At 41.5% G+C, this 72089-nt stretch overlaps 2 protein-coding genes across 6 annotated transcripts in view; one reads left to right on the plus strand and one right to left on the minus strand.

The window, feature by feature from the left end:
• Positions 1-6782: 6782 nt before the first annotated feature.
• macroh2a2 (macroH2A.2 histone) lies at positions 6783-43791 on the plus strand. Of its 2 annotated transcripts, none has more exons than XM_084321294.1 (9): positions 6783-6942; positions 9352-9537; positions 14771-14877; positions 23999-24190; positions 24542-24646; positions 24742-24841; positions 26232-26321; positions 42331-42505; positions 43142-43791. In XM_084321294.1, the coding sequence occupies exons 2-9, from the start codon at positions 9366-9368 to the stop codon at positions 43305-43307; spliced, it is 1107 nt and encodes a 368-aa protein (XP_084177420.1). In that variant the 5' UTR covers positions 6783-6942; positions 9352-9365; the 3' UTR covers positions 43308-43791. The 2 variants fall into 2 exon arrangements, with proteins under 2 accessions (XP_084177420.1, XP_084177421.1); XM_084321295.1 differs by lacking the exon at positions 6783-6942 and adding an exon at positions 7086-7384.
• A 14507-nt stretch (positions 43792-58298) lies between these two features.
• Positions 58299-72089, minus strand: part of gbf1 (golgi brefeldin A resistant guanine nucleotide exchange factor 1) — a 221188-nt gene continuing 207397 nt past the window's right edge. For all 4 annotated transcript variants that reach the window (XM_084322245.1, XM_084322244.1, XM_084322243.1 and 1 more), the window contains 3 exons: positions 70013-70190; positions 63059-63193; positions 58299-61074 (listed from right to left, as the gene is read on the minus strand). In XM_084322245.1, coding sequence (XP_084178371.1) covers positions 60821-61074; positions 63059-63193; positions 70013-70190 — 567 coding nt within the window. In that variant the 3' untranslated portion in view covers positions 58299-60820. The remainder of the gene's footprint in view (positions 61075-63058; positions 63194-70012; positions 70191-72089) is intronic.

Below are 72089 nucleotides of genomic sequence, written 5' to 3' on the forward strand. Positions count from 1 at the left end.
TTTATTTAATTATGTATTTATTTTATTTTAGTAATTTGTTGAATTTTTGTATGTACTGTCTTCCTCTGTCTATTTTCGGTTCACCTGGTGTAATTGTGTAATAATGCAACCTCAACATTGTAATGCACAATCATATTATGTACATCTTTGTATTCAGGACAAACTGGGCTATAAGAATGTGTGATGCAGTGGTCGTGTCATATGAATGTATAAATAGTTATATCACTATATATACTAAATAAAAAACAAAACTGAAATTTTATCTCACAGAACTTTATTCAGAAAACACGCAGAGCAATAATTAACTTCATCTTTGACTTCAGAAATGTGTTCTCCCAAGTTGGGGTATAATATTTAATGAAACACACTTAATTATGATTAAGTAATTAATTCCAAGGAGGCCTATAGGGTTGACATGAAGGAATCACTATGATTCCTCCCAAATAAAGCCATTAAGAACATGGAGAACACAGTCTGTCAAGTTAATAAAATGTTCAATCAGTCAATCAATCATAAGTGTGCTCCTCAGCACTCTTAAATTCTGTTCTCAGCCACGGCCAAATCCGATCTCAGGAAAATTTGGGGAATCGCGCTACTATGTCTTAAATTGGCAGAAAGTTGCATGAGAGCACATTTTTTGTCGTAAATCCGTTCGGGAATGAGACCCAGTGACCCTCAAGGTCAAGGTCAGTGGCCCTCCTGCTTATCGTAGGTTGATTGACAAATGGAAGGAGGGATCCCAGACTGTTGCACCTGTATTGTCATGCGTTTTGTATGTACCAATGAAATTCTATATAAAAAAAAGAAAGAAATATAATTATATTATTTTATAAATCTATATATTTCTTTTAATTATTTGTACACATGCAGTGTGTATAAATATATAATAATAATATGGTACAAATGGAATAACAATTATATACACATTATATATATCATGTTACAATACTATCCAAATGCACAAAGAAGAAGGTACATATTATGTATTATGCTCAATATTCTACTCATTCTACTCTACTCATATATTTTATTTTATATAAACACAAAATACTGGTGCCCAAATGAGGCTAAATGAGTCTCATGTTATTCTATCCATTTCCATATCAATCTGCTCTGCAACAAGCAACATGACATCTGATTTGTAGATAGACTCAACCAATGCATCATGAGATAGAAACGCTAAACCAAGGTCCTGACTGTCGTTAAGGAACCCTAGACACCTATCGCAAAGAGTAGGGGGTTCCCCGACGTTCCTGGTCAAATTCCCAATCAGGTCTCTGACATCAAGGCCACCTATCCCTTCCCCTTAATTGGCTGATATCAATCCCTGTCTCCTGAGCCGTTGTGTAGTGTGATGTGTGCCTGGTGCAAGTGTATGGCAGCCATTGAGCCTGCGTAGCCCAAGGTTGGGTGCTACCAGTGTCTAGGAAAGCGCTATATAAATGTAATTTATATAACTATTAACTAACTGTTTGAACAGCGCTGCCATGTGTGATAGTCACATCTTTATGTCATGTAGGGCGTGGAACCTATAGGAAGCCATTTGCTATGGGACTGGTGACCGACTCTCGGTGCACTTTGTGCTCTCTAAGGGCCACTGGCAGGGCTATTGGGATTGCCCACCAGTAGCCCGCTTCTGGAGGTCAATAACAAACAAACTTTCGGATCCCATTCACAGCTGTTACACTACTCCTGAACGATATAACAACACTACCAGCATCCATACAACAAAAAAGAGTTATCCTAGCAGCTGCGTTACAGCAGCGAAGAAGCTGATAGCATTGAGATGGAAGGAGCCTGAGAAGCTCACGGTGATTAACTGGTCCCTGACACTGATGGCACGGGGTGGCACGGCACGGGTGATTGGGGTGGGACAGGCTGGGATTGAACTGTGGGTCGCAGCAGCCGAAAAGGTCAGAACCGCCGCGTGCGGCTGATCGGGGTTGGGGTGCTGGTCTGGGGGAGTCCGGCGGTCTTGTGGGAGGGGGGGGGGAAGGAGGAGGAAATGTCTTGTCTGTTTTGTCTTATGTGTTGTCCTGCTTAATTTTAACTGTGGTAATTTTATTTCATTTTTATATTTGGTTTTTATAATTTTATAATTATTTCTATTATTGTTATTATTATTGTTGCTGTTATCTCCCTGTGAAGTTCTGTTTATTATTATTATGGTTACTGTATTGTGTTTTGTCTTGCTTTCATGTGGAAAAAAAATTATAATAAAATAAATTATAATAAAATAATTTGATAAAAAATATAAAATATCTTTATGTCATGTAGCTTAGATGCTAAAACAAACTACTGGTTTGTGACCAGGGTTGAATGGGCTGTGGTACTGTACCAAATTGTTGAATTTAATTCAGAAAGCCACTTTATTTGTATTTAGCCCTCGAGTCAACCTTTAAAAAACCCATTACCTGTCTCCCTAGTGACCGAAACTGCGATCTCAGTAAAACATGTCTTTTTCATGTATTGTTCCAATTTTCTTTCATGAATATCATTATTAACTTCAGTCCTCACCATACATATTGAATATTTATAAATTTTCAGGATTTTAACCATTTCTTAAATTAGGGTTAGGGTTACCGGGTTACCCTAACCCTAACTCTAACCCTAACCTGTCCAGTTCTGCGACTAGGGTGAAAGGTGTGACACTTGTTGTTCACGCGCTTAATAGTGATTGTTTTTCAAAAACAAACATGGATTATTGTAATGTGAGTCCAAGATGTGATACTGAGCAACTTTTTTGGCATATACATAAAATCGAGCCAACGCTATCCACACACAAACGTGAAAAAGGGCTTTTTGACCAGAACTGCGACAAAGGTGACTCGAGGGTTAAACAAAGATAATGTCACTTTGAGTTCATTATTGATAGCCTATGTGGATTGTATTTTTTTTGGAATATGCAAGTGTGAGATTGAGACAATAAGGACAAAAGACAATGACTAGAATATGTTTAATATACCGTTAGCTGGAGAATACTTTGGAAAGAGAAGCCAGAAGTGTCTGCCTGCCTCATTAGTTTCCTGTTTTCTCAGGCACACACACCTGTCTACAGGCTCCTTCAAACTAAGACATGTAACATTCTATTTCTTTGAATTGTAATCCAGGTTTCTTTTCCATTTGGGGGACGCATGCTCCCTCCATCTCCCCTCTAGTCATGTGTTTAATGAGTCAGAGACAAGTACATCACATCCAGTAAACGCTGGATAGCTCTGGCCAATCCCCATCCAGATTATATGTCAATACAGCGTCATCATCATTAATGCACACAACTCCAACTCTGTGACGTGACCACCAGCAGATTATACTCCACACAGAGTACGGTCCACAAAACCTCTGCGTCCAGACTCCAGGCTAATGGGAGGAGGTCCAGTCTCTCCTTCGCCAGGCACCAGACCTGTTTAGACTGCTTTTCTGTATCCAGGTGTTTTCGCCATTGAGAATGGATGCTGACTAAGGCCGTACATGCCCCTCTCATCAGGATCCTCTGGGGCCCTCTGCCTCCCTGAAACATCCCTTCGAAGAGACCAGACAGCAGGGCTGGGGAAGCCATCTGATGGGCCTCTCTGGGGGTGGAGGAGGAGGATGCTGCAGCAGGCAGCATCTGCTACAGTAGTAACCCTGTGGTGGTGTTGGTAGCCCTGGACAACAGACAGCACTTATCATCCTCTGAGGCCACAGAGTATAGGTACTGTAAGGTCATTATAGAGATCCAACATCCTGCAGCTTCCCCCTCAGTGTCTGAGGCCGACGTTAATGCACACAAGTGCATCGGTACCTGCTCATAGTGATACAGTGGCCATCTGGAAACAACAGCATACAATCCGCAGATCCGGAAATATGTCTGTCTGATGATCGCAGGTTGCCATTACAGGAAGATCCAAAAGTAATCCCCCCTTTAGCGTAATTTTTTACTGGATTCTCAGCTGTGTGTGACTTGGACTGTCATGGCATCAGTCACACTACATTTGTCATTCTGACGGAATGAGTTGTTCTAGCAGTGCGTAAGAATGGAGCCAAACAGACCAAAAAGGGCATTACAGAAGGTAATGCCTAAATCAGAAGGAAAGCATATGTCGATTGTTCCCAAAGAGTCTGAAGTAAAGGGTAATACCACTCAATTTAAGAATGTACTGGTATGTTATTCTTATGGTCTGAGACTTATCAGTGGTATACTGCATCAATTGCGAGAGAGACTTTTTGGAATCATACAGTAATTGTCTGAACTTTTACATCCAAATGAGCTTCACATTATAGCAACACTACAGGTGACAGCAGTGAATGGTCAGCATTTCAAAGCTAAACGTCAATCGTCTGCGCTCATATGGTGCCGGGCATTATGCTCTTATGTGTCCACTGCATTGATTTTTAGGGGGCCAAGCATTCCAGCATCCCTGTTGACCGTAATGGGCCCCGAAACACTGTACCTGCTGGTGTTCAGTGCTCAATAAACTGGTTGTCTGTTTAGACGTGCAAGGGGTGACCTCTCCTGTCCAGTCGAGTGAATTACAGGAACAAGGAAGACAACAAAAAGGGATGCCTCTCTGTGTCTAATGTAAATATATTCCACAGGAACTGACCTCATTCAAGATGGCATATTATTGACACTAAAATGACTCAAGTTAAGTGACTATTCAAAACAAACACACTCTGGTCAAGGACAAGGGGGAGTCCATTTTAGGATCAGAGTCTCTCTAACATGGTCTTACTGCCCCCCTGTAGACAGGCTAGCGGTCGCCTGTCACTTCAATAATTTAGGGTATACATTCACATCTTTGATGCCTCACTTTGAGTCACTGCCTTTCTATTTTTTTCATCCGTGTCATGATCTACATGTTGACGGGTTTAATGGCAAGGGCCTCAATAAGGGTTCATAACACTTTACCTACTAGGGAGGCAACAAGCTACGTCACATTAAATCATAAAATCTCACTCAGAGCTGGCTGTCAAAACTAGCCAATGGTGTCCAATTAGATCAAATGGAATGTGAAAAATATGACCGTAAAGTCACTGTATTTGTGATTTAGAATAAGCTACATTTATAAATAACATAAAACAGTAAGGAGTCGGACACACTAAGTAAAGTGAGTGTACTGTATGCGCTTTCCTCTGTGAGAAGACATATCAACCCCCACGGCTGTGTGTAAAAGGGTGTCATGGAGGTCAACACATCCCGGTAAACAGTAGGCCTGTTTCATGCAACTTTTAAATTCGGTTTTAATTCTTTTTTCCTTTTATTGAACACACCTCTTTTTGTGGGTGTGTTATCTAATCTAACAATTATCTAATTACATATTTCCTTGCCTGGCTGGCTGGTTTACAAATTGGGCAGTACATTAGATCAGCAGTGTTCCTGGCTCCAAAAAGCATAGCTAATTGATTAATCAAAGCTAATTCATCCCATTGTGACTAGGGATAAGCAATCGTTTAGGCTTGTTAAATCTGAAGACTTCAAACCTTGGCCAAATGGCAAAGAGAACACAGCCTATGTAATTTCCCCCCAACGCCTAAATAACATTTCAGACTGACAAATCCGTACAAAGACTCAGCAAAGCATATAACCCTTTAATCACAACACTAATGTTCATTATTACCATAGATCTGTGGGGTTCCACAGATTGCAAAACTAAGTAATACCAAGAAAGCAGGTTGGGTTTTCAGGGTTATGTCCTCTGTATTGGTGAATGTCACACCAGGCAGGACTGCAGGTAAATAAAATCTGGATGCTGTCCTTATGACTATACTACTAGTGGGAAAAGGAGGGTAAAAATCCCGCAAGCTGTGGTCATTATTGTAAACTGTCTTGGGTCATTTGAATCATGCATGTTCAAACTGCTTGGCTTGTCTGATATCCAGAAAAGTTGTACACTATGCAAATATGAATTTCTTGAAATTATAAAACCTGGAGTGAAAACGGGTAGGCTAACCAATACCAATGCTCTAGTCTTGAGGGTATGTAGTTGGAATTGGATGGCTGTCATCTCCCTTTCATATTGGCTTTAACAGATCAAAGATGGAGTCAATTGATCTGATTGGCTCCTCTGACATGCCAAGTCCCATGTGATTTCCTTTTGATGCATCAAACAGGATGAGGGTATAATCTGTAACTGGCATTGATTCATTTTTCTTAGGCTGGACGTTTTTCCTCAGGCCTATAATTATACTTTTGTGTTCACAATACCAGCACCTGCTCGCAAATGGGGGACCCTGATGTAAACAAGACGAAAGTCTTTCTCTGTTCTGCATCCCCTTAACAATTGTATGTATTGAGCTGTACTGTACTGTACCCATTCTGCAATCTGTTAATAAAGTTTTCAATCAATCAATCAATTGTGTGGGAAATATTATGTTTGTGGCTGAATGTTTGCACCTCGAATAAATATAGCAGTAATAAAGCGTTATAGCTTGCCTGCTGCTACATAATAAGAAAAACGTTGGGCAAGAAGAAGCATTGCAATTTGCAGCCCATCTCGTTACGAAATGGCTCAAGTCACGGTCACGGCCCGCAGAATGGAGCGAGCATTTTAAACGGCTTCATTTTGACCCAACAGTCGGCTCCAGTAATAACGAGCGAGCTGCTGTCGAATAGGTGTGTGGTGTGATGTGTGAATTACGCACCATTAATATTACAAATAAAACATGTTATCTTCAAGCAGCACATCGCGTCCTTCTCGACCGACATGTAGCCATGTTAAGGGGGCGTCTTCACTCTGTTTCCCCTCCGCAGCATCAGTAGCATAGAGCCTGCCTCCTCCCTGACTGTACGGAGGGGCTGCCTGAAGGTTTTTTTTTTTCCGGGGGGGCAACGGGATACGGGATACGCAGTTTACGCACAAGGACAGCGAACAAGGACATTAAATAACACACATAGCCTTTTGGGGGGATTTTGAAAGGGGCTCACAGGCCTGTGTTCATTCGTGAGAAACGACGACAAAACAGGTACAAACTTGGGGGGGATTTATTTCATGCCCGCGCGTATCCGGATTCATGGGTTTGAGCTGCGCCTCCGAATGGAACGCTCTCCATGTCCGACGAGATTATTACAGTCAACGGACTGAGAACAAAATGGTGGTTGTGCCGTGACAGGAGAGGAAGGTAGTTAAAAGAGCAGCAGAGGCCGTGTGTCGGTGACCTCTCTATTGTATAATAACTAGTTAGGTATTATTATGGACAGGCGAGCGAGTCAATCGAGGCCCTATGATTAGAGAGGTGTCCTCCTGTCTCGATACGCGCACAGCCTATCCGGGGAATGCACGTAGCAGCAAATGCTATTTTCTGCTGCAGAACTGCGCGTCCATGTATGTGCACATCGGTCGGTGTAGTTCTACTTGTGTTTAGGAGACCGTTAGCCTGCTACTTTCCATTTGGCACGTCGCGCACGGTAGGTTTTTATGCATTTTTATAGTAAAAGCTGCTCGTGCGTGCCTGTAGCCTATGTCGATGGCGTGTTTTGCACTGTAGATACTGTATCTAGGTGGCACGATCGCATTCACTTGATCTTGGTGTAGTCATACATGTAAGCCTGCTACTTTTAGTTTTTGGCAGGTAGGTTTGCATGCATTTTTATACCACCGCCAAAATGCCTGTGGCCTATGTCGATGTTGTTTTGCACTGTACATACTGTAGCTAGGTAGGTGGCTCGATCATCAATATTATTCACTTGGTTTTCGTTGCACTTAACGTGTGTCAAGGGTGCATCGTGGTTAGGACGCATTTTGCACAATATTTTATCTTGGTATCTGTGCGACACAAATCTTAATTTGTGCATGCTTGCGAATGATAATATGCATTCCATTCCCAATTACTGTAGACCGCGATATTATCCATACAGCACTCGAGTTTGTTTACATATTACAAACCTCTGGGGAAGCAGCAACCTTTCACTAGTAGCTACAGGCCCACATCTTTACATAAGTTTCAATAGAAATGCATTGACTTCATTACCGTAGGCCTCAGGGCTGAGTTAATCCTACATACTAATACTAATATATCAAAATAATAATAAAAAAAATAATATCACAGCAACCCTTTCATTTTGACAATATGTCATTAACCGATAGACTAGCTACATAATTGGATTCTAAAATGTTAAGACATTAAATGTAAATCTACCTTTGCATAATTTATGATAATCTACCAGTGGCACCTCTGTTCAAGATAAGATCCTCATTTGTGTTTCTACCCAAGAGATCTTAGCTGCTTTGTTAACAGGTTTGAAGGTTGCATGAGGACAACATAGCACTTTGCAGTTCATGTATTTGAGCAGAGAATCTCAAGAATTGCAAATTTTTTATTTTAATTATGATTAATATTCATTAATAGTATATTAATATATTTTTAAAAATCAGCATTAGGATTGATACATTGTTTTATTGGATGCTAATATGGCTTTCCTCATCTAAATACGAATACTCATAGGACTTGGTCCACTAGGCTAATTGATTAGTCTAATTGATTTAATTGACGTTAATTATGTAAAATATGAGTTTATCTCATACATAGAAGGGCATCTTTAAATCTAGTGCTTACCAGAGATGGTGCTTATCATTTTAAGTTTATACCATATATGGTGCTTATCATTTTAAGTCTAGTGCTTACCAGAGATGGTGCTTATCATTTTAAGTCTATACCATAATGGTGCGCTTATCATTTTAAGTCTAGTGCTTACCAGAGATGGTGCTTATCATTTTAAGTCTAGTGCTTACCATATATGGTGGTTATCATTTTAAGTCTAGACTAGTGCTTACCAGAGATGGTGCTTATCATTTTAAATCTAGTGCTTACCAGAGATGGTATTTTTTCAGCATGGAAAAAAAAAAATTGGTAGACTAAGACCAAACCGATCCATTATGGACCAAGAGGGGTCAGTCCTAGAACAGGCTTTTACACCCAGGTTTCCTGTACTTTAATTATGTTACACTCCATTGTACCTCAGGCTCTCAGTGCACCTGTCAAACACACCTGCTGGATGTGTGTTGTTCTCAGAAAGCAGCAAGTAGCCCAACAATCCAAATCCACACGGGTCAACTTGTCAATGTGAAGAACAGTCACATTGTAACAAGAAAGCAGAAAATAGGATTATAGAATTTTTGTGGGAAAAATAACAGCTTTGAAAGAGTGTCTTATGTATTATGTGTATTTATACTCTCTTACTGCCCTGCTATTGTTTATTATGCAGATAATTCAACAAAACGACTCATGCATCCACTGAGCAGATATATACAATCCTCATGTCAAAACCCCATGATATGAAGTGTCTTTGAATACTGAATGAATGAAAAGCACTATACAAATATAATGTATATTATTATTATAATTTGTCCTACTGCCTGTCCCCTCTGTCCATAGCAAGCTAAGGCAGGATGTCAGCCCGCGGAGGCAAGAAGAAGACGACCAAGTTGTCTCGCTCGGCGAGGGCAGGTGTCATCTTCCCTGTGGGGAGGATGATGAGGTACCTCCGCACGGGGACGCACAAGTACCGCATCGGCATGGGGGCTCCAGTGTACATGGCAGCTGTTATAGAGTACCTGGCAGGTGGGTGTGGTGGAAATATGGTACACTGACCAATGCAAGTGCATTGACCATGTTTACACAGCGGCCATTTAGCTCATATGATGCTCAGGATGGGATTACTTGGATACTTGGGATGGGCACGGTTATTACACTATTCTAAATTAATTAGTAACCATGTGGTACAACAACATTAGTATATTCAAGAACAGAAATATTTTGTAATTATTTTCTCATTGGACTGGTTTTCTTAACACTTTCAGCGCCAGAGGGCGCTGTTTACTGTTACTGTTGAAAGGCCAGCACTTTAAAGTATACGAATACGTGGCAGTGTTTGCAGGGCTCAAACTATATTATACATCATAGCTATGGATATAATACTATTGCCCATTTGACATCGAGTATCGTAAAATTTGTGAAAAAGATTTTTTACATTCCAGTTTTATACCGTGGTGAATATGAGTATAGTTTTTTTTTTAAAGATTTATTTTTTTTGTGTTTTATCGCTTTATTTCTACTGGGCAGTCCAGTAGGGAGAGACAGAGGAGGAATGGGAGACAGAGTGGGGGGAAGACATTCGGCAAATAACGACGGGTTCGGGAGTCGAACCCGGGTCGGCCGTGTCGCGGCTGAGCGCGCTATGTGGTTCGCCACTGGGGCGCCCCATGAGTATAGTTTTAAAGTAATCCTGTCTAATCCCAGAAAACGATGCTATGCAGCAATACGTGCATTTCACTCAAAACCGTGCCGTTTCTCGCCTGTATCAACAATCAATCTGAAATCAACGCTATATTATCGGTATTATGTTTCATCATGAATGCATGAAAGGGGAGGGGGGGGGTCGTTTTTCTATGCTTTGATCGTCACCAACGGAATACGTTACACACCAGGCCATGTGAGCGGATCGGAGCGTGAGCGGCGCGGGGAGCGGAGCGGGCGGTTTTGACGTGAGCGAGGAGTGGGTTTTAAAATGGGTCGGCGCGACGTCCGGAGCGAGAGTTCTCCTCCGCTCCAATCCACTCCGGGACGCTCACACAGTGGTTTAACACTGATGTAATAATATACATGTAGTACAATGCCAAAGCAACAGATGGCGATGTACAAACATGAAGGCCATTTTCAACCAATGAGAATTGAGAAGGGTGAACCTGTGATATCTTGTTCAGGCTTCACTCCTCCTCCTTCACTCACTCCTGTTAGAAAAGTATCGACGCCATTGTTGTTGTCGTTAGCTTACATGCTAACGTTAATGGCAGCGACCATAGCATTGTGGCTTGGCTAACTATCATCGCTTAATAGAACTAGTGAATGGATAAACAACGTTATTTAACATTGCAGAATGGGTACAATTACAATGCTGCTCAATACAAACAATTGTTAAGGGGCCCAGGGGGTGTAGACTGTTGTAGTTTGAGCTAATTTACACCATGCTCCAAACAAAAATAAAAAAAAGCCGAGCGATCTGGCGCGGGGAGCGGGGAGCACTCGATTCAAGGTGAGCGGTGAGGGAGCGGAGAGCGACTTGGGGGCGGGGTCAACATGAGCGATTAGCGGAGCGGACCAAGCTTTAAAGAGCGAAGAGCGGATTTCTCGGCCGCGCCGATCCGCTCACGTGGCCTGTTACACACACACATTACACACATACGCTCGGATCGCAGTGAAGGGATTCTTGGATCAACGCAAGATTGATACCATATAGCCCATACCTTGACTAGGATGTACTCCAAAAAGAATATTCCAATTATCTGATCGCCATTCCAAGTATTGATGTCGATCGTGTTGCCAACATAATCCACCAAAGAACATGAACCGGGAGTGCTTGATTCTCCTCAATCCATGCGTTATAAACGCTTGTCCTGCCCGACAAGGAAAACCCCGCCCGGACACTTTAGATCGACGCACAGCTCAAGACAGAGAGTTTCAAAGGATGTGCAATACCTGCCGCCTTGGCGGCAGGCGGCGGTATTGGACATTTGCAATCTCAGACCCATTCCCAATGATAACATCAGGCTCCCTGGATGGATAATCAATGGAAATAGCGAATAAAAGAAATAACGACCAAAACCCGACTATACTCGGGTCTGGCGCTGAACGTTCGGCGAGTTAACCCGACTATCATCGGGTCTGGCATGGAAAGTGTTATCCTCTTAAGCCCTAGCCATATTTTCAGAAGATTTGCCTAAAGGTAGATACCCAAGTAAATGGAAGATTCGCCTAGAGCAGGGGTGGCCAACCAGTCAGAGACTAAGAGCCACAAAAATTACTGTGGTACCACAAAGAGCCACACCATACCAGTGTTTCTCAACCTTTTTTTCAGTCACGGCACCCTTCATGTGTTTATAGGTCTCACCCTCTGGCCTCTGAAGTTGCTAATGTCTTTTTTATTTGGGCCTCACAGGGTTAAAAGTACCCTGTGAGACCCACGGTTGCAAAATAACAAAATCACTTTTAACCATTAAAAAAAAAAGTCTGTAAATGTTTATTTACATTTTTTTAAGCACATGTATAGTCAATGGGTCCTGTTGTTCAGCCTCACAATGCTATTGGATAGTAAATGTGTTTATATGTCCCACCCTCTGGCCTCTGAAGTTGCTAATGTCTTTTTTATTTGGGCCTCACAGGCCTCTTAAGCCCGAGATATACAGTCAACGTGTATATTTTCAGCATTACGTTTGTTTACCAATGATTTTTAACTGTTATTAGTGAAATATAAGATTATAGAAATCTCAGGGCATTGAGTCGGAAACCGGCGCATATTGACAGGAGGAAGTGGAGCAGCCAAAAGTGAGTGTAGTCTTTTGAAGGATTTCGAAACATTCCCCCTCCCCAGCTCACGCCAGCCCCTGTCAATCATCTGACTTCTGGATTTACTTTTTTTTGGCGGGATTATCTCCCACAAACCTGAACGTTATTGCCATAAAACAGAACGCAGTTCGTTTCTCTAACTTTCTGTGGCCGTCTAGCAAAAAATTGAAGATTGAACTTTGCCATTGGAAAGGGGAGATTTGGCCCGATCCATAGATGTGGCCATAATAAGGTCATTTATAGGCCTGATATTCTATATTCTATAATCATATTTCAAATTGCATGTGTCTAGATGGCAGAATTCAGTACTATATCTACAAAACCTTCTGTTTAATCATCTTCCCTTTATTCATTTGCTTAGATTTTTCAGGTTTGGTAAATTTTAGCATGGTGTTATTGAACATGCAAATGGACCATTTAAAAAAGATCTGTAAATATTTATTCTACGTTCTTATGGAATGAGTGACATAAAAAGAAAAGAAAAATTATATATTTTTTTCTGAATTATTATTATTATTATTTATATGGATGGAAGAGCCAGCCTAGAGGTCCATTTGCATGTTATTGGTATCTAGGGACATCCATGGACCTCAGGGAATGTATTTACAGTGTCAGAAATATTGTGTCTGTTACTATGCTTGAGTAAATTGTAGGGCTGATGATCCCTATTAGTCGAATAGTCGACTAATCGGTCGAAAGGAGCCGTAGTCGACTGCCGTAGTCGACTTAGTCGGGAAAAAAAAAAAATAATAATAATAATCTTTTTTTTTATCATTCTTTCCAAAAGAAAAGAGGCCTAGAAGCGTGGCTAATGCTAATGGCACGCATACCAGAGGCTAACTGCCTAAGAAAACAGGCACAGAGGCACTGAAAGAGGATTTCACCCATCTAATGAACACACTAGACTAGACAAATATCAAGATGTATCCATCAGTGGACCAATTGCATGCTTTTGCAGAGGATAAGAAGCCTTCAGTCGACTCCTTCAGACATTAAGCACCCCCCACAGCCCAAATGGAATGATAAAAAATTAAATAAAATAAAAAATATATTAAGCGCTTTGAGATTCCTAATGTAAGGTGCTATATAAAATAAATTTATTATTATTATTATTATTATATATATATATATATATATATATATATATATATATATATATATATATATATATATATATATATATATATATATATATATATATATATATATATATATATATATATATATATATATATATATATATATATATATATTATACTTTTTATTATAGTTGACTAATAGTCGACTAACGGCACATTTTGGCCAATCATAGTCGACTATCCAAATCCTTAGTCGGGGACAGCCCTAGTAAATTGTAATGAACCAAAGTATATAAAAGTATACCAAAGAATATAAATTATTATAATATTTTCCCCACATCTTTGACAGTGAATAACACCATGCTAACATTGTCCAGACGTGAACAATTTAGCCACCGAGCTCATTCAGCACCTTCTTGAGATCAAGTATACAAAAAAATCGAAGCAAATGAATAAAGAACAGATGATTTTGTAGATACAGTACTGAATTTTGCCATCCGGACACATGCCATTTGAAATATGAATATAGAATATCAGGCCTATAAATGACCTTATTATGGCCAAGTCATACCTCATGGATCGGGCCAAATCTCCTCTTTCCAATGGCAGAGATTTGTACCACCAGGCGCCTGTTACAGGGCAGCAAAGACCGTGAATGAAATCTACTGTAAGTACAGTTACTTTTCTATAATAAAACATTTAAATTGCTAGGCCATTTTTCACCAGATTGAGAAAAAATATTTCCCTAGACGTTCACAGAAAGGTAAAGAAACAAACTATGTTGTATTTTATGGCAATAACGTTCAGGTTTGTCGACCCGTGAGATATAATCACAAAAATAACGTCAGAATTGTTCGCAAAGAATATTTTCAGCCGCTTTCACAGAGGCTGGCGTGAGCTGGGTAGTGTAGTTTTATGAAATTTCGATATCCATTGAAAGGCCTGGGTCTCCTCTGTTTTAGGACTACAACGCTTTCATGACACGTTATTTCAAATCATTGGTAAACAAACATAGTGCTGAAAATATACACTTTGACTGCTGTTTTGATAGGGTTAGGGTCTTTACTCTTGGCTACATTTGGGGAAAAAATGCACTATTAATTAATACGGACTGTATTGATCTATTTATGACGTGAAATAAATCTCAGCCCGATAAAGTCTATTTGTCTTTAGAATTCTACAGTTTTTAGATCTCTCTCTCTCTCTCTCTCTCTCTCTCTCTCTCTCTCTCTCTCTCTCTCTCTCTCTCTCTCTCTCTCTCTCTCTCTCTCTCTTCTCTCTCTCTCTCTCTCTCTCTCTCTCTCTCTCTCTCTCTCTCTCTCTCTCTCTCTCTCTCTCTCTCTCTCTCTCTCTCTCTCTCTCTCTCTCTCTAGCTGAGATTTTGGAGTTGGCAGGGAATGCAGCACGAGACAACAAGAAGGGACGAATAACCCCGAGGCACATCAAGCTGGCGGTGGCCAATGATGAGGAACTCAACCAGGTAACACAGCATTATGAATACAGCATACCATCTGTAATACACACTATCCATACTGGTACATGAGGAACTCAACCAGGTAACACAGCATTATGAATACTGCAATGCATACTATCTGTAATACACACTAATATCCATACTGGTACATGAGGAACTCAACCAGGTAACACAGCATTATGAATACTGCATACCATCTGTAATACACACTAATATCCATACTGGTACACGCCAGCGTTTCCGTTAGCCGGTAATTACCGGTATTTGACCGGCAAAATCTGGTGAAGTCCGACATATCTAATCTCTCCGGTCATAATGTCCGGTGAAAATAATTCCCTCTAAACACAATTATATTATTTGAATTGTATTAAAATAGGCTAAAATTAAATAGCCTATGCGATGAACGAAACAATCATTACATTTGTCGTTGCTTCACCAAGCAGCCGGTCAATGACATCCTGTGTCAGCGAGCTGGCAGCTGATATATTTACGTGAAGCATGGCTTGGCAGGGTGCAGTACTCCAATTCAGCCATTGGCAATTCAGCTGTTGGGTGGGGGCGCTGCTGACACCGCTGCTCTGCTCTGTCTGCTCCTGCTCCATGCTTCACGTAAATATATCAGCTGCCAGCTCGCTGACACAGTCGGCAGCAGCACGCAGTCTCGAGGGACTTATTTTATTTGGAATATATTAATGACTGTATATACGCAAAAGTAGTCTAGTTTTAAGTTAAAATATTATAAATGCCTTGATGATGTCATTCTTTATATAGGCCTATCAATTGTTTTTAAGCTCAATAAACTCTGACCGGAATTTATCCCATTTGTCCGGTAGATTGAAATCTACCGGACACTCAGACCTGCAAAAAAAAATTCTAACGGAAACCCTGGTACACGCACTATCTGGTAGTTCACCTGTCAGTGGCTTTAGTCACGCTGTCAGTGGCCAGCGATGAGGAACTCAACCCGGTAACACCGTACTATCCATACTACACACTTAGGGCTGTCCTAAGAAATTGTCAGTCATAGGACTCTGTCAGCAAATCCATTAGATGTTTCCAATCGACACATTTGTAAAATGGTGTTTCCTACATGTGGTCATGCAGGAGGGCGCCAATCTAGAGAGTCACACTGGTGTATTTAAATAAATGATGAGACTTTTATTTGTATTTGCTGAGAGGAATGAGCATTTGTATTGTGGAAAGTCGTTAAAGTATAAAGTACTAAAGATGGCCATAATGGTGCACATTGGCTGGAATTGACATATACAACAACACCTTGTCTACTGTACTGACATACCAAACACAATGGAGTCCATATTCACTTCCTCTGTCTTTTGATTAACTCCAATAAAGGGGTTATAGCATGTGGGTTAAGTGATCATTATATGATATTCTGTACCCGCAAAAAGCTAAAACTAAAGGCTGGCTGTCACAAAACAGTCACATCTAGAGACCTCAAAACCTACTCTAGCGAGGCCTTTAACCTTGAACTGGAGAGTCTGGACTGGTCAGATGAACTCAATGGTACACTGGTTGAAGAAACTTGGCTTGGCTTCAAAACCAAATTTTCATCAACTAAACAACATGGCCCCCCTAAGAACCACCAGGGTAAAAAATCGCGCTGAGCCATGGATGCACACTGAAATACTGACCGCTATGAAAGCCAGAGACAAAAAATGCTCTGAGTTTCGTAAAAGCCAGTCAAAGCTTACCAAAAGCACGAGCAGTGAACTCCAAGACCACGTGACTGAACTCAAACTAGAAAGAAACAGACTAAGAAATGACGTAAACTCCATGATCAAAACTGCTAAAAAAAAATTCATCAATGACAAAACCGAGGAAAACAAAAATAAACCACGTGAACTTTGGAAATTACTCAACAATCAACTAGGCTGCAGTAAAAAACTTAAAACCAGGTTCTCAAACATAAACATAAAGACAGACAACACGCTCATCACAGACAAGCTGGATGTAGCCAATTACTTAAACACTTTCTTCACAAACATAGCCACAACACTGGTAAACAAACTACCCTCCCACTCAGGGCAGTATGGGGTAGAACACATAGTAGCATACTACAAGAACCTAGGCGTCCACAAAGACGACTTCAAACTGGAAATGGTAACTACAGATGAGGTACTCAAAAAACTGAGCGCCCTCCAACCAAACAAGGCCACTGGCCATGACAACATCCCCTCCAAATTCCTCAGAGACTCAGCAGCAGCCATCACCCCAGTCATCACACACATAATAAACCTCTCCATAAAACAGGGACACGTCCCCAAGGACTTCAAAATTGCGAGAGTAACACCCCTGCACAAAAAGGGCTGCAAATTAGACCCGGGTAACTACCGCCCTGTTTCTATCCTTACATCCATCTCGAAAGTCATGGAAAAAATAGTATACGAACAGATCGAAAAGTACCTCGCGGAAAAAAATCTAATCTACGAATTCCAATCTGGCTTCAGAACATCCCACTCCACGGACACATGCCTTCTCTACTTGAACGACCACATCAAACAAGAGGTGGACGCGGGCAAATACTGCGGCATGGTCATGCTGGACCTACAAAAGGCCTTCGACACTGTCAATCACACCATTCTGATTGACAAGCTAAAAGCAATTGGTTTTGATAGTTTATCAGTGAGCTGGATACAATCCTACCTGGAGGGGAGGGAACAGATGGTGGAAGTAAACGGTACCCTATCCCCCCCCCTCACAGTGAGCTGTGGTGTTCCACAAGGAAGCATACTAGGACCGCTACTATTCCTAATTTATGCAAATGACATGTCGTCAGCTTGTGACTGCAACTTGTTCCTGTTTGCGGACGACTCAGCCCTGCTGGTCTCTGACAAGAACAAGTTACAGGTTGAAAAAGCCCTCAGCTCGGAACTAGGCAAAATCTGCATATGGCTCGCCGACAACAAACTATCATTACACATGGGCAAAACAGAGTCCATTCTCTTCGGTTCAAATAACAAACTCAGCAAGACCGACGGCTTCTCGGTTGCAGTGGGTGACAATATTATCACAAGGAAAGATGAAATTACCTACCTGGGTTCCATCCTAGAGGCTAATCTTTCCTGTGACAAAATGGCATCCAATGTAATAAAAAAAGTCAACCAACGAACGCGATTCTTGTACCGGATCTCCTCTCTGGTAAACAAGAATACCCTGAAGACTCTAGCAGGAGCACTCATTCAAGGGTACTACGACTATGCTTGCACCTCATGGTACCAAAGCACCTCAAAGGCACTAAAAAACAAATTACAAACATCTCAAAACAAGCTAGTCAGACTACTGCTTGACCTAACTCCTAGAACCCACCTCACCCCTGCCCACTTTGACAACCTAGGATGGCTTAGAGTAGACGACAGAGTACAGCAACTTGCAATGGGCCTGGTCTACAAGATACACTACGCGACCAAGGTACCCATGTACATGTCAAAATACTTCCCAAAGGTCAGTGAATACCACGATCACAACACCAGAGGGAGCTCCACAAATCATGTAAAACCCAGATTCGGCTCAAACAAGGGACTAAACACGTTTCGCAATTATGCCACATCAATGTGGAACGCCCTACCTAAAGCTGTAAAGGAATGTGAATCACTACCCACTTTCAAAAACACTCTCAAAAAACACCTACGTGAGACTGCAATTCGAAACTGGCCCCTACAAATGTCCTAACCTAGTTGTACAGTAAATGACCAAGTAAGGCTTTGTCAGTATTCCAATGTACAGTGTAAAATGTGTGTGTGTCCCCTACCCAACCCCACCCCCCCCCCCCCACCTCCAATGTACAGCCCTCACCCAACCCACCCAACCCCACCCCACCCACCCAACCTCCTCCAATGTACAGTTTCTACGCCAAATGTATATACACTCTTTTTCTGGACACTTTTGTATCACAAACAGTACTGTATTTGCAAATCTGATATGTCATAAATGTATAGATGTAGCAGTACTGTCTATCTGTATGTCATGTATGTCATATATGTTATGATGAATTGAAAATGGGGGACCCTGATGTAAACAAGACGAAAGTCTTTCTCTGGTCTGCATCCCCTTAACAATTGTATGTATTGAGCTGTACTGTACTGTACCCATTCTGCAATCTGTTAATAAACTTTTCAATCAATCAATCAATTGGATTATGATGTCCGGCTGATCAGGTCCAAGCTCTGTTTTTCTCTCAAAGGGTGTTATTTTTTCACCCCGAATTTCCTTCCTCCATTTTGCTAAATGACTCTCCGCGACTCCGTCTGTTGCACAAGACCTCCTCTGCGCCAGGCAGCACACACGTAACCTCTTTGTTTACAGTTGTACGGATCCAGAAGTACCTGGAAGCACCCGGCCACTCACTCTCTTGCAGTGTGTTATCAGCAAAGAGACTCCCCATCTCTGTTATCAGCTGGCTCCTATCTCTTGTATTGAATAGGAGCGAACTGCATAAACGGTGTGTATGAATGGGAAAGATTCTTGTGCCCAAATAGCAATCAGCTAAAACATTATCAAAATGACAACGTAAAACATTTATCAAAATGTATATTGGAGGGGCGGCTAAGTGGCGCAGTGGGCAAGGCGCTCACCACTAGTGCAGGAGATGCTGGGTTCGAGCCCAGCTCTCTGCATTGCTACCAGCTTGGCTGGTCGTTCATACTAACACAATTGGCAGTGTTAGGGGTGGGAAAGCTGGTGGGTGGGTCCTGGTCGTTGTAAACAGCGACTCCTACAGTTCGGTGGGGGCGCCTGCTCAGCGAGGAAAGGATCTAAGGGGGGTAGTGTGATCCTTCCACATGTTACACCCTCTCAGTGAGAGTCCGCGCTGCCAGGTGAAAAGAAGCGGTTGATTGGCTACACATGTGTCGGAGGAAGCATGTGATAGTCTCCACTCTCCCAGACGACCGTAGGGGGTAGGTGCGCAGCGACCAGGAAGGGGATTGGGAATTGGCATAACGACTAACATTGGGATGGGAGAAAAACGGAGGAAAAAGGAGGGGGGAAAAGATTAAAAAAAAATAAAAAAAATATATTGCAGATTATATATTTTACTCACTAACTATGTAATATTTACCATAAAAAAAAATATACAGTATATATCTCAAACTCAAAGTATGTGATACCTATTTGTGTGGGGAGTAGTGGGGCGTCGCCATATCGCCCTCTGTTGGCCAGCCACTACTGCTTAGTCCACTAAGACAATAATGACCAAACAGTTGAGTAATCATGGACTCAAGGTGACAGCACTACTACACACCATTAATCCACGAGTGGGTGGTTTCAGTACATTTTACTTCCAGACCTCAGATCATGTGACACATGCAGAGTTGCATATTCATTATACGTGTTTAGTGAGACTTGTTTCTATAATAGCTCCTTAACCGTTAAAACATTGGCAGATGCTGAACGGCTGGCCAGAAACACTGTGATAAGTGCACACCAAATGGTTTTAGAGGTTCAGTACCATCTAATTCGCCATGGAAATGCTTTTCTTTACAGTCGGTCAGTATTTTGCCCGATACATAAGGCCCCAAATTTGCAGCATTATCCACCCACACTCTTCTGATATTTCAATGCAGATATTGCTATTTCCTACAGAGGTATAATGAATATGTATATCTCGGGTGTAAACTAGTGAAGGTGTCCGTTGACAGCGGATGGTGTGTGTCTTAGCAGCTAGTGTTTCAGCAGCCATGTGAAGTGCTACTGCTCTGTGGTTAGTTACTGGTTAACCTTAACTTGGAACAGCCATGGCTGAGTGGAGAGACATCTCCTAATCCACACGACACCCAGAACATTGTCTTATCTGCGGAGAGCTGATCCACACTTCCAAAAAATTGTTTCTCAAACTGTTGCTGTGTGTTGAAGGCAGCATGCATGTACATAGGTTAGGATACAGAGGAGGTTAGGTGATTAGCATCTTTCCAGCATAACATTCTTTGCCCCAAACGGCTACCAAATAAAGTCCACTAGGTGGCTGCTGCTTATGATACCATGGGTTTATATAGACGTAGGTAAAGCTGGCGTCTCATACCATGCACCCTGGGCATGGAAGGCTTTACAAGGGCTTGATAAATGAGACATTCCTGTAGGTTTCTTTACAGGACGTAAAGCACAGGAATAAAAAGTAAACCTCGTTAAACAAACATTTAAGCCTGACAGGCCCGAGATAAATTTCACGCCATAAATAGATCAATACAGTCTGTATTAACTAGGGCTGTCTTAAATACTTCGAAGCTTCGTTCGATGGTCATGGGATTCGAATATGAAAATAAAATTCTATTATTAAAAAAAAATATATATATATATATATATATATATATATATATATATATATATATATATATATATATATATATATGAATTTACTTTTTTTGTAAAATCAACTCTGCCTCTCTTTGTTAATTACAACAAGCAATGCTGCTTGTTATTTAAGATGAGGTCGGACTCGGCACTGACAGATTTGTGTTCATTGTGCTGCTTTTATAAAGCCTCAAATGACGGCTTACAATATTTCATGAAAGCAAAGTGTTTAGTTTGTCTAATATTTAAAAAGGTTTAAACTTTACAGCACTGACAAAGTTGAACAAAGTGCTGTACAAGTCCCACAACATAAAAAAAAATGTTAATATTTTTTATTATAATTTTTATTATTATTATTATAATCTTTCGACGCTTTGAATTAAAATCGAATCTCGACCCCGAAGCTTCGAATTCCAAAAAAATAAATCGAAGGTCAGCCCTAGTATTAACTCATTCACGGCCAGTGGTGTAAGCCATCCTTGTACTCAATGGGCCACCGCTTTAAAGGAAAACGCCAACATTTTGGGAAATTAGCTTATTTGCCATCTTCCCTGGAGTTAGACAAGAAGATACATACCCTTTTCTTCTCTGTGCGTGCAGTAGGCTTAGGGAACGCCTGCACCGTTAGCGTAGCTTAGCTTCATCACTGGAAGTGGGGCAGTCCTTTACCCTGAAGTTCCCTACAGTCCCCTACAGTCACGAAATACACTCCAAATACAACTCTAAAACATTCCTGTAAACAGGGTGTGACCTGTGTATTTACCACATGGAGAAATAAAAAATAATTGAATTAGACAATTACGTTTTTTAAGCAAATATACTAGACATTTTTTTTTTGCCGAACCACTCCTCTCTGGGCTCAGTCAGTGATTTGACGCAACGCAGTGATACTTTCTAACGTGACGCCATGCAGTGTTTGTTTACATTCTCATTTCATTCAAAGGATCAGAACCGATTGAAGTTTATGGATACCATGCCTTCAAATCCTCTTACCTTGACGATTAAAAGCCTCCACAATTTAGAAAACAGTATTCCCATGGCTGGTGTTGATATGCTGCTAGCTAACGGAAACCAACAAACACAGAACGGGACACTAAAGCAGATAACGAGGCATCATTTTTACTTCCAGTCGGGGGGTTTCAAAATAAAAGAGCAACGTCTAAAGCACCGGAAATACGTTTATTTTGTACATTATCTAACGTTAACACAAACCTAAACTAACTTTAGGTTAGTTGTAACGTTAGTTTAGGTTCGTGTTAACGTTAGATAATGTACAAAATAAACGTATTTCCGGTGCTTTAGACGTCGCTCTTTTATTTTGAAACCCCCCGGCCGGAAGTAAAAATTATGCCTGCATGGCGTCACGTTAGAAAGTATCACTGCGTTGCGTGAAATCACTGACTGAGCGCAGAGAGGAGTGGTTTGGCAAAAAATAGTTCCGAGTATATTTGCTTAGAAAACGTAATTGTCGAATTGAATTACTTTTTATTTCTCCACGTGGTAAATACACAGGTCACAACATGTTTACAGGAACGTTTTGGAGTTGTATTTGGAGTGTATTTCGTGACTGTAGGGGACTGTAGGGAACTTCAGGGTAAAGGACTGCCCCACTTCCAGTGATGAAGCTAAGCTAACGGTGCGGGCGTTCCCTAAGCCTACTGCACGCACAGAGAAGAAAAGGGTATGTATCTTCTTGTCTAACTCCAGGGAAGATGGCAAATAAACTAATTTCCCAAAATTTTGGCGTTTTCCTTTAAGAGGTTAATGGTCTGTTGAACAAATAAATTGGTTAAAAAAATAAACAATAATCATTTAATATCATACTATCATACATATTAGTAATAAGTTAACTAATAGCTCGGAACCATATGGTTTGTAAAAATCTATCCAAAAGTCAAAGATTGCTTTGTGCACAATTATGTTCAGGTACATTATTATTATCCATGGTGGATTCAATGGTACCCAGAGGAGGAAAGACTTGGTTTGTTGTGTGATTAAGTGAAAACGAGAATTTTAGATTTTTTTACCCTTTTATGATGAATTGAGAAATGCACTCTAAAGTCAAATGGGATGCATCTCTGCAAATGCCTTTTGGATGGATGGTTTAAAATTATTCTTATTTATTTATAATCTAGTAATCATTTCAGTTTATTTATTGTAGGTTGTACACCATTGCAGCTTTATATGTAGTGTCTTTTAACCCATGTGGGTACCTTGGTACATGACACTGAAATAACAAGAAATCAATCAACAATTAACTCTTTCAGGTGTACGTTTATCAATCTCAGAATGATAAAGCTCTATAACTTTCAATGGCCAGTAGCCACTGTGACATCATTACAATGTTCATTTTTTTAATTCTGAATCTCAGAATTGAACACCGGAAAAGGCATTTTCATAATCAGGTGCTGGTCTCTGGGAAAGCCTGCCTCAACTTCAGAATTCCCTTATTAGGCTTAACTGGTGTCCTAGAAGTCTATTGTGAATATTGCCACACATTCTGTATAGCTACTACTATCTGGCTACATGGTGAATAATTTAACCCTTCAATTGAAGAACCATAGCATGTTCATTTTGAATTATCTTCATCATCTAACCCCGTTTGCAGGTTTGAAGTCAATCCAAATAATCTTGAGTTTGAATAATGATACATCACCCAAATGTTCTCAACCTCTACTACCTTTTATATAAATCTAAACAACTCTCTTAACTTACCATCTTTAGATAATTGTTCACCTGAAGACGTAAAATGGACTTGTATGGTTCTGCGTCTCAAGGATTCAGCTCAGTATCTCAGTATGTTCTGCGTCTTCTCTCTCAGCTTCTGCGAGGGGTGACCATATCCAATGGCGGTGTCCTGCCTCGTATTCACCCAGAGCTCCTGTCCAAGAAGAGGGGTGGACGGGTGAAGGTGGACACCCAGGTGACCGTCCCTGAGAAGAGAGAGGGGCGCTCCAAGATGAAGAAACCCTCCGTCAAAAAGGGCAAAGGCAAACCAGGCCGCAAGCCGAGGGTCAGTGGACTTAGGCATACAATAATTAGCTCCAGAAAAATCACATATATATATATATATATATATATATATATATATATATATATATATATATATATATATATATATATATATATATATATATATATTGTGTGTATGTATGTATATATATTTTTCTTTTTGTATAACATATAACATATTTTATATATATAGTATAAAAATAAAGTACAGTATATAAACTGACGGTATGTATCATGGAAATGTGTTATCTGGATTACTGTAAATATTGTATATAAGTGGTAATCAAATTTCCCATTTTTCTTGATAGACAAGTTGTAGTCAAATTAATATATTTTCTTGATTTTGCCAAAGAACACGGAAAATGACAAAGAGGCCGTGCCCAGCTCTACAGTGGAGGACGGCCCTGGGGACGGGTTCACCATCCTGTCGGCTAAAAGCCTGTTCCTCGGACAAAAGGTAACACGTCTGTCACCGGGATAAGCTGTCTGTGTTATAGGCTAAGGGAATACTTGGGGCAGCCATTTTGTTAAAAGTACCCTATCTGTTCTCAGCTGTCACTAACCGAGAGTGAGATCAGCAAAATTGGAACCATCAAGGTGGAGGGGATCATTAATCCTACAAATGCAGAGATGGACCTGAAGGAAGGAGTCGGTGAGTAGGAGTTATTACTTCTCAACTTGTTAAAGGGGCTATGTACTGCTATTCCTAGCACTATTTGGGCAACTTTACACAATTCCTGTTAGTCTATTGAAGACATTTGTAAGGTTTTTTTCAAAAAAATGCATTGTTTTATATTTCTAATCAAGTACTCAAAACCATCATTTTTCAGCCTCAAGAAATCAGGCTGTTATGGCCTGGCTCCGCCCATAAGCACTTTGAGTGACAGTCAGTCCACAGTCTGCACTGGTAGAGGGAGGGAGGGAGGGGGGGGAAGAGAGAGAGAGAGAGAGAGAGAGAGAGAAAAAAGAGGCCGTTATTGACAAGGCCCCCTCTCTCTTCCTTTCTCTCCCTCTCGGTGATGAGTCCGCGCGCGGCAGAGAGAGAGAGAGAGAGGGAGGGGGTGGGAGAGAGAGAGAGAGAGAGAGAAAAAAAAAAGAGGCCGTTATTGACAAGGCCCCCTCTCTCCCTCTCTTCCTTTCTCTCCCTCTCGTTGATGAGAGAGAGAGAGAGAGAGGGAGGGGGTGGGGGTGTGTGGCGCGAGGCCGGCAGGTAACCCCCTGAGGTAACCCCCTGAGGGGGCACTTACCCCCCCCAAGTGCCCCCTCTCTCTCTCTCTCTCTCTCTCTCTCTTCCTTTCTCTCCCTCCAGAGCGCACGGGCCCCACTCCGCCTCGCAGCTGAGGAAGTGGCTTCCTCCACTCGCTGTCTAGTCTAGGTAGAATGGGGGCGGGCATTAGCTTCCACCACAGAGCCAATCGCATCACCCAGCGGCCGTATGACGTATATCGGCCGTTCAAATCAAAATGGCCTGATTTACTGGAGGAGGAAAGGGGCTGAGCTGAAACAGAGCAATCCGCCAATATGGTATTTAGACACTAAAACACATTGATACGAACTCCTATTACTATAATACAATGCTAGAGACTGAAAAAATTACATTTATAGTACATAGCCCCTTTAAGAAGAGCACATGCATCCAAGCTTGGTGCGAGACACTTAAAATTGTGTCTGCACACTATACTCCAATGAAAATGTATGGGGAAGGTTACCACTATGCATGTACGCTTGAAGAAGAGAGACAGAGTAATTATACGCATATCAAGCAAGGGCATCAGAAAACAGCATCAATGAAAAAAGGTAAAGCCACATAAGTTTAATAATGACATGAATTGTGATTATTAGACTTTAGTGGCTTGTAGTAAATGTGCAGGTTTAACCTTTTTTCATTCACGTAGGGGTAACTTTACCAATAAATGGTCATGGGCGCATTGCCTACTGTGCAAACTTTGGATTTCAAATGACTGATTTCAAATGAAAAATAGACTTCTCACTACCTATCAATGTGGTAAGGTCATGCTTACCTGTTGCTACTGGTTGTGTAGGCAACGCCCTGGAGAAAGCAGGCGGTCGGGAGTTCCTGGATGCTGTCAAGGAGCTGCGGAAAGCACAAGGACCTCTGGAGGTGGCGTCAGGTAAGGACAAACTCTGTTGGGATGGGGCTGATAAGCTTCAGTGAAATGCTCTGGACTTGAATTTGCCCTTAACACTTTGGGTGCCAGCAGGGGCCGCACGATTTAGCGCTCTATTCAATGAGAGAACGAGCACATTTGCGAACGCATAAACTATATCTTAAATTATGGCTATGTGTCTAATACGCCTGTCGCTTATCAATGACTTGCTTGCAGTCAACATTGTCGAAACGGATAGTTTTTTCATCGGTACATTTCCGTTTTATACCATTTTGAAAAACGCTCATTTTTGGAAATGTCCAGAAAAAAGTGATTCTGCAGGAATCGCCCTTTACTGGAATACACAAAACACTTTGTCATTTTTCTGCCTATTTATGAATCGTTTTCAAATAAACGCTAGATTATCGATAGTATATGTGTACTTATGCACACTAGAGAAGCGGGCTGAAAAATCGATTATCTTATTTCCTGATCAGCACACACACACACACACATACACACATAGGGGACACGTTGATATATCTGTGAAAAAAGCTCTGATTACCCCAAGACTGGTAAAATAGATTCCTTACCTGAGATCAGATGTTCTCCAAAAAGATTATTCAAATTCCTGATCGCCATTCCAAATATCGATCGCGTTTATTGATCCACCGCTGGGTGCTTGAAACACATTCCACGCTGTTCTGAAGGACCACAAAGACTGCAATCGGCTCAGATTACATGCCTGACAAGTAAAATGTGGATTCCGGATTTTCTTTTCCCCATGCGTTTTCATTCAGTCCAATCCAAAGGGTGCATTACCATCCGGGAGACGATAGGGGGCGGTATTTTCCCTGTTCGAGCTCAGAGAGAGTCCGAGTGGTAACGTGAGGCTAGATTGATGAAAAATGAATGGGAATCGCTAATAAAAAAATTACGATTAATAACGAGATTTCTCGTCGTTGGCACTGAACGGTTGGCATGAAATAACGAGAATTCTCGTCGTTGGCACTCAAAGTGTTAAAGGAACACGCCAACATTTTGGGAAATTAGCTTACCGTCTTCTCCAGAGAGAGACAACTAAATAGATACCTCTCTGTGCATTCAGTAGAAAGCTATCTGGCTGCATGTTAACCTAGCTTAGCACAATGAATGGAAGCGGACATGGCCGGTTAGCCTTCGGGAGAGGTGTTAGTTGGACAATGCCTAGGCTAACCGGCCATGTCCGCTTCCATTCATTGTGCTAAAAGGGAACGAAAGCGATGGTGAAAGGGAATGAAAGCAACGACAAAAGGGAACGAAATCGATGGTGAAAGGGAACAAAAGTGAGGGAATGCACAGAGAAGAAATTTCCCATAATGTGCATTTCCCATAATGTTAGCGTGTTCCTTTAACTCAATGGGTGCCAGCCATTAGACGGGGCCCGCTGTAGTCAGGGCAGCTTTCCATTACAAACTTTCACTGTGCGTCACGTTCTTTGTAGAGCTAAATCTATATTTTATATTATAGCTATGGATCCAATATCATTGTCAATTGACAGTAAGAACCTTCCGTTCAAGATGCAAAAAAGAAAAAAAATGTCCATCCATACGTTCCCGTTTTATACCGTGGTGAATATGAGTGTTATATCGGAATTATCTGGGATAATTCCTGTGAGGCTATTTATAAGGCGCAACGCTAATAACGTTAAATCCATTGGCGTTTCGTCCCTACACACGATACAGTTAAAAATCCAAATGCATATGATCGGTATTATGTTCCATCATGAATGCATGAAAGGGGGGGGGGGGTCGTTTCTGATTAATTGATTCCCAATAACGGCATTCGTTATTACCACAACATACGCTGACTCTGGGGATTGGCTATGAAATCCTTGCACGATCAAGCTGAAATTGACGTCAAATTGCTCTTACCTTTGGCCGGTGCGATTCCAAAAAGAATATTCCAATTATTTGATTGCCATCTGGTAGATCATATGTCCATTTGGCCCAAGCCATAACCCTCCACAGCATAATGAATTGGGCGTCCCAAAAACTATTCAATGCGATCGGGTGAAGCCCTCGCTTCAGGCTAACAGAAAAGTCCATCCGAAGCCCTTTCAGTGTGACACCCGGTCTGCAACAGGGGTTACTGCATTCTCGAGACAGCGCCACTACCAGGATATGGCCGGTACTGCACCTTCGGAGTCCCAATATGCCTTTTCCAGGCAACATACAGCTCCGTGACATTGAATAGGATATTAACACTTTGGACGCCAGCAACGAGTATACTCGTTATTGCCCGCCATGCGTTGTGTGCCAACAACGAGGGAACTCGTTTTTGGGATCAATATTTCATTTTTTCGCCATGGCATTCATAATTCATTCAGCCTCCCTCCGGGACGCAGCTGGACCCTGTTCTGATATTGCAACGCCTCAATACCGCCACCTGGTGGATTTCGGGCGAGTTACACTCCGGTCGCCATCTTGGAAAGTTCACTTACATCAATTTGTATTGTGAAATCTTTAAAACTGCACAATGTCAAAAACAGTGAAGAAGAAAAAGAACAGTTGAATCTTCTCTCATGACGGTCATGACATTTTCGGTGGCAGCCTTCCCCACAACAAGACAACAAACCACCCAGAACCAGAAATCTGCCTGTCAACACACACGTCAACCAGAGTAATCCTCTGCAGATGGTGGCTTATCCTCGTAGCAACCGCCTAACTCCCTGACCACTTCACATTCTCTATGCAGATTGGTTTTTGTGTCGAATTTCTCACCAGAGTGCGTTTTGAGGGATGATGATGATGATGATCAGGCAATGAAAGTTGCTGATATGTGTGAAGGTAAAGATCAAACGTAATAAAAAAAGAAAAGTGACGATAAAGTTGTTTAATTGACGGGAGAAAAGTTGCTAAAGTCTATGTATTGTGATGGGACCGGAAGAAGTCTACACATGGTAGAAGTAACCGGATATGCCGCCCGCACGTTTGTGCAAGTGGAGAATGGAGCCGAGCTGGAACAACCTCCTCCTCTCAAGGATAAAACGCTTTGGATAAAATGCACCATTTACCATTTAATCTAAAGTGGGCTAGTGTGGAGGTTGCTAACAGGATGTCTGTTAGCCCGAGGACAGTGCTGTATCCGTTCTCCCTTTCCTGTGTCTTCAGTGCTATCCGATTGGCTGGGTGGACGAATTGCTCATCAACTGGCGTAGTCATTATATGCATCAGCCATCTTTGGAGGTTATCCTATGCTGTTGGTTTGGCTTGTGTTTGTGTTTGTGTCGCCAAAGCAAACATCCCTAAATATTCAACAGAAAACGTCATAGTTTGCATCCAAACACTCTATAGGGAAAACAAACTCCTCATATTGTACTCTATCCATTAGTATCTTGTGAACAGGATTTTGTTGAAGCTCCTCTGTTTACTTCCAATTAAAATTCTTGTTCTCTTTGAATGAACAAGGGGCGACAGTAGCTCAGGAGGTAGAACGGTTGGCTGGTAGTCGGAAGCTTCCCGGTTTGATTCCCGCTCCTCCCGGCAGCCTGTCCAAAGCAACAAGGCACTTAACCCCTAATTGCTCCCGATGAGCAGGTTGGCACATTGTATGGTTGCCTCCGCCGTCGTTGTGTGAATACGTGAATGTGAGGAACACATTGTAAAGCGCTTTGGATAAAAGCGCTATATAAATGCAGTCCATTTACCATGAATGGGCCCTCTCCTGTCCCTTGTCAGATGCCCTCTTGAAATATTGAAAAAAGATTCTGAATTAAACTATTTCTATGTAGAATAGAATTCTCCCGACATGCCTACCTTCTATATAACATAGGGAATCATTAATGACTTTAACATCTTCGCCTTACATAATGCTACTAACTTTCCTTTATCAAACCACTTGATATAGATCCCTTAGCACCACATAGGCTATTTGACTCTTACACATTACGTTGTTGTTGTTGTTGTTGTTAACACTTTAAGTGCCGAAAACGTGTTTAGGCGTCTTTCCTAGCCATGCTCAAGTTGCCGAGGACGCCGCAACTCGTCTTTAATATCAATATTTCAAAAATCTGTGATCGAAATCATATTTTTCCTCCGCAGCCCTGAGACACAGTGCTGGTCTCCTCTCAACCCTCTAGCGGTTCAAGGGCGCCATCTGGTGGCCGATCGGCAGATCGCCCAACAGGAAGTCACCCTTTGAACCGGTAGTACTCATCCAAATGTGGTCCGGCCACTCTCTATAGCTCCCGCGACTCCATCTTGAAACACTGGATAATAGATCGCTCGCCCTAACTCAATAAACAACGTTATTTGGACGTATATACTATTATACAACCTGGAAAAGGATCGGATATTTCTACATCCCATAATAGGAATATTTCAGTTCCACGCTCATCGTCCAGCGGCGCGAGGAAGCCACGGTAAGATTCAGCGTTATTCTCTAACGTCTTCTTTACTAACTGCTATGATGAGCATATGACCCACATTAGATGAATGGTATAACGTTTCCCACGGAATTATAAATGCCCCCTCGCCCATCCGGTCAACATCAGATGACGTGTAGTAACTTCTAGAAGTACCTCCAGTTGAAATTTATTATCTGGCACAGATCGCTATCAAACTGTATTTCATCATCAATATAATGCATTTGGAGCTATACATCACGTTCTGGAGAAAGCTGCAGAAAAAGATAAAAACATACTTATACTTTAGACCATATTTTAGTATGAATATGTGAATGAAAAAGTTTAACGTTCATACACCCTGAACAATACATATAGGACATTAAATGGGCCCTAATAATGGCAATCTAGCAATAGAATTAAAAAAGTTATAGCCGTGCAAAGAAGGGGAACTTCTCCATAGACAAATAGAGCTGGCAAGGGATGGTATATCATGAATTTAACCTTCGGCAGTTAAAGTGTTAATCATCATTAGGCTATTCACTTTCTGATCTTTACCTGCTTCACACATATCAGCAACTTTCATTGCCTGATCATCATCATCATCATCCCTCAAAACGCGCTAATCTGTTCACCATTCGTTTTTATCGTTAGTATTGTCAATGTGTTGACGTTTTACAAAAGGAAATGTGTGTGGACTGCGGAGTTGTGGACAGGCTTCAAACAGAGAAATAATGAAACTTTTGTATTATTATATTATAGAATGCAACAATCTATAGAATGCAACAATCTATTTAATAAGCAAAAATATAATTTTTAAACGTAATAAAAAAAGAAAAGTGACGATAAAGTTGTTTAATTGACGGGAGAAAAGTTGCTAAAGTCTATGTATTGTGATGGGACCGGAAGAAGTCTACACATGGTAGAAGTAACCGGATATGCCGCCCGCACGTTTGTGCAAGTGGAGAATAGAGACAGAGTGCAACAAGTACACAGAACATGTCTGTCTGTAGCTAGTTAGTTAACACTTTGATTGCCAGTAGGGATGTCCCGATCCGATCACGTGATCGGGATCGGGGCCGATCACGTGATTTTCCGAAGATCGGGATCGGCCAAAAAAAAATCTGTTTAATTTTTTTTACTTTTTTTTTTATTCAACAAACATGACCATGTTCACGTCTTAAACTCATACTGAGGCCTTCGTTTTGGTTTTAAATTGCATATCATCATTCATTTATTTATTGTCACACAGAGCAGAAGAATTTTGCCAAAACAAACCAATAGTATCCAGCTGCAGAACGGCAGAATATTTGAATTATAATTTTTTTTTGATCGGATCGGGAAATATCGGTATCAGTAGATACTCAAAATCACATGATCGGGATCAGATCGGGAGCAAAAAAACGTGATCGGGACATCTCTAATTGCCAGCCATTGTGCCCATCCTTATGCCCAGTGCTGTAACCCTATGGCAGGGCTGTACAATTAATTATACAATACTGTATAATTATAACCAAATTGTTTACCCCATGCTCAGTATGCTCAGTATATTCTTACTGTATTTATTTTTGTATATATCATTTCATTTCATTTTATCCTATTTTATTTTACTCTACTCTTATCCTAGGCAACTTGATTTGATTTGTGTTATTATTCTAATTTGTGACCTGTCCTGTCTAAATGTTTAAATGTTGAGCGATTTGCAGTGTCTAATTTCCCACGGGATAATAAAAGTATTTCTATTCTATTCTATTCTATTCTATTCTACATTAACTTTTTTTGCACATAGCACTGGTGCTACAGAGGTTGATAGTTTTGTAGCACAGGCCAAAATCTTGTAGCACAAGTATAAAACGTGTTATATTTGTAACAGTCAGAAATGTGCCTATTGTATTTGTGTTATTTAGTTGCAGTGCCATGTTTGGCTGTCATTTTCATGCTGACAAGTTGACGTCACACAGCCAGACACGTTACGTGTAAGGAATTATGGGATTTAGTGTTGGGTGTATGGACTCTACTAGGGGTGGGAATCACCAGTTTCATCACAATACGATATAGATTCTTTGGACAACGATACGATATTTGCCGATATCTGCCACGATATGATACAATGCAGGTGCCTGCAATCGATATGAGATGATATCATAAGCCCATTTAACACTTTCAGTGCCAGGCCGTGTTTTCCTTTTTACCCCGTTGATGCCACGGCCCATGTAACGTTAATATCGCCTAATCTATGTTTTAAATTATGCGTGTCTAATCTGCCCATCGCTTATCAAAGAATCATTTTCCAGTCAACATTGGCAAAGCAGATTGTGTTTTTATCGCTTCATTTCCTTTTTATAGCATTTTGAAAACCACTCAGTTTCGAAGAAAAAACAACACATTCCCTGATAATCGCCTTTTACTGGAATATTCCAGAACGTTATCATTTGTCGGTCTATTTATGAATCGTTTTCAAATAAACGCTAGATGGTCGATAGTATATGTGTGCGCACGCACGCTCGTGCCGTGCGCTGATAATCGCTGCTATTATTTCCTCATGGCTTTTACAGTGAAACAGCCATATCACATATAGTGGAAACGCTTATATCTCCATGAAAACGAGTCTGATTATCCTAACACTGATAACATAGATTCCTTACCTGACATCAGATGGTATCCAAATGGTATATTCAAATTCCTGATCACCATTCGAAAAAATCGATAAGTATATTGATCCAACGTGTGTACAGTATAACCCATGCTCGCCGCGGCTCAGAGGCTCCAGAATGAACTCTGGTAACTCCGGCTGCATCAGTGGACTGGAAAATGTGGACTGGAATATTTTTTTCCCCCATCCATTTTCATTGAGTCCATTCCAAAAGGGTGATTTACCATCTGGGAGACGATAGGGGGCGCTTTTTTCACATCTGATCGCCGGCGGCCCCTGGATCTCCAACGGTAGGCTCGCGTGATGCAATATGATTTCATATCGATAAAAAAAAAAAAAAAAAAAAACAGAAAAGCTGTGACGTGGCTTTCAACGTCACAATCGTAAACCCGAGATTAGCCGTGAGTGGCGCTCAAAGTGTTAACACAATCAGTAACATTTAGATCAACTCAAAAAAAGTTAAGAAAATATAATTTGAAAAAGAATATTTGAGCTCTTCCAGACATTTAAATGAAAAACTATTTATTGTTTTTAATACAAATAGACCTCCTGTTCACTATAAAGTGCCACGTTTTGATATATTGAGCTTTAAACTTTAAGTAAAAAAAATTTGGAACACGCAACCTAAACCCCCTTCCTCTCCCAAACCGTTCCTGCAATTGTTTTATGTTGCATGATGATCATGAATACATTTATTATGTATTGTATTCTTTATGTTTAAATATCAACATTATCTGATTCTGTCCACCCTCAGTACATTTAGTATCAATATAATATACTCGTCTTCTTTTCAAACGCGCACACACACAGAAGGAAGAATGCCCCCCCATCCTTCCCAGTCCCCTCTGATGTCTCTCTCTATCGCTCTGAACAGGGTTTTAGCTTGTTGTTAGCTTATGCTAACGTAACGTTAATTCCGTTCTTAAACACGACATGGTCATAAAGGAATGGCGAGGATTGCAAAGCATGTTATATGCATTTGACCCGTTGCGGAATAAAACAGCAGGGATTTGTTTTGGGTCGCGAAATACCCACACTATCCTTGCTCTGTTTCAATGTCCGCGTTCCAGACGCTACTGCTGCTACTGAGACGAGTACTGTTGTGTGCTGTGGAGCCGAGCGGATATGAGTCACGACACACAGGATTTTCAAAATAAGAGTATCGAAATGAGCTGAGCGTTGCTAGCTGCCGGAGCCATAGATATTATGGCTGGAGCTGCGCTTGGGCAGAAATGAGACCCGCCACAGGATTTTCAAAATAAGAGGATCGATATGAACCGAATGCCTATCGCACCAGTACTACTGAAGTAAATCCATTCATCGCACAGACGGATGTTGCTGTAGCACGTGCGACATATATCTCGCACTGTACAGCCCTGCCTATGGAGATGTTTACCTTCTTTGCAGGGCTATAACTTTTTAAATATTATAGCTATATCGACATTACTATGGCCCATTCAACATCGGGTATCTATCGTTCCGGATGTGGGAACGTTATATTTTTTCATTCATATTGTTGTGTTAATACCGTCGAGAATATAAGTATGTTTTTAAGGTTTTCTGCAGTAATTCCCAAAACGCGAGTTATAGGCCCTGACGCATATGATAGATTATCGATTGCCGTTTCTTTCCTATACACGCTATATTCAAAAATTCAAATGTATATGATCGGTATACATTATGCTTCATCATACGTGAAGGAAAGGGGGGGGGGTCATTGATAATTCCTTGATCGTCAGTAACGGCTTTATTTAGTATGGGTTGATATGTTGATCAGATGGTTTGCAGTGAAATTAATAAACAATCGGGCTGAAAATATTGTTATATTCCTCTTACCGTTCGCCGATGAGACTGGAGGAAAAATATTCGAATTATTTGACGTTGATCTGCTAGATCCATTTCCCGTTTGTATGACGCAATAAACGCCGAAATCATATAGATTATTGAGTTTCGAAAGCGATCCCATGCACTAGAGTGTGTATCTAGACCCACGTTACAAGATATTACTGCCGGAGGAATTTCCTCGATGCACCAGCGCCACTTCCGGTTTGGCATGGAGTGTAACTCGCCCGATCATCCACCAGGCGGCGGTATTGAGGCGTTGCAATATCAGACAGGGTTCAGCTGCAGTCCCGGAGGGAGGCTGGATGAATTCTGAATGCCATGGCGAAAAAATTTAATATTGATCCCAAAAACGAGTTAACTCGTTGGCGCACAACGCATGGCGGGCAATAACGAGTATACTCGTTTTTGGCGTCCAATATGTTAAACACAAATACCAGCATGTAACATGATTATTGTAGCACCCTGTGTCTACCAGAGAGCAAGGTATATTGACAATATCCAGGTTAGACACACCACAGGAGGGAGGAAAAGTAGCGTGCATGGTGTTGGATACTCCGGTAATCAGCCAATCTCATCTCGTCACCTGTTCCTCTGTGACTTTCATCTGCGTTGTGTTTGTCATCAATACTTGGTTATCTCACATTGGCTGTCACACACTGTATCACCCCGTCCATGCAATCCGTCTCGTAAAGAATTCGACACTGGCAACGTGATCTACTTTCTCAGATCGTGATGTTTATTTTCATAAACATAGCCCCTTACAAGATGTAAACCATTCTGTAATTTCCTTGAACAGTCTTTGAAGAAAAACTAAATTCATTATTCTACCGTCTCTTCTGCTTTTAGTCCAATGGTGGTTTGAGGCCTCGTTAGCCAAAAACCCTTCCCTGTTAGCCGAAGCTAGCGATGCCATGGCATTCCCTTCCTCCCCCCCCTGCGAGGGGAGGAGGGATCGTTTCAAAGTCTCTGTCAACGCGTCTACTCGCCTCCGCCTCGTGTCTTAGTCTAACTTACCCCGGAAGAAACTCACATCTCATAACGTCTTTCCCCTAGCAACGGGGGCCCGCCCCTTTTTCTCGTAGCTCTCTGACCAAACCTCCCCCACCAGTGCTATCAGTTGTTGATGTTACGAACTTGCCGACCCGACCTTGGAGCCCAGCCCATGGCTCAATTAGCCTGTGGCTTCCCAGTCTAACTTGAAAGCACACACCACTAATACTGTCCTCCTCATTTGAGATCTACCGGTAATAGCAGATGCTGTCATCTACCGATATTTACATTATATACACATTGAAAAACAAGGCTACTTCCTTCAATGGGTGTGGCAGGTGGTACCTGCTCAATTCAGAACAAGCTCAAATGGAGTACAAGTTATTGGTACACAGACTCCAGAGAGAAGAAACGCCAGCTAAGGAAACTATTTCTATTTACCAGTTCATGGTTGAGAATCCTCTTAAAGCTCTACCATCACTCTTCCATTAATCACATCATGCCGTAAGTAACCGATAACAGACTGCGGACCACACTGTTGCACAAAGGATGGCAGATCTCATGGTCGCTGCAGTCGAGACAGATCCCATGAAGTAAACTTGGGATGACTTAAGATTGTGTTTGAAAAATCACAGTATTGCAGTCACTAGTCGTCAACCCCCCCCCCTGAATGCTAATATGAGTGATGTCCCATCACATGTACAGCATCAGTGATGATTTTTGTTACATTTTAACTGATAGGCACATCCCTATTTTGCTACATGAGAGAGAGAGAGACGCATACAGAGAGATTGTCGTCAACAGTGGGACCCTAACGTAAAAGAGTTGAGTTGAGTTTATTTTATCTCGAACAATCAACCATATAAAAACACAATACAAAAAGAAAGAAAGAAGTGACCCAGCAATTATCAAATCTCTTAACTCTGAATATACCTGTACACCCCTCTGTATTACTGCTGAATGATGTTTTTGAGTGTGCAGTACACCCACAGCTAAAGAGATTGGTTTTATCGGGTATCACAGTGGCTAAAAAGCATCACGATTTCACGATTTCAACCGGAAAAAATGTGCCGGAAGGTCTGGATTATTACATATCTCGATGCGATTTATCAAGAAATATCTACAGCAAGAATTTTGGGTCTCAATGAATCCAAAATGACAATGTGGTTAGAAGTGGTGGAGAGAATAAAAGCTAGCATATAATGGTAGTGTCTGGTTAGGAGCGAGGGATAATGGATGGATTATCCAATGGGGGGTCCGGGAGGGGGGGTACGAGCTAGAGCATATGTGTGTAGGGTATTAGGGCCCTTTCTCACTCACGTTTGGAGATCGAATCACCGCCCCGGAGCACGGGGGGAGTGTTCTCACTCACCCCTTTTGCGATGCGAAACGGCGCTGATTCGTTTCACCCCCCGCTGAACGGGATCAGTTGGATTAGGTGGTCTCGGAATCGCGCCGTGCGGGTGCGGGGGGCGTGACACACACAACGTCGTTACTGTCATGCTTGCTTGAATTTTGGGCAGATAACACCACACACAAAACATGAAGTTATTGTTATAAGGACCCCAGTCCAAGCTACAACAGTCTGCATTCCCTTAACAATTGTTTGTATTGAGCCGTATTGTATTGTACCCATATGCAATATGTTAAATAAAGTTTACATCCATTCATTCTGCTAGCATTACCGATTCGGCGATTGCATGAGCAGCTGGCTAACGTTAGCTATCAGACCCTGTTAGCTCAGAGCTCCTCTTTCAATCTTAACAAGCATTAAACACATGGCCCAGTCATCTATTCACCGTTGTTTAATACACACGGTGTTGTCTCTAATGTTATCTAGCTACTGAAGGCTCCCGATATCATCAGTTTGGTGCTGGCTAACTAGCGTGAGCTAACATTAGCTTCTAGCCACAATGCTATACTGTTATAATGGCATCTTCCATTCACGTTAGCATGCAGCTAACAATGTAGCTAACAAAAGTCACCGATCTTTTTTTGAGACTAAACTATCCGCTCTTGGTGGTCACTTGTGTTGATGTTAGTTTTGTTTCATCAACAAATGACAGGCAGAACACACAGTGAATGTATCCGTTTTGTTTATTGCACGTTCTTTGCTGAAAAGAAAGTGCTACAGGCTATACTAGACTAGGCTAAGCTAACTAGCGTTAACCGTTAGCTTAGCGTTAGCCCTGGGAAACGCTCAAAAGCGAACTCTACAACACCATCCATTCGTGATAAAATGGGGTGGGTTATATTGACAAGGCTTGACAACAGAGGTTCAAATATAACTTCATATTTATTGCTTATTTATTCATTTTATATCAGCATTCAGTTCCAGCGCCATGTTAACACTTCCTGTGTTTACATTTTCGAACGTGACATCATCACCTACGGCAAGCGTAAACGCTCAAAAGGCAAACCGTAAACAGAACCCGGAATGAAACAAGACTGCAGTGTGTACGCAAACTAGAGGGGGGAGAGGGGGGGAGGGGAGTTCTAATCAGATCTCGGAACAGGCCAGAACGGAACGAAATAGAAACGAATAGGGTGAGTGAGAAAGGGCCCTTAGATAGCAGGTATTAGGGGTATATCCTGTATAAGACATTTAACTAATTGGTGATTTCATTGGATGTGCACTGTTAATTAATGCTTGTATATAGGGCTGCACGATTAATCGTTTTTTAATCGAAATCGCGATTTGGAATGATGCAATTATCAAATCGCCAAGCCTGCAATTAATTTTTTTTTTTTTTTTTTTTTTTTTTTTAACCAGGAAGTCCCATTGAGATACAAGATCTCCTTTGCAAGGTAGACCTGGCCAAGATGACAGCAATAACATTTGCAATACATCACAGCAATAAATTGTGCGATACATCACACAAGAACATAATAAATGTGCATGTATACAATACATCACATGTAAACACAAAGCAGAATAGTCTACATGATAGTAAAAGTGTATAATACAGGGTAATACAGTAATTTTGCAGTTGGGACCCGACTACAGAAAGCAGCAACATTCTTCTTGTAAATTTTTTTTTAAATATGTTATAATCGCATCGCAAATCGCAATCGCAATATCTGTCAGAATAATCGCAATTAGATTATTTCCCAAAATCGTGCAGCCCTACTTGTATATCTTATCGTGTGTTGTCATGTTTGTTTATATGTTTGTTTAAAAAATTATAAAAAAATAAAATACAAAAAAAAAAACACTACAAATTATAAACTAAAGAAACAAATTTAAAATGAAATCTTACATTCTTCATTAAATGATAAACAAATTAGTTTGAGAAGGAGCAGAATGAAGCAAATTCTTATCTAGTCCGGCCCCTTTCTCACAATATCATACATAAACAAAATCTCTTACAAACCTAAAATAACAAACAAAATAAATATACAAATAAAAAAGAACCCAAATAGAAATAAAAATATATAAAATAAAAATGTTAGAGCTCCTAATTTTTTTACTCAACAATGAGAGTTTTCCTATATCTATTTTTGAACTGTACAATGTTCTTGCTCATTTTTGTTTCTTCCTCTAAGCCATTCCACAGGATTACACCACAAACTGAAATACACAAACCTTTAACAGCCAGCAGGGGGCGCACGATTTAGCGCTTGAGTGCCGGTGCTGTAGTCAATGGGAGGGCGAGCACATTTGCGAACGCATAAACTATATCTTAAATTATGGCTATGTGTCTAATACACCCGTCGCTTATCAATGACTTGTTTGCAGTCAACATTGTCGAAACGGATTGTTTTTTAATCTGTACATTTCTGTTTTATACCATTTTGAAAAACGCTCGTTTTTTAAACTTCCAGAAAAAAAGGTGATTCTGCAGGAATCACGCTTTAGTGGAATACACAAAACACATTGAAATTTTTCTGCCTATTTATGAATCGTTTTCAAATAAACGCTAGATTATCGATAGTATATGTGTACTTATGCACGCTAGAGAAGCGGGCTGAAAATCGATTATCTTATTTCCTGATCAGCACACACACACACACTCACACACACACACACACACACACACACACACACACACACATATGGGACACGCTGAGATATAGGTGAAAAAAGCTCTGATTATCCCAAGACTGGTAAAATATATTCCTTACCTCAGATCAGATGTTCTCCAAAAAGATTATTCCAATTCCTGATCGCCATTCCAAATATCGATCGCGTTTATTGATCCAACGCTGGGTACTGGAAACAGATATTCCATGCTGTTCTGAGGCTCAGCAATGAATGGGATCGTCTCCGGTTACATGCCTGACAAGTTAAATGTGGATTCCGGACTCTTTTTTTCCCATCCATTTCATTCAGTCCAATCCAATGGGTGCAATACCATCCGGAGAGATGATAGGGGGCGGCATTTTCCCTGTTCGAGCTCAGATAGATCCCCAATAGTAACGTGAGGCGCTAGATAATTAAAAAAATAACAATTAAATAACGAGATTTCTCGTTCTTGGCACTCAACGCATGGCATGAACTAACAAGATTTCTCGTGGCTGGCACTCAAAGTGTTAAGAGTAGTGCGGACATAGGGTTGTTTTAAATGATAATTCCTTCTTAACAGGTTAAAATGGCAAAAAAATATACTATAATCTATACTTATAGCACATGCATGAGCCTGGTCTCTTTTGAAAGATGACATTCTGAAGTTTCTGTTACAATAAAATAAATTCACTTTTAGTGCTAATGAAATAGAGTAACATAGGTCTAAACTTGAGTTGTAGAAAAACTTGTTACTCACATTTTTCTATCGTAGTTAGTAGTCCAGAAGTAGTATTTAAAAAAAAAACTGAAGTCTTGTGTAGTACATGTCCAAATTTAATAAATATCCGTTCAGAAATGAGTGATTAGGAAAAGGCTGCAGAATACTATTGACTCCAATGCATTCCGCGAAAAATTCTCTTCCTGTTTGTGCTTGTGACGTTTGACCTAGATCCCTGATTCTCTCATTCCCATGTCGGGTATCATTGGAAAGCCAGACTCGTTGGTTACAACACTGTCCAATAATTTTGGAGATCGCCAAATGATTGACGGAGGTAGAGCCTCGGGAGTCGCGGGTGGTATTCGAAAAAAAGCAAAGTCTGCCATGTACTTCGGCGCATGCCTCACACATCGGCATGTAACTCGAGAACCGCTGAACGGACTTTGTCGATGAAATGGCAATCGACAGGCAACAAATAGGGCTTTATATTGTATTAAAATATATGCACACCCGAGCCGCTAGAGGTCACCAAAGTGGTGTGTTACGCCGGTGGGCAATCGTCCTCAAGAGGGGCCGGGCTGTTGCACGTTAAGAGGTTAAATCATATTTTCCCTCTCGATCCCTAAATATTCTTTTAATATTACCTGGCAGTACATTATTTCTTGCTTTGGACATAATTTGTGCAGTTCTGAATTGAAGGTTTTTTGACAATTGATGAGCTGAAAACTTCACAAAAATTATTTAAAAAGAAAATGTGCCATGCAAAACCTACTGTAATAAAGAACTAACCGGGATACTGAAAGTTGTCTTAAATAACCTCGTAGCCTAGCCTTCAGACTATCCTGTATTGAAGGTTTTTGGAAATATTGTTTGAAAATCTCCCCAAATCAAGTTCAAGTTTCTTTATTAGTTGTCGTACAGAATACTTTTATATAAAATGCTTCTTTCTTTATTATTTTTAATATAGGGTCTGCAAACAATTTGTTTATTAAATACCTTGACCCTTTTTTCCATTTCCCTGGCAGGGATGCGAGCCGTTGATTGTAGCTCTGTATTGAAACAACCTGTCCAAGCACTTTGGTAATTTGTTCATATGCCATTAAATGGTAAATGGCTGCATTTATATAGCGCTTTTATCCAAAAAGCGCTTTACAATTAGTAAATTGTTATTATCCTACCGTCTCCATATAAAATATCATTAACAAAAATATATTTTTTCCTCAAACATTTGTTCGATAGGATATTTAGTTGAGTAGACATGGTTGTATGGTGCACGCATTCAACTGTGAATAATGGGCACAAGTCAAGCCGAATGGTGGAGCATCAATGAGTTGCAGGAGTGAGTTCCCGCTTCAGTCCGTTTATGCCCACGTTCCGCATGGCATTCCTTTGGAAATCGACCTGCTCATGTCTCCGTGTGTCGTTTGTCCCCTGCAGTGGCGGTGAGCCAGGCCACTGGGATGGCGGCGCGCTTCGTAATCCACTGCAACGTCCCCCAGTGGGGCTCTGAGAAGTGTGAGGACCAGCTGGAGAAGACCGTGAAGAACTGTCTCTCAGCGGCCGAGGAGAAGAAACTGAAATCGGTAGCTTTCCCATCGCTTCCAGCTGGAAGGTGAGCCCACCCAGACACTAATACTTATGGGGGTGTAGTTCGATAGAAAATAGTTCCTACATGAAACTGAAACTGGATTATCTTGAGTAACCAGGTCATGATTTCTGAGAAGAGACGTTGCTTTGGAGTGCCACAAACCCAGCTCCATTGTATTGGAGTGAAAACATATCTCCACAGCAGATATCAACAAAACTAGGCAAATCACACGAAAACTATCTGGCTGGATAGATACTGGGGAAATTATTATTATTATTATTGTATTTTATGAAAACAATGGGCACGAAGATCTGATCAGATCTGATCACTGGAAGGCCTGATTGAGACCTTGGTCATACGTCAGGGGACTCATTTGCTTGATCTTTGTTGATCTTGACCGTGGTGGAAACGTAGACAACAATGAGCGTTTTAGTTCCTTGAAAAGTAGTTCCTGGGACTAAAAGTTCTGCGTACTGTGTCAAAATGCTGCTTATATGGTGGCTTCATTCTTTATACCTGACGACATCACAAGTTTGAATTCTAGCACTCGTTTTTGGATTCGGGAGAGACCATAGGAAAGGAATAGCATGTATGAATTCTAAAACTGGGTGTAGGTCCCCTTTATTAAGCCTCATCCATGCACCTCTCTCACTGATACAGGAACGGATTCCCAAAGCAAACAGCAGCCCAGCTGATCCTCAAGGCCATCTCCAACCATTTTGTGTCAGCTACCACCTCCTCCCTGAAAAACATTTACTTTGTACTGTTTGACAGCGAGAGTATCGGAATATACCTTCAGGAAATGGCCAAGATGGACGCCAAGTGAGGACGAGGAGCTGTGAGACGCTTGTTTTTGGGGTGTTTTTTCTAACTGTCGCAGTTGTATTTTGAGATGGTTTTATGTTTTTCGCAGCTGGTGTAGATAAAAGGGTAATTGCAAGTAGGGGTTTTGATGTGGTATTTGCCTCAGTAGGCATTATATTAAAAAAAAAAATGCATAAAAAAACAAAAACAAGAAAATAAGATGTTTGTGAGTGAAGTACTGTATACAATTATGATACACTGTCCTTTTAAAGAGATTGCATTCTTTGTAGACTAGATTAACTTAATCCCTACAGCTTGACATTCTGCTTTATTGCTTTACCGATATTGTTTTTACATTCCATGTACAAAGACGACATTTTGGACAGTTTTGTTCCCCCCCCCCCTCAGCCAGAGTTCCTCTGTAGTTTCTGATACAGTTGGTTTACTAAGAAGAAATGTGTTTCTCATTCTGCTTTGAAATAAAAACCCAGATGTTTTACAGTGGAGATTGAGCTCTTAATTTCACTACTCGTTTCATATAGCATTATAATTATTTTTTATTAAAAAGGGGTGCAGATACAGTAGATGCATTTCATCAAATAATAATTTCATCAAATTTCACAAGAAATTATTACATGAAATCATATTGCTACACTCCAGTAAGTACCCCACCCATCACCCCTGCTCCCCAATTCCACGCCATCCTGAATACCCCCCAGGCTTACATAAATAAGAAAAAATTAAGAAAATTGAGGATCGGTAGAACTACCCAACAGCAGACCACCCAAACACTGCCCCACCTTTAATTTTTTTATTTAACCTTTATTTAACCAGAAAAAAGTCTAATTGAGATTAGAAATCTCTTACAAGAGCGTCCTGACCAAGATAGGCAGCAGCACAGTTACAACAAAAGCACAGCACAAAAACAAACATACTGTATAGCAATAAAATAAATAAAAACAAGGACAATTCACAGAACCATTTAGTCATACAAAACAGCTGGATTCCACATCACTTGATGTGAAGTGTTTTAAAAGCAACCAGTGCATGCAAATTCAGGTGGTTTTGTAGCTGATTCCAGGTGGAGGGAGCTGCATACCCGAACGCCCTTTTTCCCAGTTCAGTACGGACCCGAGGGACAGTTAGTCAAAATAAGCCCTGGGAACGAAGACCATAACTGCCCATACTTTTTTTGGAGACTGTACATCTGTAGGTAAGTTGGCAGCAGTCCAAGGATAGCCTTATAAATAAGGATATGCCAATGGTCGAGTCTGTGGGCGGACAGGGCAGACCATCCCACCCGAGAATACTTTAAAATGTGTGATAAATCTCAGCGCTCCATGGTAGACCGAATCCAGTGAGTAGCAGCAGACAGCCGTGCACGTATTCCCGGTGCACGAACGGTGACGGCAGAACAAGCCACAATGCACAAACTTAAAGGATAACTCCACTATTTTGGGAAATTAGCTTATTTAACATCTTCCCTGGAGTTAGACAAGAAGATGCATACCTTTTTTGTCTCTGTGCGTGCATTTTAGCTTTGGGAATAGATGCTCCGTTAGCATAGCTTAGCTTCATCACTGGAAGTGAGGCAGGACAGTAGCCTTACAGTGCCTTACAGTGTATTGCAAGGTCTGACATTGACCAAACTTGATATGCATGACCTTGGTGGGCTCTAGGTCAACTCCTGAAAAGGGGGTCAATGTCAGACTTTGCAATCAAAAGTTAGGGGGCTAATAACCCTTGCCATAATTTCAGTGCGCCCCTAACTTTTGATTGCAAGGTCTGACATTGACCCCCTTTTCAGGAGTTGACCTAGAGCCCACCAAGGTCATGCATATCAAGTTTGGTCAATGTCAGACCTTGCAATGCACTGTAAGGCTACTGTCCTGCCTCACTTCCAGTGATGAAGCTAAGCTATGCTAACGGAGCATCTATTCCCAAAGCTAAAATGTACGCACAGAGACAAAAAAGGTATGCATCTTCTTGTCTAACTCCAGGGAAGATGTTAAATAAGCTAATTTCCCAAAATAGTGGAGTTATCCTTTAAAAACACATCAAGCCCCTGCAACCCCATGGCAGCCGCCATTAATGCTCCACTAAGATGTATCTTTATATATTTATTCCCACTCTTCAGCCTCCCTAAGTGAACTCCATCTATCCCTAAACACCTCTAGACTGTCATTCATTACCTTGTACCAATAGCCCCTCTATTATGCTGCGATGCCTTACCTGCCTTTTGAATATCTTCAACTGCAATTCATGAATAAATTGTGGTTAAAAAATGTACCTTTTTCCCAAAAGAATAATCATATTTACAAACGGTTATATTCCTTTAAATCACCCAACAGTCTGTATATCAATATAACAACTGATATTGCAATTCGATAACCAGTTTTGTACACCATTCCAAAAACAGACTACATAAGGACAGTATTAAAAAAGGTGTGGCAACTCTTCTGTCTCTTCCACACAAAATCTACACTCTGTCCGCTCAATGCCCCAGATCCTTAACATCCTCCTTGTAGCCAAAGTTCTGTACAGTATTTTCAGCTGGAAGGCTCGCATATAGGTGTCTATAGTTATTTCATATATATTATTGTATATCAAATGCCAAGGAAGTGGTACATCAACAAGTTCTTCCCATTTTTGCTGCATCTTATACGGTCGATGAAATATACCCTTGGTCTTTAGATAAAAACTGTAGATCTCCTTATTTATTTTTGTCTTTTTGGACCATTTATTATTTTTAATATTGGGTCTGCAAACAATTTGTTTATTAAATACCTTGACCCTTTTTTTCCATTTCCCTGGCAGGGATGCGAGCAGTTGATTGTAGCTCTACATTGAAACAACCTGTCCAAGCACTTTGGTAATTTGCATATGCCATTAAATGGTTAATGGCTGCATTTATATAGCGCTTTTATCCAAAGCGCTTTACAATTTGTAAATTGTTATTATCCTACCGTCTCCATATAAAATATCATTAATATTGATTGGATTTAGATAAAGTCATTGAACCGTCGTATTTGTCATGATAGAGCCTACTGGCACCTAGAACCTTCTAGAACGTTGGGGGGCGAAGGCTCTGAATGATGTCATAAACCGAACATTCTAGATTCTTTGGTTGCCTATATAAATCGAGCACGCCTGCTGTTTGTGGGGCATAGGATGTATAGGGTTAGGGAATTTGTTCATGATCCTCTTAGGTGCTATAGGTGCCAGGAGTTTGGCCATATAGCTACCACGTGTAGGAAGGGGCTGAGGTGCGCTAGGTGTGGCGGGGAACATGAATATGGGAAGTGTGGAGAGGGAGTGAAGCCGAAGTGCTGTAGTTGTGGTGGGGAGCATAGTGTAGCGTTTAGGGGGTGCGAGGTGATGATGAAGGAGGTCGCGGATCGGAGAGAGAGAAGGGAGGGTAAGTTGACGTATGATGGGGCGGTTAGCAGGGCAGGACAGGGTAGTCAAGAAAGGGTGCAGGGGGTTGAAGGAGGGCATTTGGCAGTGAGGGTAGAGCAGGTGGAAAGAGAGAGGGGAAGGGAGGAGAAATTAGGTATTGTGGCCTTCGTGGCAGGGGTAGTTACTGGTATGGCAGAGGCTAAGGGTAGAACAGAGATGGTGAAGATGATTGTTAGGATAGCGGTTCAACATCTGGGATTGGAAGGTCTGAACTGGGAGCAGGTGGTTAGGGAATTGGCTGAGGGGGCTGCGAGGGACAAGGCTGCGAGGGACAAAGCAGCCCAGGATAAGATAGCAGGGGGCAAGGTGGGTCCCGCGGAGGGGGGATCAGACAGGAAGTAGCAGCAGTAGCTGCACTCCAATGGACAATGTAGTTGATGACGGGGTCCAGTAGAAGAAGAAAAAGGAGGTGAAGAAGGAGAAGAAGGAGAAGAAGAAGAGCCCATAAAAAGAATTGCGGAGGGCAGTAATACGCCACGATGCGTCTACTCTGCCGGAAATTCAAATAAGAAGAAGAAGAAGAAGCAAGGGTCTTTTGAATCTTTTGAGTCTTTTGAAAAGATCAAACGATCCAAAAACGACTTTTTACGTTTATGGCACTCAACGGTCAGCGGCCAAACACGTAAAAAGCCGTTTTTGGCACAGAGTGTGTTAAGGGAAAATAAACCATTATTTATCGAACAAATGTTTGAGGAAAAAATATATTTTTGTTAACACTTTGGTTGCCACTTGTTAACATGGTAAAACGTGGTTGGATGCCAGCACCCACTTCAATGATAGCGTTGTGAACGCATAATCTCTGTTTTAAATTATGGCTATGTGTCTAATCTGCCCGTCGTTTATCAATGACTTGTTTGCAGTCAACATTGTCGAAACGGATTGTTTTTTAATGTTCATTTCCGTTTTATAGCATTTTGAAAAGACCTCGTTTTTCAGGAAAATATATAGATTCCGTGATAAACGCCCTTTACTGGAATATTCTGGCATACCCAAAAAACATTGACATTTTTCGGCCTATTTATGAATCGTTTTAAAAAAAAAAGGCTAGATTATCGATAGTATATGTGTACTTATGCATGCTATATAAGCGATCTGAAAATATATATTCTCTCATTTCCTGATCAGCACGCACACACATAGGGCACACGCTGATATATAGGTCAAAACAGATCCGATTACCCCAAGACTGGTAAAATAAATTGCTTACCTCAGATCAGATGTTCTCCAAAAAGATTATTCCAATTCCTGATCGCCATTCCAAATATAGATCGCGTTTATTGATTCAGCGTTGGGTACTGTAAATATGTATTCCACGTTGTTTTGCAGCTCGGCGATCACTTGGATCCTTCAGTTGGCTTGACGGAAAAGTAAAATGAGGAAACTGCCCCCCTCCCTCCTCTTCATCAGTCTAATCTAATGGGGTGCAGTTACACATGGAGAGACGATAGGGGGCGGTATTTTCCCAATGGAGCTCAGAGAGTCTGCAACACTAGCGTGAGGCTTGATTGATGAAATATGAATTCAAATCGCTAATAAATAAAAAATACGACAAACAAACGCTATATAGCGTTGCTGGCATTCAACTGGTGGCATGAACTAACGACAACGCGTCCGTGGCACTCAGAACACTTTCCGTGCCACTCACGAGATTTCTCAGGTTTTTTTATAGGTGGTTGCTAGCCACTCACGATATTTCTCGGATTTTTTTTTTTTTTAGCGATCTGAAAATTTTTTGCATCACCCGAGCCTACCCGAGTATAGCCGAGGGGCGCCGGCGATCACTGTGGAAAAAAGCGCCCCCTGTCGTCTCCCAGATGACATAAGTGATTTTGGAATGGACTCAATGAAAATGAATGGGGGAAAAAATCCGGTACTCCAAATTTTCCAGTTCACTGATCCAGCCGGGGTTACCACAGTTCATTCTGGAACCTCAGATCCCCGTTGATCATGGAGATCTACAGTATCGCGTTGGATCCATACACGTATCGATTTTTTCGAATGGTGATCAGGAATTGGAATATACCAGTTGGATACCATCTGATGTCAGGTAAGGACTCTATGTTATCAGTGTTAGGATAATCAGAGTAAGTTTGATGAAGTTATAAGCTGTTTTGTGAAATGTCCTCTTTCGGTTTCACTGTAAAAGTCCGTGAGGAAATCAACGGAGCGATTATCAGTGCGCGGCCGTAATGTGCTTGCGTGCACGTATAATATTGATCATCTAGCGTTTATTTGAAAACGATTCATAAAAAGGCCGACGAATATCAACGTTGTGGAATATTCCACTAAAAGACGATTTTCATAGAATGCTCCAGAATTAGCTGTTTTTTATATCAAAACAGGGGCTTTTCTAACTGCTCTGAAACGGAAACGACGCGATAAAAAAACAATCTGCCTTCACAGCACTGACTGGAAAATAGTATTTGATAATGCGATGGGCAGATTAGACACATAGCCATAATTTAAAACATAGATTAGGCGATATTAACGTTAACATTGGCGCCGATGGTGGCATTCAGCCGGTAAAACGGAAAACCAGGCGTGGCGCTCAAAGTGTTAAACATTCGAAATAATAATAATAATAATAATCAAAACACTCAGATGGCCGTTACATACTTTGATCCCTGCTCTACACAGTTGCCCAGAGCGATCTGCATCATTTATTTAGGCACGTCCCGACATATTGGAACTGCATTCCAGGTGGCAGTATCGTCCTGTGTCTGAACTGCATGGGGCTCTGGGCTGATAGTCAGCTTCACTTTCAGTTTCTCCTCGCGAGTGGCCCCTCCTTCTCCTGGGACAGAAATTCAGTCCTCGCTTCGGGATTCCGTTGCATAAGCGTATTTGACCATCGAAACGTGTATAGACATATACACTGGTAATCGCGATGGCGATCACTTGGAATTATTCTTTTGGAATACCTTCTGGCTAAGGTAAGGTACATTCTATGTATTTTACCTAATCTGAAACGTGGATCAGCCAGAACGGTTTGGTTACCTAATCTGAAACGTGGATCAGCCAGAACGGTTTGGGTTTATTGCACATAACATGTTTTATCTCACAATCTATGAAAAAATACTATTATCTTGGAAATGCGCAATGTTTAGCGTGTAATAAACTACAAACTACAGCGTGTGGAAACAAACTATTATTCCCATGCTGGACTACAAGTAACGTTCAAAATGAGCCACACCATGTCTCATACAGCTAGAATACAGAACACACACACAGCTTCGCAATCATAGTGCAACGACCACGGAAACGACTAGAAGGCTGGCATTCTAAGGGTAACTTTAACCAAACAGCGTGGCACTGAAAGTGTTAATACACTTGAATTAAACCATAAGATCTGTTGAGCTATCCGATCTACTTTGTCTGGAGGGTGATACTGGAATTGTAGCCAATTTAGTAAAGATTCACTTAAAAATGGTGACAGTAAAAATGCATTTGTTTTCTAAACCATTGAAAGTGAATAGTGTCAAGCTGCAAAAAGGCCATCCTTAAACGGGATGACCAACCAGGGTTCGAACAGAACTTCCCAATTTCATTGACATTACCTCATTTCATTGACATTCATTGACATTACCTCATTGGCCGCCAAACCAGACTTTTCTAGGTTTCGCCGCCAACCGTTGAGCCAAGGGCGTTTTTAGGGTTAGAAAACATTGGGGGCTTCAGCCTAAAATACACAATTTTAGAGTAATTAGAGATGACTACTGAATAACTAGAATCATTAGAGGTTCTCAAAGTGAGGTCCAGGTCCATGAGAGGGATCTGGGCAGTCCCCATAGAAAATTCAAAGTTAACAGGACCAAATCATCAGTTTCTTATTTATTTATTTATTTATTTATTTAGCCAGATAAAACATTGATCTGGTCCAAGAAGCCCCAACAGGAGTACAAATATACATATATACACATATATATACATATATATATAATATATATACATATACTGTACATACATACACATATACACCAATAACAAAATAAAAACACAGTTAAGAATCATACACATAAGCAAATAAACAAACAAACAAACATATGCACAGCCTATGTACAAAATAAATAAACAGTTCATCTCTAGTCTTTACAGTTTTCTTCAATTGCATAAACACTCAAATCAAAAGTATTACACAATTATCAAAACCTTACACCCAAGGAGCAAAATATAGGCCCAGATTTGCACCCCTACAATGTCAGCCTCACTTTTTGCAAAACAATACACACAGTGTCATTTGCAAAACACTAAACACACTTGCATTACATTAGACACAGAATGTCAAATTACCACACATATGAGCCAATTGGTTAAACACAGCCATCAGATGCACAAACACACCATTGCTTAATTGTAGATACACAATCAGGTTTAAGCACTATAAAAATGCAGCAGGTGAGTTCACCTGTCTTCAACCAAAATGGAAGGAGAGTGAAGTACTGTACACAGAGAACGTGAAAATATACAATACATTCACCAAACACTACACAAGACAACCAATGATGCAGACTGATGAAAATATACATTTTCTCCCATTTTCCCAAATCAGTCAACATGTCAACATGGAGAATCACAACAAAAAATTATCTCGCCAGATCCAGCTAGGCAAAGAGATAATGTCTAGTATTTTCTGTTTAAATTTTTTCAAAAAAAAAATTGTGTTACTGTAATTTGAACCTGTACTGGATACAGTATTTTATGTTTGTCTGATATTTATAGTAGCATGAAAACTGGGACATGTATTGTTGTGATTCTCCATGTTGAAATGTTGACTGATTTGGTTATATGGAGAGAACATTTATATTTTCATCAGTCTGCATCATTGATTTGGGTATATGGAGAGAAAATGTTATTTTTTTCATCAGTCTGCATCATTGATTTGGGTATATGTAGATAAATAAATTATATTTTCATCAGTCTACAGCATTGGTCTTGTGTAGTGTTTGGTGAATTTATTGTATATTTGCACATTCTCTGCGTACTTCACTTACAGTACTCTAATCACTGAGAAGTAGAATTGCTAAATGTGTTTTAGGTTAAGCACAGCAGTGTGTGTAACTGCATGGTTCAAACAGAATTAAGTCATATGAAACGTGTGTTTCATATGGTAACAAAATTAGTGTATGGTTTTGACAAGTGTTTAATTTAGCAAAGGATCTGAGGTGTTCTGATAATTGTGTGTGTGGTTGTGCAGTGCTAATTGTGTGTTTTGAAACACCAGGCCCCGTTTTCAAAATCATGCTTAGGCAATCGAAAAAAACTGTATTGTGTGTTTCATTATATACATATGTTTCAGTCTTCTCATAAAAAAAATATTAGATTTTTGGGTCTTTTCCTGCCTTTGGTCCGCTTTGCATTCACATCTCAAATTAACCGCAGCAGGGTTCACTTGCAAGAGTGAATGAGCTTTCACACCACCCCAAACCAACCGGACTATCCGAGGTTCGATTAAAGCTTATTATAGGACACTGGACATGGGTATGGATGGCTCCAGGTGCTGCTGCGTTAAAGTGCACATCTTCAATATCTGTACTATTTAAAAGCACAGTGCAGGACACACTCAAAGGTTATCGCACCTCAGAGATGGCAGTGGACATGTATGACAGGACAAAGGCCATATGTAATGGCCTTTGGATTGAGGAACATACTACCAGCCAAAGGAGGAAGCAGAAAAGGATGGAAGAGTATGTAGTTGAGTCATCTTGTGGCACAAGCTCAGACCTCAGCTCGGAGATCAGCTGAGACAGAGACTGTTCTATCCAGTCGTCGACAGAATGCTGCAAGAGCTTGAGAGCAGGTTCTCATGAGTTGGATAACAACTTATGAGAGGCATACAGGCATGTTATCCAGCCTCAGACCAGTTTCTCTCAGTGTAATTGCTGCAACCCCTCGCCACACATTACAATATCCAACTATTGCCAGAGGAGATCACAGTTGCAAAGTGTTTCCTGGTCAGGACAGGCAGAGATGCAGTCCCTACTATCCAAAGTGTCTTTTCCCTCATGGATGATAATAATAATAATAATAATAATAATAATAATAATAATAATAATAATAATAATAATAATAATAATAATAATAATAATAATAATAATAATAATAATAATAATAATAATAATGCATTTGATTTATAAGGCGCCTTTCAGGACACTAAAAAAAAAGTCCACAAATCGGTGAATGAAAGAATTATAGGATCAAATGAAAACTACGTACTAAAAATGTTTAAAAGTACTAAAAACCAAAAAAAAATACCAAACACTAACAAACATTCAGCACAGACAATGGGGATGCTGACAAAAAGTTAGAGTTGAGAAATTGAACTATAGTTTCAGTAAACTTGTTAAACAGTTGAGAAAAACTGTAGATACATTCTTGTGGTCGCCATCTTGCGGTGTACTTTTTGTACTTTTTTTCCGATGCAAACCTCTTTGCAGGCCTGACTCTTAACTCTTTGACTGCCACGACTTTCCCCATCTCTACCGCCTGACGCCAGCGTTATTGACCATTTTAGCGATGTTTTCAGACCCATCGTGTGTTCTGTATTATAGCTATGGAGACAATAGTATGGCTCATTTGACAGGCATTGTTCATAGTCCATTACTGACTAATTAGTTAATTTCTACACACTGTAGTTTGTAGTTTATTACACGCTAAACATTGCCCATTTCCAAAATAATCCAGTGTTTATCCATAGATCGTGAGATATGACGCGTTATATGCAATAAGCCCAAATCGTTCTGGTTGATCACCTGAAACCCCAAATACTCCCAAATCAAAAGGTATATACCATGTACATATGTGCCTTCACAAAATCATCAAGGGGGGACGACGACATGTTTCAGGTTCGGTAAAATAGACATAGAATATACCTTACCTTAGACAGAAGGTACTCCAAAAAGAATAATTCCAATGATCCCATCGGCGATCGCGATTACTCGTTTATATGTAATTACTCGTGTATATGGGAAACTCGCCCCCTCAGAGCGAGTCAGGACAGAAAGGGATCAGAGTTCAAAAGGTAGGCGATACTGCCACCTGGTGAGATTCGATCGTCATTGCAATTCCAACGTAGGCAGACGAATCAGGGACACCTAGAGAGCTCCGGCTGACCGTATAGAACGGGGATCAAAGGAAAAGATCAAAACCAGAGAAATCTCAGGTTTTGGCACTCTACGCATGGCGAGATAACACGATTTATCTCGGGTATGGCACAGAATGAGTTAACTAATGAGACACGGTTGGTCAAGTGGTGTTCCCAGAGTCACAAAGGAAAACTTGTGGGGGGTTGAACACCACCGTAGAGTTCCTCGTCAAAAAGTATAGTGCAAGATGGCATAGTGACACACTAGGTGAGTCCTCCACACTGATACTCTCCCTGTGCGCCTTTACTAGTCTAAAGTGGCCGTCCCAGGAAATACGGCTACATCAAGCAAGAGGTGGATGCGGGCAAATACTGCGGCATGGTCATGCTGGACCTACAAAAGGCCTTCGACACTGTCAATCACACCATTCTGATTGACAAGCTAAAAGCAATAGGTTTTGATAGTTTATCAGTGAGCTGGATACAATCCTACCTGGAGGGGAGAGAACCGATGGTGGAGGTAAACGGTACCCTACCCCCCCCCCCCCCCCCCCCCATCACAGTGAGCTGTGGTGTTCCACAAGGAAGCATACTAGGACCGCTACTATTCCTAATTTATGCAAATGACATGTCGTCAGCTTGTGACTGCAACTTGTTCCTATTTGCGGACGACTCAGCCCTGCTGGTCTCTGACAAGAACAAGTTACAGGTTGAAAAAGCCCTCAGCTCGGAACTAGGCAAAATCTGCATATGGCTCGCCGACAACAAACTATCATTACACATGGGCAAAACAGAGTCCATACTCTTCGGTTCAAATAACAAACTCAGCAAGACCGACGGCTTCTCGGTTACAGTGGGTGACAATAGTCACAAGGAAAGATGAAATTACCTACCTAGGTTCCATCCTAGAGGCTAATCTTTCCTGTGACATAATGGCATCCAATGTAATAAAAAAAGTCAACCAACGAACTCGATTCTTGTACCGGATCTCCTCTCTGGTAAACAAGAATACCCTGAAGACTCTGGCAGGAGCACTCATTCAGGGGTACTACGACTATGCTTGCACCTCATGGTACCAAAGCACCTCAAAGGCACTAAAAAACAAATTACAAACATCTCAAAACAAGCTAGTCAGACTACTGCTTGACCTGACTCCTAGAACCCACCTCACCCCGGCCCACTTTGACAACCTAGGATGGCTTAGAGTAGACGACAGAGTACAGCAACTTGCAATGGGCCTGGTCTACAAGATACACTACGCGACCAAGGTACCCATGTACATGTCAAAATACTTCCCAAAGGTCAGTGAATACCACGATCAGAACACCAGAGGGAGCTCCACAAATCATGTTAAACCCAGATTCGGCTCAAACAAGGGACTAAACACGTTTCGCAATTATGCCACATCAATGTGGAACGCCCTACCCAAAGCTGTAAAGGAATGTGAATCACTACCCACCTTCAAAAACACTCTCAAAGAACACCTACGGGAGACTGCAATTCGAAACTGGCCCTTACAAATGTCTTAACCCAGTTGTACAGTAAATTACCAAGTATGGCTTTGTCAGTATTCCAATGTACAGTGTACAGTGTGTGTCCCCCCCCCTACCCCAACCCCCCCCTCCAATGTACAGCCCCCACCCACCCAACCTCCTCCAATGTACAGTTTCTACGTCAAATGTATAGATGTAGCAGTACTGTCTATCTGTATGTCATGTATGTCATATGTTATGATGAATTGAAAATGGGGGACCCTGATGTAAACAAGACGAAAGTCTTTCTCTGGTCTGCATCCCCTTAACAATTGTATGTATTGAGCTGTACTGTACTGTACCCATTCTGCAATCTGTTAATAAACTTTTCAATCAATCAATCAATCAATCAATCAATCAATCAAGCAAACCGCTGTCATCAGTGATGTAGACTGCGGCTGTGTACCTTTTCAAATGGAACATAAACAGTGAGGAAGAGGTTCACCCCAACGTTAGTAATGTTATAAAATAACGAAGGCTTACGTCTGTGCAGTTTTACCGAATAATAGACCACCGCAACACTTCCGGGATTCTGAAATCGGGGAGGAGATTGCGGGGGGGCAAATTAATGAATGTGGATGAGAGCCTTGACATTAAGTGATTGCAGATACGGCTGTGGGGCTGCTAGAGACATGATCGAATAGACTTGTATGCGCCCGAATCTCCTGAACACGGCGCGAGACATTCCTAATCGATCAGAACTAAATTGGCAGCGAAAAAGACCGTTTTTAAACATCGATTCCCCATGCACATGCGCAGATTGGCCACGGAGTGTGACGCAACGCACATCCACCCTGGAATGTTCCATTAGAGAGGGTGTTGTGAGAATGATAAGATAGAATTAAATATACAGTAAAAGGAACAGTACAAATATACAGAAGTCTACAATGTAATATTGCAGTGTTGTGCATTTATAATCAGTAGCTTAGGCTACATAGTAGGCTAATGACAGCCTATTCTAGTCTAGCAAGTGCTGGTATAGACTAGTAATGTTGATTTTCAGTCATCTATGACATTATTTGCCTAGATATACCGTATATCTAGGCAAAAAATGTCATATATGTCATATATTATACGTCTATACCAGCACCTGCTAGACTAGAATAGGCTGTCATTAGCCTACTATGTAGCCTAAGAAGCTACTGATTATAAATGCACAACACTGTGCAATATTACACTTACTGTAGACTTCTGTATATTTGTACTGTATTCCTTTTACTGTATATTTAATTCCATCTTATCATTCATTTGCCCCCCCCCCCCCCCCCCCCGCAATCTCCTGCCCGATTTCAATGTAACGCGGAAGTGTAGTGGTCTATATGTATTTTTTAGACAAAACTACAAATACCTGGAAGATCCTGGCGATTTCTTCGGTTGTCATGTCGTCTTCCTTGAGTTACGTGTGACTCTCCATGACCGACTGTCAATGCTGGTAAAACTGATTCAAGCTAACAAGACAGTAACTTACACACAAACCGGACAAATTAAATAATAATTTATAAAAAAATATTAAATACAATTAAATTATAATTTAAATAAATAAAAAATCAAGTTCAGCCTGTGGAATCAGTGTATAATATTTTTTTTCTTAAATGTTTGACTTGAGCATAAAATCTAAAGTACGAAAAACAAACTGCTATGCGTTTTTTGTTATCAGATTACCGGTATTTGAATTTTCCAATTTTGGATTCTCAATTGAATATGAAAAGAGCGAATGAAACCAATTTAAATCACTTTAAAAAAGGCATCCAATGGATCTGACCACTAGTTGATAACATTGGCGCTATAGAGCACAGTAGGAGAAAAGGTCCCTGGAAATTCTGTATGACGTGTTCTTTCACAAGGACACAAAGCACGCCACGAGCACAGGGGTGATGTAGTAGAGCACACAAGCACGCCACAAGCACAGGGGTGATGTAGAGCAGCGGTTCTCAACAGGGGTGCCTAGGCAGTAGGCACACCTAGGTGTTATCTGTGTGAAGCTGGCTTTTCATCCATGACAGCTCTGAAAACTAAATATAGGGCCAAGTTGAGCCTTGAGGATGACATGCGTGTTGCCTTGTCAAAGATCTCCCCACGTATTGACAGTATTATTAGCCACCAGCAGCAGCAGACCTCGCATTGAGCTAGAAATGTCCACTGAGTGAACGAGTGCTTATCTTCTGTATTTATTTATATTTTTTGAGAAATGGTAACTTGGTGATCCTTTTCTGTATTTAAATACATGATTTTCTGTTTTTGAGAAATGGTCACACTTATCCAAATATGCATTTTGAATGGAAAACAGTGCAGCTGTAACAGATAGCACTTTAGTGATAATTTTCTGTAATTTTATTTAAAAAAATATGCTATTTGATTTACTACTACAAGCAGTGTAATGTCAACAGTACTAAGCCATTTAGACCTGAAACGCCATTTAGACCTTATTTTGAAAGCAAGCACTTTTGTCATCATTGTAGCAAAAAAGACAGGACCGGAAAAGTCTATCGTATGTAGGGGTGCCCTGGAATATTTTATTGGACACAGGGGTGCCTTGGCAGCAGAAAGGTTGAGAACCCCTGATGTAGAGCACACAAGCACGCCACAAGCACAGGGATGATGTAGAGCAGAGCACACAAGCACGCCACGAGCACAGGGGTGATGTAGAGCACACAAAGAAAGTACACTGTAGGCATGACCTTGTAATTCAAACTGATTGGTTGAAGCTACTGGCTGTCAATCAAAAGAGGTTGGACTCCTTACTTTGCTAAACCGAAAGATGGATGAATGGGCAGGTAAACACAGAGAATGGACATCGCAAGGGTTATACGAGGTCGTACATGTAGCTTGTAGATTATAAAATTGTAAAATAGAAAAAGCGTTGGGACACCTTCAAGTACAATCACAACCTCTACATGAAAGACAACAAATCAGGCAGTTTCTTTACATTATATTTATTACTTCGTAAAAAGTACATTACCTTTTATTTATATATACATTATATTCATGTAATTTCCTGTTCAAGCCTGAATCAGCTCCTGATATAACTAAGAACGCAGTACGACATTATGAACATACGGCTTACAAAACTCAAAGACCCCTTCGGCCAGAGGAGACTTGGTGTGTGTGTGTGCCTGCGTGTGTGTGTGTGTGTGCCTGCGTGCGTGTGTGTGTATGTGTGTGTGTGTGTTGGTGGTGGAGGTTCCTGTTGCTCTGACATAAGGCAGTGATCTGTAGAACAATAGTGTTATCGGACAGAAATGTGCAGTATGATGTCGCTATCGACTGTCCTGAGACAGAGCAGACCCAAACTGACATTTCCAAACTGAATAAATAAGATCAAATAACGATAGCATTGTAATGGCAATTTTCTGGGTTGTGAAAAGCGGTAATAATGATCAAATTACTGTGGCTCAAGATATAACCCTGAAGCATCAATGCAAACTTTTCTACCACATCTAGACCCTTGTCTCTGTCAGTAGTTCTCAATCCTAGGTCCGTGGCCCCCTATAGTCAAAGAGACAGAATGGTTAACTTTGACACAGAATAATGATTTGTATTAAAAATGTTCCAGCTGTTTAACTTAATTATAGGAGGGGGGGCTTTAGACTTGAAATATTAATAATTTCACAAGAAAAATTCATCTGTACCAAAGATTATAAACATGATAATGTATTTGTACCCCAGAATCTGTGACAGATTCCGGAGTAAATGGCTCTAATTAGGACCTACGCCTACATCCATCCATGTCAGCAATGCTCTGCTATCAATAAATTACTGTACTACCTGCTGTACACGGCGCACCACATGCAAGGATACATTCGCAAACGTTCCGATACCAAATCATCACAGTCTCAACCATACAGATGGCTCCTGTTGGGGTCGGGGCTCTTCTGGGAAGTCAGTGATGTACAGTATGCACCCAAGGTACGCAGACATGGCAAGAACACACCCAGATAAACAATAAAGTCAATACTGTACTCTTAAAGTAATCTCATTGTTAGCATATGAAAAAAAATAAACTATTAATATTCTCTAAAAAGTGAGGCGCAGCATCCCTCCATACAGTGCACCACCTCAAGAGAAGCCACCTCTCCACATCCTGGAATGTTGTAGATGCTGAACTACATCAGTGACGACGGCTCAAATCCAACATAACGAGGGTAAACGTGCACAGCCCTCTTAATTTGGGGTATGGAGGAGTCATAAGGTGCCCCAAGTCGCACATTTGATTTATTTATGTTTTGTTCACCTGGTCATTTTGAACGCAGAGGGGGGGTGGGTGAGAATAAGCTTACGTCATGTGGGCTCGTTGCTGCTCCTTTGACCGACTCCTTTGGGTTAATATAATAGAATTCTGCCTCTGAAACCAAACATTGGAAATATATAAAATATGCCTTTGTTTTACTATACATTAATGTTTTCAATTCTAGGTGGACTCTCAGTGGTTTGATAAGAGAGTGATATGTTTTCTTCTTTTAAGACACATTGCCCCTGATAATGTCAGACATTACATGCAGTACCTAATTTTTTTTACTAAAGAAACAAAAAAACAAATAAGTTATTCACTAGGATTTTTAACGTCCCTGCCAGAGATGTCTAGATTAATACGAGTCACAGGCTTCACTAGCGCAGCCATGAGGTCAACTTTGTATTCTCAAGTCAAGACCGCCTGTTGGGTGAGTCGTCAGGGAATAACAACCAAAATTATGCTGTGCGTCGTGTATCTTTTTTTTTATCTACTTTTTCTCCCCATTTTCTATTTTTCTCCCATCCCAATTTCGTATTATCCAATTCTACCCTCCCCTGTCTCGAACGTTGTTAGGCCATACCTCCCACTGGTCGGCTGCAATGTGGACGAAGCCTTGCATCACGTGTCCCCTCCGGTACACGAGGAGGCAGCCGTCGCATCTTTTCACCTGCATAGCGCGATCTCTCAGCGGCGAGGAGTAACGCGTGGGAGGCTCACACTGCCCCCGTTGCTTCCTGATTCTGCTGTACAGGCGCACCAACCGACCTGTAGGAGTCGATGTCCACAACGTCCGATCCCCACCCACCGTTTTTCCCACCCCCTAATACTGCCAATTGTATTAGTATGAACGACCAGCCAAGCCGGAATCAACGCCGAGAGCTGGGCTCGAACCCAGCATCTCCTGCGTTAGTGGCGAGCGCCTTGCCCACTGCGCCACTTAGCCGCCCACTCCATGCGTCGTGTATCTTAACGTCAAACTCATTAGAATAAATATTGTTTTGTGTGTTTTTCCAATAGTCTGTGTGGTCTGGAAGAGATGAGATAAAAGCAATGCTAGGTCCACATTTTCTTTCTTTTCTTAAGACATGGACCGTGCACGACCATAACCATGCGCTAGGTGGTTCAGAGAAACTAGTGAGAGCTACCAGGAGCCCCGACAGGGACAGAAGAGACAGCGTGTTGTTTTAAAAGAGGACAGATGAGAGAGGGGGACAGGAAGGGGACCAACATGTCTATTTGACCTGGTCAAACGGGCTGGTGGGCCGCAGCCCGGGGAGCAGCGGAACGGGGGAGGTGGCCTCCATGAGGGCGGGGTTGAGGATGATTGGCAGGGACAAGGGAGGCACGCCCACCTGGAGGGGCGAGGCCAGGGGCTGAAGGATGAGTGGAGACTGACTCGTGGGAGATGGAGCCTGGGTCAGGGGCATCTTGACGAGGGCAGGCAGAGGGGGCGTCGACGGGGGCACCGGGGACGATCTGTCCATTCCTAAAAAAAAAAAAATTTAATGAGAGAGAGAGTTTACATTAATTCCACAAATCAGTATCTTATTCAGACGGAGTACTAGAATGAAAAATCACTTGGACGCAATCTAGTTACCGTTAACACATTCAGTGCCATTCACTGATTTACACGTTTCTGAGGCCCGACAGTTGAGTGCCAATCACGTGTTAACACGTTTCTGAATAGTTTTGGGCTGTGCGTCGATTATATAGGTCCGGGCGGACTTTTCTTTGTCGGACAAGTGTAGCGGTTATAACGCTCGGATTGAGGAGAAACAATTACTCCCGATCCGTGTTCTGTGGTGGATAATGTTAGCGAAACGATGGACATCAATACTTGGAATGGCGATCAGATAATTGGAATACTCTTTTCGGGGTACATCCTAGTCAAGGTAAGGGCTATATGGCATCAATCTTGCGTTGATCCAAGAATGTTTTCATTGCGATCCGAGCGTATGTGTGCAACGCTAGTCCATAACGTACCCCCCCCCCCCTTTCATGCATTCATGATGGAACATATACCTATCATATGCATTTGATTTTTTAATTGTGACGTGTGTAGGGACAAAAAAAATGCATTTAGTATAATACATGTTGCGGCTTATAACCAGCCTCTCAGGAATTGGCCTGGATCATTCCAAAATAACACTCATATTCACCACGGTATAGACCACTACACTTCTGCGTTACATTGAAATCGGGGAGGAGATTGCGGGGGGAGCAAATTAATGAATGTGGATGAGAGCCGTGATGCAAGTGGTTGCAGCTACGGCTGTGGGGGTGCTAGAGACATGATCGAATAGACTTGTATGCGCCTGAATCTCCTGAACACGGCGCGACCCATTCCTAATCGATCAGAACTAAATCGGCAGAGAAAAAGCCCATTTTTAAGCACCTATTCCCCATGCACATGCGCAGATTGCCCACGGATTGTGACGCCACGCACACCCGCCTTGGAATGTTCCATTAGAGGGGGTCATCAATACTGGCAAATGTGTCAATCACAGATACTTCCTCTCTGTATCGACACCCCGGTGTTGCTGCAGCCGACTATCGCATATGGTGTCTCTCAGGCATTCTGTAGTCGACATGTGTCAACAAATGTACATGCCTGTTTGAATTTATGTTGTGCCGTTGTTACTGTAAAAATGTAATGATTGTGATATGATGTTAATGAGACGATGAGCTGTATGTGTGTGTCACTGGAATTTCCCCGTGAGGGATTAATAAAGATATCCTTTTTTCTCATACTTGTAGACAAACTAATCTTAAGTGTACCTCAGTGAAACGTCAAATACTGCTTTTATGGGAAAATAGGAAAAAAGAGATGGATACCAATGTTGGAGAGGTGTTGACCACGGCCAATAAGTGCAATAAGCCGGAGAGCTAACGGCAGCAGAACTCGAGAACTACTAGGAATGTCTGATCACTAAGTGTCTGACTCTTACCACATAAACTGCACAGACCACAACGTATAATGTATGGCGTATAATATCATGCCAGTTAGGGTACAGTACCTTGTGTATACTGTATCTTGTGCATACTGTATACTTTACTAACCGATAGTATATATTCAGATTCTAAGTGTTTATTGCCCATAATTATTGTGATGTACAATATAACTGATGGGGCACACATACTCTGCTTACTTGCTCATATTCTTATATTCAGAGTTAATTATATTGTTTACACTAATAATTTGTATCTTTACTATAGTTGTATTGTCTCTAATATGTATTCTACTATTACCATGCCCGTACCTGTACCTCCCTTCCGCCCCTCCCCCGTGCTGCTATGGTGCCCGAATTTCCCCCAAGGGGATCAATAAAGGAATATCTTATCTTATGTTTAATTAGTCTTGATGAAGACTATACATGTCAAAGTATTTTTTCAAAATACAGCTTTTTAAACCCTATGTTGCTCTCTATGACCTCTATGTTTTGCTTTAGGGCCACGTTGAGCACCATTACCATTGGCACTAGGTGGTGGGGGCTCCTGGGGTGACACTGGTCTGCTGGAGGTCTTTGGCTCTGCAGGCACAGGGGAGGGAGCCAGGGCGGGGGATGGAGAGCCGGGGGGAGAGCCAGGCTGGGCAGGCTCCGGGTCTGAAAACAGACGAACGACACACAAACATTAGAATCAGATAAAGTAAACCTTCTCAGGATTCACAGCCATGGGAGAGAACTGCACACAATGAACTGACTAACTTCAGTGATACGTACTGTATCTTTACTGCATCTTGCTTAATAGAAGACAAACAATGCGCTTCGCAAAAGCGCAGGTTAGTTTCTACTGAAAGGAAGGGATCAAAGTGAAAGCTCCTCCCACTCTGGACGTGTGCGAGTGTTCTCTAATTTAGATATTTCGTTGCTAGGGGAATAGCTTGGACCCAAGTGTATTTCCTGCCAACTACTGATATTAGCTAACACTGCAACAGGAAATAACATTTTGAATGTTTATGTTGTCAAGTTGAAACTGTAGAACAAGTGCGCTAGTGTTTTATAGGTGCCCAGAAGGGTGCTTGGTAAATGGACTGCATTCATATAGCGCTTTTATCCAACATTCACACACCGACAGCAGAGGCAACCATGCAAGGTGCCTGCCTCGGTGCCTGCTCCAGCAGTTAAGGGTTAAGTGTCTTACTCTTCGGCAGACTGCCAGGAGAAGCCGGAATCGAACCAGGAACCTTCAGATTACCAGACGACCTCTCCACCTCCTGAGCCACTGTTTGTGTGTCTAATCTGGTGTTGCAGCCTGGCCAACTGTGTGACTGAGTAAGCACGCACAAGCACGTACTAGATGATACAGACTCATGAGTATCCTAACCTCTTTTTGAACACAGATTTATTTTTGGAATAGAGGTCACCACCAAAGAAGAGGTCAGCCATTCCTGGGGGCTGATTACATCATCTCTAGGACTGAAGGCACGGGTGCAGGCTGGTACTGCAATGTGAATCGCAGCATACATCGTTGATCTCAATTCACTGAGCTTTTTTTTTTTTTTTTTTTAACTTTGACCAGTCAGCTGGTTCTTTTTAGCGTTTATCGCTTTTTCATCGCATTCATACTTGGTCAAGTTCGACCGACAGAAGCAGGCTGAAAGGGTTCAGATGGGGGGGAAGACACTCTGGGAAAGGCACGGCTGCCGTCCGGGATTCGAACGCGCTCAGCCCTAGATCCGTGACGAGCACGGTTGTCCACGGCGCTGAAATAGCACTCGCGGTACGTGGTGAGCTACTGGAGCTCCCCTTCACTGAGCTTTTTATGGTACGTGTTGCCTGTTAGCAAGCACCCCCAAAATTGGCCATTTTAGTTTTCGTTTTTGAGGACGGCATACTTTTTTTGCAAACCAAAACAACATACTTTATACTTATAGCACATGCATGAGCCTGGTCGCTTTTGAAAGATGACATTCTGAAGTTTCAGATTCCAGAAAAAAATTAACTTTTAGTGCTAACGTAATACAGTTACATAGGTCTGAACTTGAGTTGAAAAAAAACTTGTTACTCAAGTTTTTCTGTAGTAGTTAGTAGTCCAGAGGTAGTATTTCCCCAGAAGGTGGTATGGCTTACAAATCCAGATGGAGCCATAGCCTGAAGTAGGGCTGGGCGATATGGCCTCTAAATGATATCACAATATATTTTTGCTCCATCACGATACACGATATATATTGCGATATTTTGATATTTCCTCTAAAGCACTTAAAAATGCTTGATTTAACCCTTTGATAGATACAGTCACGCCAATATGATGATTATATATAAAACTCTGTTGTCAAGCCTCCTCAATATAACCCCCCCCACCCCCCTTTCCTCACTAATGGAACTGGTGTCGTGGATCACTCCCCTGTGAGCTTTTCCAGGGTTAGCGGCTAACGTTGGTTAGCTTAGTTAACGGCTAACTTAGTTACCACCTCTCTAGGCGCGTGTATGTGCGTGTACGTGCATGTACGTGACGTAAATTGGGCGAGTGTGTGTGTCTGTGTGAGGGAGAGAGGAAAGTGCTGCGCTAAAGTAAGTCTCATATCAGCCGCGGTGGCTTAGAAACTGACGTGAGGTTTTGTGCAAAACATCACGATGTCCATGATATGTTTAAAAGGTGTATCGTTAATTAATTGTACCCGATATTTATTTAATATCGTCATATTGCCCACCCCTAGCCTGAAGCCTTATGTAGTACATATCCAAATTTCATAAAGATCCATTCAGAAATGAGTGATTAGGAGTGATTTTGGTAAACTGTGTACAAAGAAAAACTCAGTTTTCTCATTGACTTCAATTAATTTGGCTTCCTGTTAAAGAATTTAGTTGTTCACCTAGATCCCTGATTCACACATCCCCACATGGGGTATCATTGGAAGCCACACACATTGGCTACAATGATCCACAATCCTTTTCGAGATTGGATCTAGATTGACGGAACTACTGCAGCCTGAGTCGGGAGTGGTATTTTGCGCAATACCGTGTACTTTGCACAAGCCTCAAATACCGGCATGTAACTCGAGAACCGTTGAACGGATTTTGTCGCTATCGACAGGCAACAAATAAGCCTTCAATTGGATATATATATTGTATTACAAAATATGCACACCCGAGCCACTAGGGGTTGCCAAAGTGCCGGTTGCAAAAAGTCCGAAAAACTGCCCTGATATAGGCTGTCGCAGCTTAAAGGGGAACTCCAACATTTTGGGAAATTAGCTTATTTAACATCTTCCCTGGAGTTAGACAAGAAGATACATAGCTTTTTTGTCTCTGTGCGTGCATTTTAGCTTTGGGAATAGACGCTCCGTTAGCATAGCTTAGCTTCATCACTGGAAGTGAGGCAGGACAGTAGCCTTACAGTGCCTTACAGTGTATTGCAAGGTCTGACATTGACCAAACTTGATATGCATGACCTTGGTGGGCTCTAGGTCAACTCCTGAAAAGGGGGTCAATGTCAGACTTTGCAATCAAAAGTTAGGGGGCTAATAACCCTTGCCATAATTTCAGTGCGCCCCCTAACTTTTGATTGCAAGGTCTGACATTGACCCCCTTTTCAGGAGTTGACCTAGAGCCCACCAAGGTCATGCATATCAAATTTGGTCAATGTCAGACCTTGCAATACACTGTAAGGCACTGTAAGGCTACTGTCCTGCCTCACTTCCAGTGATGAAGCTAAGCTATGCTAACGGAGCGTCTATTCCCAAAGCTAAAATGCACGCACAGAGACAAAAAAGGTATGTATCTTCTTGTCTAACTCCAGGGAAGATGTTAAATAAGCTAATTTCCCAAAATGTTGGAGTTCCCCTTTAAGAGGTCGGTCAGGTCTCGTGTCAAGTATAACATTTTGAAAGTAGACTGAACCGAAGCCAATACAATAAATGCACTGTACAGTATATTACAAAATTATACTTACACTAGATACATTCTGCTTACACTAGATACATTCTGCTTCCACTAGATACATTCTGCTTACACTAGATACATTCTACTTACACTATATACATGCTGCTTCCACTAGATACATTCTGCTTACACTAGATACATTCTACTTACACTAGATACATTCTACTTACATTAGATACATTCTGCTTATACTAGATACATTCTACTTACACTAGATACATTCTGCTTTTACTAGATACATTCTGCTTATACTAGATACATTCACAATGGAGTTCTCTTGTTAAAGGGGACATGTCTTGCTATTCCTTTCACTATTTGGGCAACTTTACACAATTCCTGAGAGTCTATGGAACACATCTGTAAAGTTTTTTTCAAAAACATTCATTGCTTTGTATTTCTAATCAAGAACTCAAAAGCAGCATTTTTCCACTTCAAGATTTCAAGCTGTTTTTGGGCTGGGCTCCGCCCATAAGCGCTTTGAGTGACAGTCACCCACAGTCCGCACTGGCAGAGAGAGAGATATAGAGAGATTGAGGGGGATAATAATTAATTTCGCCGCTTGTTTCAAATTACAATATATACCCCTGTGAATATTATTGCACGGATCGGAATACGGGCGCACGCGTGGGAGTCAAAGATATTTTGACAGTGATATGCGAGTGCTCCCAGGGAGAAGCCCCATCCCCACGGCGCGCCGGTCATGAGGTTGTGTGTGTGTAAATGCGTGCGTTTCCCCGACAGAAGCTCCTGTCCCTCTCTCTCCCTCTCCCTCTCTCTCGTTCTCTGCCTCTCTCTGTCGAAACCCGTTTGAGGAAGTGTCGGGTATTTCCACTCGCTCTGTTGAGCGAATGGTTGCACTACAACCATAGAGGGGGCGTTACTGCAGATCAGTGCCTATTCACGTCAGCAAAACAGTCAAATAAGAATGACCTAGTTCACTGGGGGAGGAGATTGTCTCAACTGAATTAGAGCAATCCGCCAAAATGAGAATTAGAGACAGACTAGTGCACTGCAACCCTGCCCGAGCCCGACGGGGCCCTACCCAACCCGACGGGTTCGGGCTGGGTAGGGCTTTGTTTTTAAATAAATAATTCAGGCTCGGCCGGGCAGCGCTGTCTTTTATTTATTTTAATTATTTTTTATTGCGCGCTCTCTATACTCATATAACTAGGGTTATAGGATAACCTTAAGTTTCGTTTTCCTTAAGTTTCGTTTTCTCTTTTGCGCAAGCTGTCATCAGAGAAACATTTGGATGTAATTACCGCAGCGCGCAGGGAGAACTCGAGGGGAGTAGAACAGTGATGAAGCCCTCAGGTGGATGATGAACAAATGAACCGGACCGAAGTGGCATTGGTTGTGTTGGAATATAGCCAGTTGGCGAACGTTTTAATTTGTTCTTGGATGTATGTAGCCGGTTGGCGAAGTTTTGTTAACGTTGTTCAACGCGTTGCTGACGTCAACAGCGAAGTGGTGAGTCTGATGTTTATTATTTGCTGGTGTGGGGTCGCTGCTGCCCTGTTCTGTTGTGCTTTCATTATGTTGCAATGCTCGAAATCTGATTTCTGTTTTCTGTTTGTTTGTATAGTGACTGAGTAGGCTATTGTGTCGTGTGTGTGTCAAAGAAGATTCCAATACGTTTTACGAGGCTGCCGTGTGAGTCAGTCTAATAAGCGAGCACTGGGACGGCATTCTAATAAGAGCGAAACAGGCTATGTAAATGCTTCTTAGTTTTCAGCGTGATATGCGTTATTTAGGCAGACCTATTGGACATTTTCGTTTTTGTTTATTTATTAACCCTTTAATCGCCAAGGACGACTTTAGACGTCATTGCTCGCCATGCTTAATCTGCCAATGACGTCGTACAGCGTCTTTGAGATCAATATTTCAAAAATCTGTCATGGCAATCATATTTCACCCACGGAGACTTGAGACTTGCTGTTGATCTCCTCTCAACTCTCCAACGGTTCAAGACCGCCATCTGGTGGCGGATCGGCGAATCGCCAAAACCGGAAGTGAGCGGCAGGAAGTGGTGCTCACCCATATTTCGTCCGGCCACTCGCTATCGCTAGCGGGACTCCAGCTTGATACACTGGATAGCGATCCGTTGCCAATAACTCTTTAAACAACATGATTTGGACGTATATAGTATTATACAACCTGGAACTGGACCAACAAGATCGACATCCCATAATAGCGAACTTTCTGCTCCACGCTGATCGCCCAACGCTACGAGGAAGCTGCGGTGAGTTTCAGCGTGTTTGATTATTATTATACATACACACTGCTCCGATCAACATATCACCCATACTAAATAAATGATTTAATGTTGGCCACTACATTTGATGATCTAATATATGTATTTAGGGCTATAACTCACGTTCTGCAGAATGCTGCAGAAAACGATAAAAACATATTTATACTTTAGACCGTATTTTAGTATGAATATGTGGTAGAACGTTGCTACATCCTAAACGATAGATACTTGACGTTGAATGGGCCATAGTAATGTCAATTTAGCAATACAATTAAAAAAGTTATAGCCCTGCAAAGAAGGGGAACATCTCCATAGACAAATAGAGCTGGCAGAGGATGATTATAAGTGTGGCAGAGAAAGGGTTAAGTTAATATATAAACAGAGTTTAGAATATTTAAAACAAAAAAATTATTTAATATTTGGCTATATAATTAATGCTTATTTAGTTTTCACTATCTGTTATTTAGGTAGACCTATTGAACATTTTCGTTTTTGTTTATTTATTAAGTTCATATAAACCCGTGTTTCGAATATTTAAAACAAATACAAATCAAAAATAAATTTTAAATCTAATATTTTTTAATTTTTTTTTGGGTTTCATGCGGGCTAGGGCTTAAAATGTTATTTACAGTCGGGCTTATTTTTGGGCAGGGCCTGAAGTTCACGGGCTCGGGCTGGGTAGGGGCTTCACTTCAAGGCCCTTACAGACCACTAACACAGACCCATTGATATAACCCCCATTGCTATAAAACAATGCTAAACACTGGAAAAGGCCATTTATAAGACACAGGACCTTTAACATTTTCTTTGCTCTCTCAATGTTTATTTCCAATCCGTTTCACTTTCTGTTTTGGGGAAGGTTTTTGGGGCCTCCTACTGTGCACTATAGCGCCAATTTTATCAATCAGTGGTCAAACACTCCATTGGACACCTTTAATTCTGTTATCTCAGCACTGAATGCCCACCCCCCACCCCAAACAGTTATTTTATCTTTTTTATTACACCTCTTTCTATTCTTTTAAATACCAGTACCTTCTTTTGATGCTTGCAAAGCACACTGTGTTATCAACCCTGTATAAAATCTATCAAAAACTTGATTGATTGACTCACTGAGTGGGTCACCAATTATTTCCACCTCCATTTCTCGTATCTTTTTATTGCCATCTTTTAAATCGTGTATATTTCACATTTCATGCATTACCACTGATGCCATTACTTCTTCTAAACACGTATGAAACGTGCCACACACATGAAGCCGGGCTGACTGACTGAAGGGAGTGATGCACCTGTGATGACGGTCTGTTTGAAGAGCTCCTCGCGGAGGTGAGGCAGGAAGCAGACGATGCGCTCCCAGGTGATCTCCCACAGGTCAGAGTATCCCGTCCTGGAGTCTGCACAGTGGAAGATCCCCGCCGTGTCCATCACCAGCAGCATGTTCTTCAGAGACTCTGGGATGGCCTCCAGCTGGACACACAGACGCATACTTTAGTTTGTATATTTGAAAAGTGTTTGGACTTTATTCTTTTTACTGTATGAAGCACATTCTCAGGGGGCTCATACAGAACCAAGGATTTCACTGTAATGTACTTTATATGCGACAAATAAAACTAAACTTTTTTTTCTCCTCTTTTTCTATTTTTCTCCCCATCCCAATTTAGCCGTGCCAATTCTCCCCTCCCCTGTCTTGAACGTTGCTCGCATATGCCCCCCACTGGCCGGTTGTAGGGGGGATAGAAGCCTTGCATCACATGTCCCCTCTGATACATGTGGAGGCAGCCCGTCACATCTTTTCACCTGCCAGCGCGGACTCTCATTTTGGCGAGGTGTAACGTGTGGGAGGCTCACACTACCCCCGCCATTTTTCCTAGGGATGCACCGAATGGGAAATTCTTGGCCGAAACCGAAAATAGAAAACAGTTGGCCGAAAACCGAAAGCCGAAAGGCCGAAAATGATTCATAGAATAGAATTTTTTTTTTACCAATGTTGTGGAACATTATGATTATGGACAAATATATGATTATGGCAAAACTTAACTTAAATAATAAATAATCACTATTATGGGTCCATAAAACATTTATTCAGCACTTCTGAATGCATACAGTACATTAATTCCATCTTTTCTCTGGCTGCGCAGCGGACATCTGTGCTCTACTGAGCGCACCTTTCTAGTCCCTAGCTGAATGTGCTCGCTTGACTCGGCACAGTAGACGCGCGACAGACAGACAGCGTCAATGTGAGAAACACAATCCCCCCCCCCCCTCTCGCTCTGAATAATATGCATATTAGATCACTCAGTGATTAACCGCGGCATATAGTAAATAAGGATATAAAGCATGTTAAAGACGCATTTATTGGACGCGTTGCGCGCAGTTTACATAGAAACAGCGCGACTCCCGACAGCGCGACATCATCACAACAACACGCAAGGTTTTTATGTTGTTTCTGTTTCGGTGACATATTTTCGGTGAAAAAACTCTTTCGGCCGAAAGCCGAAAGGCCATTTTTTGCCATTTTCGGCCGAAAACGTTCGGTGCTGAAATTTCGGTGCATCCCTAATTTTTCCTGTCTCTGCTGTGCAGGCGTCCCCCAACCGACCTGTAGGAGTCACTGTCCACAACGTCCAGATTACCACCCATCGACTTCCACCCGCTAACTCAAATTGAGTTAGTATGACAGCCGGCCCAAGCCAAAGGCAACGCCGACAGCCGGAGTCGAACCCGGTATCTCTTGTGTTGGTGACGAGCGCAATGTCCGCTGCGCCACCCAGCCGCCAAATAAAACAAAACTTGAACATATTACTCCTATGGTTTAAGACAGTCCAAAGGTATTAGTGAACATGAACAAGTCCCCCAAATCCAAAACCTAGAGTGCTAAAACTCATTTGTGTCCATCAGGTATAAAGTCTGAAGCTGCTCCACAGACAATTAATTGGAAAAGGTGGGGAAAGGTGACATTGAGTATACAGGTTCATTTTCTGTTTCAGAACTGAAAACACTACTATAGAATAAAACTCATTTGGGTATAAAACAAAACTTTCAGTGGGTCCACAAAATCAGTCTCCCATTCATTGTCAATGGAGCAGCTCCAGACTTTATACTGTACCCGATGACAAGTTTGGCTTTTACTTCTCTGGTTTCTGGCTTCGGGAGAGAGTAGCCCATGTTCACAAATATTGACTGAACTTTCCTAGACCATGGAGATAACATAATACATAACACCGCGATTCCACTGGAACCAGGGCTGAACAATACATAATTTCAGCATTAATATCATCATGTGCACAACATACACAGTGATGACATCATGAAGGACGCAGTGTCTGTGTTTTGTGAAGGACGTTAATTCTAAGTTTAATGGTGTGC

This window comes from Notolepis coatsorum (genome assembly GCF_963971535.1).
Source record: "Notolepis coatsorum genome assembly, chromosome: 9".
NCBI classification, from domain to species: Eukaryota; Metazoa; Chordata; class Actinopteri; order Aulopiformes; family Paralepididae; genus Notolepis; species Notolepis coatsorum.

Coding starts and splice junctions, on each gene's coding strand:
- macroh2a2 (XM_084321294.1), top strand. CDS start 9,366: ATGTCAGCCCGCGGAGGCAAGAAGAAGACGACCAAGTTGTCTCGCTCG. Junction 26,322..42,330: donor ACCTCTGGAGGTGGCGTCAG/GTAAGGACAAAC, acceptor TGTCCCCTGCAG/TGGCGGTGAGCCAGGCCACT. Junction 42,506..43,141: donor CCATCGCTTCCAGCTGGAAG/GTGAGCCCACCC, acceptor TCACTGATACAG/GAACGGATTCCCAAAGCAAA.